The following is a 69,382-nucleotide window of genomic DNA, read 5'->3' as shown; positions in this document are numbered from 1 at the left end:
ACGTAATTGGGTTTTGATTCTTGTTGGGTTGTTCTTCGGTGGGTCCTTCCCTCCCACTGATTGACTGAGGGTCACTCTGCCCACTATGTCTTGTATGCTGTTGTGCAGGTGCACTGTTTTTTCTTTCTGGATCCACCTCTGGTGATGTCAGATGGTGACCCCATCTGACCTTAGGCAGCCTGTTGGAGGCTTCCAGGGATCTACTGTCTGTGGCTGACTCCTTCGGTTGTTAATCTGCTCACTCTACACTCAGCAGTCAAGCTTAAGCACCTCAGGGTGGGGCAGGGTCCCTCCTGGAGTCGGGATTATTGCTTCCCTTCAGGCTGCTGCCACAGTGGAGGGGATTGTTCTGCCTGAGCAAGATAGCTGCTGCCATATGGGGGATGACTCAGCACTGGAATCCTGTTGTTTACTCTCTTGGTGCTCTTCCCAAAGCTTCTGTGTCCCCAGTCTCTCCTCATGCATGTCTAGTCCACTCCCCCGTCCTCTGCCAGAACCCAGGGTAAGTGGCTGCAAATGAAGATGTATGCATTGGCCCTTTAAACAGCTCTTTGTCTCTCCAGCTGTCCATCTGTGACAGAGAGTAACCCTGCTGCTTTTTGTCACTGGTTTGTTATCTGTGTACTTTTTGGGCTCTAGTCCTCTTGGCTGGGGATCCCAGCTGAGAGTTTAGACCCCACACTTCTCAGGGGGATCCAACCAGCTGCTAAAGTATCCCTCTGGTGCCTCAGCTGCTGCCTTTGGCCATCCAGCCAGCCCTCTTGTGTCTCCACTGCACTCCTCACCAGTCAGGTTGTGATGAAGCAGATTCTTCTGTCTGTCCAAGGTAATAAGTCTTCTCTCTTACTACTGTTCAGTTGTATGTTCCAGGTGATTTCTCCACAATTTAGTTGTAATTCCAGATTGGTCCTGGGAGGAGGTTCGTGTGACTTCCACTCTCTCCTCCACCATCTTGGATCTACATATTACACATATTTTTTAAAGTATTTATTTACTTTAGAGAGAGGGGAAGGAAGGGAGATAGAGAGGGAAAGAAACATCAGTGGGTGAGAGATACATGGATCTCAGTTTTTTCTTGCTTTCCTTCAGCTGGGAACCTGGCCTGCAACCCAAGCATGTGCTCTGACCAGTGACCTCTTGGTCCACAGGATGGCTCTCAATTCACTTAGCCACACCAGCAAGTGCCATATTATAATTTTAATTAATACCACTCTTAATTAGTATTAGTTGCCACTATTAAATGTCATCTAGTTTAAATAATATAATTTATGTAACAGAAAGTAAACAATATATAATAATACATAATTTCACATAAGCACTTATTTTTCATATTTGTGAAGTAATATTTTAAAAGTAATAGCATACATGTGTATAATTATTTATTTTATATTCTTGTGGTTGAGGAGTGGTCTGGCATGGCATGGCTGTGTCTTGGGTCATCTTTCTAAAAAGTAGGTCATCTTATTTGTCACTCAGCATCATGCTTCTGAGATTCATCCATGTTGTGTCTCAGTAGTTTAATTATTGTTATTGCTAAGTAGTGTATTCCATAGTTTGGATGTATCATTGGGTTTTTAAAAATCCATTCACTAGCTGGAGGACCTTCCTATTGTTTCTAGTTTTTGGTGGTTATGAATAATGCTATCAGAAACATGTAGATACAGGATTTTGAATGAGCACATGATTTAATTTTCTTACCAAGAAATGGAATTGATAGCTTTCATGGTAAATGTGTTGCAGATGGAGGTGGGGTCCAGGCTCCTGGCAGCTGCAAACAAAGAATTGGACTAACAACACAGATATTATAAAGCAAAGCAAATGGGAAATGCATTAAGGAAAGTGCACTTCCCAAGACAAGAGAATGGGCCATCTCTGGCCCAGGAATGACTCTCTTTTATTGAACAGTTACAGACTTTATAGGGCTTTACTTAAGGTTCAACTCATGCAATTTCCCACGATCTTCCTTGATTACCCACTTGGGGAGGAAACCACAAATGGTAATTATTATCAGGTTTCAGAAGGCGATTCTCAGAAATCTGGATACTGACTGATGACAGCTGCAGTGTCTCAGGGTTTCCTGTTGCATCTCCTGCCCCAAATGGATGTTTCACTTTTTGAGAAATTCCCAAATTGTTTTCCAAGGTGGCTGTACCATTTTGCATTCCCCCAGCAATACATGAGTTCCTCTGGATCCTAGATAGCACTCGACAATTTCAGTTAATTTTTTTTCTTTTTCAGCTATTCTGAGAGAGACATAGTGGTATTTCATTAGTTTAAAATTTCACAGCAGCCATTCTGATGGACATTCACAATGGCCTCAAATAGAAGTGAGATTTAAAAAAAAAAAAAGCTCCAGTGAAACTGAAGGATGGGACTGGTGTGGAAAAGCTCCTGGGAAATGTGTGTGACTTTGGGCATATTCTGGGTAAAGAATCGGCTTTTGGCAGATGAGTAGTAGGAGGGGCACCTACCAGACTCTTCCCTCCCCTGGATACTCCCACCAGAGCCCTAAAATTTCTCCAGCAGAAAGGAGTGAGGGAGGGGAGGCAGGAGCTCTTGCTCAGAAAGGCCTCTCTCAGAGGGTGGCAGCCATGAGAGCTCTGAGAGGGTAGTCTTCTGTCCATCTTGTCCCCTGCTCTATCCCAGAACCAGGATCACTGCCTGCCTCATAACAGGAGCCCAGGAGTTACTGTGGAATGAGTGAATGAGTGTCTAATCTAAGTTGCTCCCTCTCCCTATCCCTTTGTGAACATCACTCAGAAGCAATGACTGCACTCCACCAGCCTGGGAGACGTCCTCTTTGCTCACCCCAGATCTAATCTGTGGCCCATCCATGTTCATATTTTCTCACTACCTCTCACACTGGTCCACCCCATGGCCCCTTCCTTCCCACTGCATCTTCTCTGGCTACTGACACAGCCTCATAATACTTCTTGCCCTCTAGTCTATCTTGTTGGGAATCACCCTCCCTGGTTTCAGAAGCTGTAACCCCCTATGGCTAAAGCTGAGTGAGAGACCTGGGGACCCTAAGCCACCAAGAAGACAAAGCTTATTTCTCTGGCAGGGGTGTCACCTCTGCCCCCTTTACTTCACCCTGCCTGGCCCCAAGTGGATGACCAGTTAGCCAATGACAGATAAGATTCCTCAAAGGAGGGATGACCTAACAACAACATGGTCATGAGGGGGCCATCAGGGAGGGACTTGGGGGGCTATAGAAAAAAGGGGTGATGGACCCTCGCCCCCTCGGCTTTGACATAGCCTGAGTCCTCATTCTGTCTTTGAGAAGTCTCCTAATCTCTTGGCTGCCTTACTACCCCTGCCTGACTTAAGCCTGAAACAATGACAGAGGGTGATACAGCCCTGTGCTGGAAAGAACGGGTTCCCCAGGGTGATCAGGACTAAGAAAGAATACATAAAATCCTGTGAAATCTGCTTTGTTAAGAATGTCCTCAATTTTCTGAGGACAAGCATGAAATGAGTTTGTTTCCCAAAGTTTTATAGCCCTTTAGCTAACAATCCTGACTCAGAATAAGCCCTTGTAGTTCTTGGTATGTTATCTATTGTTTGATCCTTACTCTCTGACCATGATTGATGAGCTTTGCATTTGTGCCCTGTATTCCTATGCAAATAAACCCAATAAAAGCCCATTGAGGAACAGGCTCCTGGTCCTTCTCCTTTGAGAGATCAGCCACCTTTCCTCCCCAAGCAGGTCATGTTTTGGTGGACTTATTCTCATCCATGGCAGCTGGTGGAGCTCTGTGGGCAGAGTTCCCCCCCCTTCACCCTGCCCACACTATCTTGTCTGCAGTGGACGCTGAATTTACAGCCCCAGCTCTTATCTGCATCTCTCACACCCGAGCACCTGCACTAGCTCCTAGGTGCTCATGAGAGAAAAACCAACAGACAGTCTGGCCCCAGCTCCCTTCCTACATCCCAGCACCTGCTGGCCTTCTGTGGTGCTTGGGGTTTTGGTTAGATTCCACCTTCATGTCTTTTATTCTGCCCTTTCCTTTTGAAGTCACATCCTATCCAGGCTGTAGGACCCCTTGGGAATCAGACTGGACTGGGTTTGAATTCCAGTCCCCTTATTTCCTAACCAAGGGAACATTGACATATTTCTGAACCTGAACCTCAATGTTCTCTTCTCTAGAATGGACAATACAAACACCTACCTTCTGTGTGGTTGTAAGGAGATGGTATGAATAAAGGCCCTGGCACATAGGTGTTTAATGAATGACAGATGTGATTTTGGGTAATTCCTGCCTGGAGTAAAAAAGAAAGGTTAAAAATGGGGATATAATTAAATAAATTTTTCTTCTCCCAGCTCAAAACTGGAGGATTGTTCCCCCAAAACATCAGAGAAACAGCATGGGAGAGACAGGGGTTTCAGGTGTGAGTGTTGCTACCTCTCATTCCCCTCACCTTGGCTTTTGGGGTACCCCCAGCCTAATGGCTCACATACCTAAAGAGAAGCCGATCAGTCAAATTCTCCCCCCAGCTGTGTCCAGCCCCCTTCTCTCCTCTGGCCATCCTTCCTCCTCTGAAGAGAGGCCTCATGGGTTCAAAGACCAAATGCGCAATAAGTAGAAAGCACAGCCAGTGAAGGAGGACTCACATTCCCCATTGTGGACAACTGGGGTCGGCTGGTGGGAGCTTCATGAAGGAGAAAAATATGGTCCTTGCCAGTAACTGCCTGTGGGCAATTCCTGAGACAGGATAGGGCACGGGGCATGGAAGGTGGGTAAAGAAAAGGCTAATGATAGTGACTCTTCTTCTAAGAAGGGGACCCTCAAAACAGCTCCAAAGCCATGGACTCCTCAGAGTAGAAAGTTCCCTAGATTGATGGTGTTCCAGAAGGAAAAGTATGAATGAGTGTCAGGGAGGAGTAGAAGTAACACATGGGCTCTTTGATTAAATGTCCTCTCAGGTCCCCTACCCCTCATTCTGGGTCCTATAGCTGAGAAGGCCTTGCTCATATGTCAATAAAGCAAGTATTGAAGGAAAGTAAGGCTTTTAATACCAGACTATGTCAGCAGAAGGAGATGCATACAAAGCTGGGTCAGTTTTAGCACAGCAGGTCTTCAAATAATGTGGACTTCATTACATTGTTGATGAGAAAAAAACTTGACTCCTGGCTGCTGCCACTGTCTCTGTGGAGTTGGCATGTTCTCCCCGTGCCTGCGTGGGTTTCCTCCCACATCCCAAAGCTGTGCATGCATGTGAGGTGAACTGGCGTGCCTCCATTGTCCCAGTCTGAGTGAGCGTGGAAGAGGATCCTGTCCAGGGTGGGGCCCACCTCGTGCCCTGAGCTGCTGGGAGAGGCTCAGCACCTTCTTAAGCCCTGAACTTAAATAAATTAGTTGGAAAATCATTCTTACTTGTTTTTATTCATCTTTCTTAAGTGTATGTGTAGCTCACCTTTATGTCAATGTTTAATATTAGAAGTGTTTTGGGTCTTTATTTAAAAATTTGGTGATTTTTAAGAAGATTTTATTTATTTATTTTTAGAGAGCAGGGAAGGGAGGGAGAAAGAGAGGGAAAGAAACATCAATGTGTGGTTGCCTCCTGTGCACCCCCTACTGGGACCTAGCCCACAACCCAGGCAGGTGCCCTAGACTGGAAATCAAACTGATAACCCTTTGGTTCACAGGCTGTTGCTCAATCTACCGAGCTACGTCAGCCAGAGCAAAAGTTTGGTGATGTTTTGTGACAAAAAAATATGCCTCTAAGAACTTAATTCTTATTTATATCAACCTATGATAAGATTGGTTTCTTTATATGTCATTTTGCTTAAAATCACAGTTTCCAAAAACCTATCAATGATGTTAAGTGAGGACTTACTCTATTTGGAGAAGGCAATTATTCTTTTGACAATAAGAATAAAGAAAGCAATTAGAAACTTTAGGAAAATCAAAAGCTATACAAGAAGGCAAGCCCAAATGCAAAGCAAATTAAATGCATTTCATGCTTTTGAGCAATTAATTGATGGAGCCTAAGAGAGTTAAATGTGTGAGATCTTGATGTGTTCTTAGCCATGTTTTGAGTGGCCTGGGCACCATGACATTGGATCAGAGTGAGAGAAAATATGATCCTTGGGTACATACTCCTTGGCTCAGCACCAAACTATATTACACAGGCTTGACAGTAACATTGGTTTACTGATTTTTTTTAAAAAACTACTTTAAAGTCAATCTATGTACAAAATGCAACTGTCCTCATTATGACTTCAAAACACTATTTAATATTATCATCTTTTAAAATGTAAAAGTAAGACTATTACAGACAGATTGAGAATTAGAAGAGTGGGAGTGGAAGAGGAGAGATAGGAGTGGCAAATTTCTCATTTTCTGCAGTGGGAAGCCAAGATTGTACTCCACTCTATGGAATGAAAAGTCAGGTGTATTGTTTAGAGCACAAATGTAATCAGTAGAAGAACCAAGAATATTTTTAACTAGCAAAAACCAGGAGGAGTAGAGAAGGGAAGAATGACATATGTAAGTGAGTAAAACCTTATTTTTCATAGAAGAGTGTGCTAATTTCCTAGGGCTCCCATAATGAAGTACCAAAAACTGGATGATTTTAACAACAAAATTATTGTCACATAGTTCTGGATGCTGGAAGTATGAGGTCAAGATGTAGCAAGGATGGTTCCTTCTGAGGGCTGTAAGGGAGGGTCTGTCCCATCTCTTTCCCCGAGGCCTGGCAGTTGCAGGAAGTATCCAGTGGTGTCCCCTGACCTGCCGACTCACCACTCCAGTATCTGTCATCTTCACAAGGCATGCTTACCTGTGTCTTAGTGCTGTGTTCCCTTTTTATTAGATCACCAATTATGTTCTTAGGGCCCACTCAAATGACTTTATTTTAACTTGATTACCTATTTAAATTTTAACTTTTTAAATTTATTGCTTTTAAAGAAAGGAAGGAAAGGAGGGAGAGAGAAACATCTATTTGTTGCTCCATTTTTTAAAAGATTTTATTTTTTTTTTAAGAGAGGGAAGGGAGGGAGAAAGAGAGAGAGACAGAAACATCAATGTGCGGTTGCTGGGGGCCGTGGCCTGCAACCCAGGCATGTGCCCCGACTGGGAATCGAACCTGCAACACTTTGGTTCGCAGCCCGAGCTCAATCCACTGAGCTACACCAGCCAGGGCTGTTGCCCCATTTTTTTAATGCATTCATTGGTTGACTCTTGTATGTGACTTAACTAGGGATCAAACCTTTAACCTTGTATTGGGATAATGCTCTAACCAACTGAGCTACCAGGCCAGGGCTGATTACCTCTTTGAAGACAATACTTCCAAACAAGGTCTCATTCTGTGGTACTGGGTGTTAGAACATGAACATATCTTCTTGGAAGGAATATAATTCAACCCATAAAAAAGTCATTAGATTGTCTAAATTTCTATATTAAGACATGGCAGTCCATGCATATAATTTAGATGTATGCCGGTCAATGTCACTTTAATCCAGGTGAGGGCCCCTGTCCTGACTCTTGTGATATAGAGGGCTCTTCCCTGACCCTCCTCTGGCCTAGAGTTGCCAGATTTGGGAACTTCAGATAAACAATGAATAGGGTATTTTTTTTTACCATAAATATGTCCATTGTAATATTTGGGACATACTTATACTAAAAAATTTTTGTTTATCTAAAATTCAGATTTAACTGGGTGTCCTGTGTTTTATCTGGCAATCCTACCCTGGCCATGCCTTTCCACCTAAAGCCTGCATCCCCACTTCTGTATCATGCTTCCAGGACCTGAGGCCCTGGACTTCTCTGCTCAGATGAAGTGGCCTGAGCCTGCTTCCAGGACCTCTGTAAGTCTTTTCACCCTGACCACTCCTCCCCAAGGAGGACTATACCAAGGTGTGTGCAATCCTAAGGCCCAACTCAGTTTGAGGGAGGTGGGGCATGTGGACAGAGCTTGGATGTGAGGGATGGGGTGTCTACCTATGTATGCACGGAACCCCTTGTCAGTGGTGGGAACAGAAATAGGACAACTGCAGCCTGGGGGACTGGTCTAGTTCTGGTGAGGGACTCCAAGGAGTCCAGGAATTCTCAATTTGAACTTGGTCTTTAAGTGGTTATTAAGGTACATTTGCCAAGGTAGAAGAATAAAACATACTCCATAGTTTGTAGGATTGATAACTTTTTAATACTTAGACATGTGGTATGCATGCTTCTAAATGGACCCTTGCCCCAGGGCCTGCATGTGTTATGGGCAGGCCTGACATGTGTAAACACAGCAAAACTGAAAACAGAAACCATTTCGAGTTGTTGCCTATGGGGGATGGATGGAGGAAAGGAAAGATGGGGGACAGAGAACTATAGCACTCAGTTATGTCTCTCTGTCAATTTGATTGTTTTATCATTTGCATTCTTTGCTTTGTTATGAATATTATTGAGTTCCCAACTCCTCCCTCAAGCTTCTTGATCCCTAACTCTCACCTCCCTTCTCCCAACTTCTGCAACCCTCAGGGCTGTGCAGCACCCTGCCTGACTGGGCAGCTCACCCGGAGTTCTCTGCAGCCAGTGCCCCAACCCCAAGCAGGCTGACTGCCTCTCTCTCCTGAAAGGTTGCCTTGGGCCAAGGTCAGCATGGTCCGAGTCCTGGCCCTCCACAGAGTTGGCAGCCTCTGCTGGAGCTTCTCACCCCACTGTATCTCCATTGGTGTTCCCATTTGCATCTCCTGATAACCCGCTGCAGTTTGGAGCATCCTGGTGGCCTGCCTGCAGCCTCCTTCTGGAAACAGTGCTGCAGCCTGACCTGTTCATGAGGGGCAGGGGTCCCCTATGCCAAGGGCTTTCTGCTGTCAGTGAGAGTGAGAGTCTGCCTTCCACCTGGCTGTGCCCGCCTGTCCCATCCCTGCTCTTTTTATGTCTCGGTCTCTGCCCCATGCCTCTCTGCCCCATCTCCCTGTTTCTGCCTTTGCTCTCTGTCTTGGCATTACTCTCCAGTCTTCTTCCCGCCAACTCAGTTCTACTCTCTTTACAAGCACAGAAGCCATTGCTACTCTTCCATTCCAGACCCCAGACCCAGCTTCACACATGGGATTAAACTACCCCATCCCACCCACTGACCCCTAACAAATGGCTCTTGGCCCATTCCCAGTGCCCCACAGCTAACAAGGGGACTGGGACCTGAGCCTGTAGCTCACCCCATTCTAGAACTTTAATTCAAACTCACTGTCATTCATAGTATCTCCCAATCCCACCCTTAGTCTGTGGGAGGCACTGGGGCTGAAACTCAAGGTCTGCTATGTGCCCTGGGTGTTTGGCCAAGGTCTGGGTTCCTGGAAATTGTGGGATTGGCCTGGGAAAGAAAAAAATAACTCATATGCCCCAGTCAGTGCAGCTGCTGCAAACCGTCCCCGGCGACTAGGAGGAGGTCAGGAGAGGGCAGTGAGGATGACACTAGGAGGGCTCCAGGAATGCCAGCTGGAGGGGGCAGTGCCACTTGGAAGGGAGGGGCTGGCAAGGCCATGGCCAGATAAAGGGGGGCTGGGGTGGTGGTCAGAGGCTTCCCTCAGGGTGTCCATGGGTCATTCTTCATTCACTCACTCAATGACTATCTACTGAGCACCACTCAGTAGCTGGCCCTCTGGCAGGCTGGGGGTAGCAGTGAACAGAACCAAGTGCTTGCTCATGTGGAGCTCACATTCAAAGTAAGGAGATGGACAAGAAATACTCTCAGAGACATGTCAGGGGTAAGTGTTAGGAGAGGGACAAGTAAATCAGCAAGAGGGGACAGAGAAGGAGGAGCTCTGCCTGGGCTGGGGCCTCTGGACTGAGGCTGATGCTGGAGAGAAGGTAGGGCGTGCCCTGCCTCCCCACCCACAGCCTCAGGTGCCCACACAATAAGCTCCTGCTCACTCCATTGCATATACCCACATGTGTGCACACACCAACTAACACATATGGAAAGCCAGCACAGGCTCACATGCCTGTGAATAGAAATGATTGTGCACAAACACTTGCATGCATGCAGACTCCTCTTGTAAGTCTAGACATTCATTAGAAATTCTAAAATGGCAGAACATTGGGCTGAAGGGCATTAGACCATCTCATTCCACTTCCACACAACACAGAAAACTGAGCCCCAGGAAAGGGAAGGACTTTCTCAAGTCCCATGATTTGGTAGTCTGGGAAGTTCTCAAAATCTCCCCTGGCCCCTGTGGCAGATACCAGCCAGCAGCATCCATCCCTGCTGCAGATGCTCGTAGAAACACGAGAAAAACATACACAGAGACAACCAGGTCCTGTGGGGAAATAGGGACAGAACGGCCACTCTCTCTAGTGAAGAGTACCTCATTTCCATTCCCAAGCAGATTTTTATTAAGAATACAGACTTAGTTAAGCCCTGGCTGGCGTAGCTCAGTGGATTGAGTGCGGGCTGCGAACCAAAGTATCGCAGGTTTGATTCCCAGTCAGGGCACATGCGTGGGTTGCAGGCCATCACCCCTAGCAACCGCACATTGATGTTTCTCTCCCTCTTTCTCCCTCCCTTCCCTCTCTAAAAAATAAATAAATAAAATCTTAAAAAGAAGAATACAGACTTAGTTTGTGGATTCACAGTCTGGCAGAAAAGATTAAAAGAAGTAGGTGACTTACAAAGGTGCAGACAGAACCCCTGCTGTGATTATGCGCAGAGTTTGGAGTTTTAACATATTGCTCAAAGGGCTAGTTCTGGTTTCATGTCTGTGCCTTCAAATTCTAATCTAATAACACCCTCCAGCAAACAGATCTCACAGGATCTTGCATATTCTATGTCCCAGGCCTAATTACCCCGGGGTCTGCCGTTTCTGGTCTGGGCTGCACTGCCCCTCCTATTTCTGCAGGCCTGGGTCAGGCAGAGGAGACAAAGGCAGCCAGGAGACTTGGATTTCTCACATCTAAGAACAAGGACTCAGGCTTTGACAAAGCCAAGGGGGCAGGGGTTGATGTCCATCACCCCTTCATTTCCACAGCCCCGAGTCTCTTCCCAGAAGCCACCTCGTGATCATGCCTGTCTTAAGTGATTCCCTCCTTGGGAAATATTACCCGTCATTGGCTAACTGATCAAGCCTAGGAGGTCAGGCACAGAACAGGCAGTGTTCATGCCAGGGAAATAAGTTTTGTCTCCTTAGTGGCTTCTGGTCCGGAGGTCTCTCACTCAGCCTAAGTCACAGGGGGTTACAGCTTCCTGAGGCCAGGCAGGGCGGTCCCCAACAGGCCCCAAAGTGCGCACACATGTACATACACGGTGACGTGCCCTGGCAGAGTTTCTTCTATAACGTCACATTCTCAAGTGTGCTGGCTACCCTCTCCCTCCCGGGAGACCTACAGGCTTAACCAAGTCCCTCCAGGAGCAGCTGAGCTTCTTCCCAATTCTCCCAACAAACTGTGTGGAGGAAATGTAGGACTGGCTTTAAGACCAACCTGCCCTCCTTCGTGATGGCAACAGCCCCACAACCACATGGCCACATATCTGAGGGCCACGTTCTCTTGCCTTTTGGAGCCCATTTCAGGGTCCACCAGACCATCTTTCTCCAGCTCCTTTTCTGTGCCTTGCTTCCTTTCTCCACCTTCAGGTCTAACCCTGGCTGTCAGTGATTCTCTACTTTTCTCTCTCTTTCTACCCTCTCTCTCTCCAATTTCTCCATCTCAACTTCTCTCCATTTCTCTCTGCTGGCTCTGTCCCTCTTACTCCAGTCTCTCTCCCTCTCTCTCTCTCTCTCTCTCTCTCTCTCTCTCTCTTTCTTTACCTTCCAGGAAACTCTGACATGGCCTCCAGCAGCACCCTGGTCAGTGGGAGTGGGGCTTCTTTGGGGTGGGGAGTCAGGTGGAGTAGCAGCTGGAGAGGGATTGGCCACACTGGTGGGAGGGGAGGCAGAAGGAATGAGAGGTGAAAGGGCTGGGTGGGTGTCTTCTGGGCAGGGCAGGCTAGGGAAGGGGAAGCAGGAAAGAAAAGCCTTGCCGGGAAGTGAGCACCACCTCCCCTGCTAGTGAGACCAACTGTCCCAGTTTACTCGGGACTGTTGGATTTCACAGCTGGAAGTCACATCCCAGAAAACTCCTCAGTCCTAGGCAAGCCTGGACAGCTGGTCACTCTACCCGGAGGCCCACAGGCACCAGAGCGGAGCTGGCAGGAGGGGGTCCCAGACCCGGTCCCTTCCCCATGCCCCAATTCTCCCTTCCGCTGCTGCGGTGCTGCTGAGGACCCAGGGATGGTAGAGGCCTCCATTCATGATCTGAGGACAAGCAAGGAATCCACATATGCAACAAGGCCCCCATCTCCAGGCCAGAGCTCTGCTGGGGGGTGGGGAATGACAGCCCACAGGGAGCTCCTGGGTGGGGAGCAGGAAGGCGAGCTGACCTCCAGCTTGTTTCCTCCCCTCCTTGCATTTTCTCCTGTGGAATGGGCTTCTCGGGGAGAACTTTGGGCAGGTGAGAGTAAGGGGGCTGCCTAGGAGGTAATAAGTGCCCCCTTGGAGTTGTGCAGAACCATTCCTTGGGCTCAGCATGGAGTGGCCTCATGTGTAACACTGTGAGGCGCCACCCCTGGCCATTCTCGGCTGAGGCCCACTGGGCTCCGGTGGCCCCAGGGTACAGCTGCAGCCTCAGGCAGCAGTGAGGTCTGGACAGGCGGGGAAGACCTGTCAGTGATCCATGCGTGCACACTTAGTCCTGCCTGGCTGGGCAGGCCCCTCTCCATCTCCTGCCCGCAGGCCCCCATGGCTGTTCTGCAGTGGGATTCCCTGAGCAGCAGTCCCTACCTGTAAAATGAGGATGTGGGGAAGGTGGCCTCTAAAGTGCTTTCATTTCTGGCACCTGATGCCCATCCAGTTTGCTCACCCATTGAGTAAAGAGACATTTTTTGAGCATCTTCTCTGTGCTGCAATTAACAACTGCAAGGACCCAATGTCTGCCTTCTACAGGCTTCCTCTCTCGTAGCGGGGCTTCATGTTCAATGCCCAGGTCTCTGCTGGGCGAGTTAACAGAGGAAACCTCTGAGAGGAAGACAGAGTCCCCAAAAAGCAAGCAAACAGGGAAAAAAAGCAACTTAAAGGAAACAGACATTGCACACAGAAACATAAAAAATAGTAATATAAGGGCCCTTATTATCCTCAGAAAAGTAAAATATTAATAAAATAAAAATGGGGTGCAATATATTTTATTTTCTTTTTAAATTCACTTTGCTTACTATGCAATATATTTTAAAGAAAATATTCAGCAAATAAAAAGGAACCTTTGAAATTTAAAATTCATAAAGCAGAAATCAAAAAGTCTCTTAGAAGGGTAGAGTAATAACACTGAGGAGGTCTCCTGGGTGAGGGGAAAGGAAAATCTCAGGGACCGCACACAGAGCCAGTTGTCAGGGAACTGGGAAGCCCTCAGCACCAGGACTGTGAGCAGCATCAAAGCAATGACATTGACAGCAGGGCCCCCTTTAAAATTCTGGGGAAACAAGGTCTCCAACTGTAATTCTATACCTAGTCAGGCTATCAATCAAGATTGAGGACAGAATGAAGAGTTCTAGACATGCAAGATCTTAAAATATGCATGTCCCAGGCACCTTTTCTGGAAATTACTAGAGGATGTTGTATGTAGATATGAACAGAAGCAACTCCACCTCTGGGTCCAGGATTTCACTTCGTTTTTTAATTTTTGTGCTGGACCTTTGTCCGTAGCAAGCACATCAAAGCCTTCTAGTTGATGATTCGTGTTCCTTAAAATGTACCCATAATTGTTTGTGTTAGTAACGGCCAGAATGACGTGACAACTGGATAAGTATCAGGCTGGTAAGAGAGTCAGTTACAAACCATCACCCATCACAAGACCACAGGAAGGTCGAGCACTGCTGCGTCCTTTCTCCCCGTCCCATCAGTCATCAGGACCCGAGTCACACCACGGGGCGGGGGGGCGGGTCACAGGGTCTGTAGAGGACCATAAGCTGCGCAGGACTGCTGGGTCGTTCGTCTCTTCTGCTCAGACCCAGTCGTCCTGTAAGCAAATCACCCTGTAAAATTCTGGTATATTCTGTGGAGTTGCCAGCTTCATCCTTCTGTGTGAAGGTACCTTCTCATTACAGTGGCCAGGGATGAACCTGTGTCTCACTGTCAGACAGATGTGTTTGGCCAAAATGAGTAAACTAGGGAGGGGATGACGTGGGATCCAGGAAGCAAGAGACCCACCCTGAGACGTAACATGAGAAAGCATGAATAACTCAGACGGCCATCTCTGCGAGCCTGTAGCACAGCAGACCTCTAACGAAACCAGACGGAGCCTTGGCTGGTGTGGCCCAGTGGACTGAGCACTGTGGACGGAAAGGCCTCCAGTTCAGTTCCCAGTCAGGGCACATGCCTGGGTTCTGGGCCAGGTCCCCAGTTGGAGGTGTGAGAGAGGCAACCAATGTTTCTCTCCCTGTCTTTCTCCCTCCTTTCCTGCTCTTTCTAAAAATAAATAAGTAAAATCTTTTAAAAGGCAAACAAACATGTGTGCCACAAGAATTAAAAAAAAAAATTAGTGGATCAGAAGGCTCAGAGAGAGATTTCTTCCAGAAGATAACACTAATGGAGGACTTTGTGTGTTTACCTATGTCCAGAAGAGATTCTTCCAACTAGGGGAGAATTGGGAATTGAATTAGTGATAGGTATTGAACACACACACACACACACACACACATACACCTGACGGTGTGGCTCAGCTGGTTGGGAGTCGTTCCATAAAGCAAATGGTTGCTGATTCGATTCCCAGCTGAGGCACATGCCTAGGGTGCAGGTTCAGCCCTGGTCAGGATGCATGCAAGAGACAAACAGTTGATGTTTCTCTCTTATATCAATGTTTCTCTTCCTCTCTTTCTCCCTCCCTTCCCCTCTCTCTAAAAATATATAAATTATCTTTAAAAACAACAACAACACACACGTACACCAAGAAAAAGACACCTTAGTAAGTCCAGGGAAAACAAGAGCTGTCAAAAAAGATGATAGTAAGAGCTCTGAGAAAAAACAGGGAGGTCTGTGACAGTAATTAATCAGGGAAACTTCTATAGCCTTGGTGACATCACCACAGATGCACTGAGGAGGGGATGTGAAATGGAAGCCTGCAAATGCCAGAAGGAACCAGCCACGGCAGAGGGTCTGGGGTCAGGGAAGGGTCTCTGCATTCTGCAGCCCTGGTGTGCTTTGGAGAAGGTTTGGGTGGGGACTGTGAGCTCCTCAGAGCACTTGGGAGGTGGCACAGCCTCACGTGGGTGAGGTGGCACAGAAGCACTGTGACACCCCTCCACCAGGGAGCCCTCTGGGACTGACACTAAAGTTGATTTATTAAACTCTGCATGTGTGTGCTTCCAGCTTCCAATTTGGTTGGCCCACCAAATTTAGGGCTTTTCCTAGATCCTCTAGCGCAGTGATGATGATGCCAGACAGGGCTCTCCCTGTGGTGGGAGGGAGCTTGGTTAGACTCTAAAAGTGTCTTCAGCATCAGACCAGAGTGTGTTGCAGGCAACACACTGCCTCCCAGGACTTGATTAGTGGCCAGAGAATGAGAATGTGACGAGCTGGGATGGGGCTCCTTGGGGATGCTTTCAGCCAAAGACGATACCTGTTTGTCCTTGGCCTTGCCAAGAGGGTACGTTGAGTCATGAGTAGAACTCAGGTAGGTATGTAGACAAAAGAACAGGAAGCTTGAGGAAGGAAAACTAAGGAACACAAGCAGGCTCGTGCTGTGGAGTATAAAACTTGCTCATCCAGAAAGTTTGCAGGGGCCCCCTCCCCTTTCAGCTTCCCTCCCAGCTCTCTGGTTGGGGCCCACCCCGTCTCCTCCTCATTCCCCCTCCCCTGGGACGTCCTGTTTGGGGGGAAAGGGTCAGATATCCTCACACTAAAGGAATGTACCCCTTCCACACATACCTTTATGTGTTGGGATAATGAAGCTCAGGGGACATTGCTGCCCCCACAGACACACAGCACCAATGGTGGCGTTCCAGACACTGCAGGACACCACAGAGAGAACATTCCAGAGGGAGTGAAGTTCTGCCTGCCAAGCAGACAGGCCAGGTGATGGAGCCACCTCTGTGAGCCTGGGTGTCTCAGAGTCCCAGCAAAGGAAACAAAGCCCAGCTGCTTCTTGTCCCAAGCTTCCTGCTATCGGGTAGGAGCTGCGTCACTGCCCTGTCTGCCTCTGCACCCTACCCACCCACCCAGTGCAAGGGGAGAAAGGGCTAGAGCCTCGGGACCTCCCTGGATAACAGCGTGTATGTAGGGCAGCCCAGCTGTGGAGCCAGCAGGCAGGACTGCCACAGGGGAGAAGGGTGTGTTTTCTTACAAAAACAGGCCTAACATTTTGGCTTCCCACTGAAGCCTTAGACCTGGTGGGCGTTTCATACACTTCGGCCGTCTTAGCTCTTCACTGAGACACACCCTCCACCCAAACAGACATATTAACAAAGAGATTCATACTCCTACACACAAACAGGCATGTGCCCAAATACACACACACACACACACACACACACACTCACACTCATCCCTGCACAAAGATGTGGTGCCTGCACGTACATACCCACATTCGTACACACACATTGTCACTCATACAGCCATAGCTTAGAAAATGGCCCCCCATCTTCTTCTTGTCTGAGGTGAGGTTAGAAGTCTCTCGTCTTCCTTGAGATTCAATTTCTTACCCTTCCCACCATAAAAACCCTTCTGCCCCATCCTTTCTTGGGTCCTGTCCAGCTAGTGCTGTGCCTTTAAGGAAGCTGAAGCTGCTAAAAGTGAGTGAGAGAGAGAGAGAGAGAAATAGCCAAAAAAATTTGGCATCTTCCCCTTCAAGTTTCTGGTGTCACTTATGAAACACAGGTCCTCGTTGCTGGAGAAAAGCAGTTGTTTTGCTGGAAGAAGGCGCGCAGGCTGCCTGGGCTCCATTCCTGCAGCCGCTCAGCAGCTGGGCCCCTCACCCTGCCGGGAAGGGCGGCGGCTGCTGGTGCAGGGACCAGGCTAGCCCTTCCTCCAGCTACTTCGTCTTCTCTGGGGAGCCCTTGGCTGTGCAGACCGTCCTGGGCTAGCCTCAGCCTTTGTTGCTTTCTGGTTCCATCCTAGGAGAGGCTCTGCTTAACTGAGAAAGAGTACTTTGAAGGTAAGCCAGAGGGAGGAGGGCTTCAAGGGCCAACAGGAGAAGAGAGAAGCCTGTTAGGCCCAGGGGCCTCCTGGGCACTTTCCTGTTGGTTCAGGGTGCTTGGGACAATCCCTTGTTTGGACCTGTCCAGGGGGCATCTGCCCCTCCAACGACAGCCCCGCAAATCCCAGCAGCATTTGGGTTGAGCCTCTGGCCTTGCCCAAGTCAGCTGAGAGGTCCTGGTGGGGTTTATTTAGGCAGCTGCCTGGTGTAGTTTGAACAGAACAGGCCACAGGGGTGATTCTGTAGAAAGGGTCTGGTGTCTGCTGTGGTCAGGGCCGGCAGGAGCAGGAGGGGGCTGGGGGGTGGATGGCGGGGGTGGTGTACACTGCACAAGGGGCCTTGTCTGGGCCAGGGCAAAGCATACCTATGGGGGGCTCCAGTGGGAGGGACTGTGGCCAGGATGTGGGACGGCAGGAGGGAGGTTCTGCAGAGTGCTGGGGGAGGGGGCGCCTGGAAAACAGATTTCAAGTCATAAAGTCAGCTAGGAGCTGGCCGAGGCGGGGAGAGCTCTCCACTCAGAGGAGGAGCTGGGGTTCTCTTCTATCCTGTCTTCGTCTCTCCTGGCTGCATGACCTCGGGCAAGTCCTGGCCCTTCCTTGGGCCTCAGTTTTCTGTTCTGTAGAATAGGGGTGGTGGGCTAAGTGGCGCTGGGTCTTAGCTGGCTTATGTAGGACAGGGCTCTCATGGGGAAGAGCTCTGGGTTGGGGGCCTGACTGGGATGACTGCCTTCCATGGGTCCTTGGAGTCACCTCGGTGGCATGTCTTTCTCTGCAGGGGGTAGGATGCAGGAGCTGTGTCTGCTGTGCTGGGCGGTCCTCCTGGGCCTGGGACAGGCCTGTCCTGAGCCCTGTGACTGTGGGGAGAAGTACGGCTTCCAGATAGCTGACTGTGCCTACCGCGACCTAGAGGCTGTGCCTCCCGGCTTCCCAGGTAACGTGACCACACTGAGCCTGTCAGCCAACCGGCTGTCCATTTTGCCAGAGGGTGCCTTCAGGGAGGTGCCCCTGCTGCAGTCACTGTGGCTGGCACACAACGAGATCCGCACGGTGGCTGCTGGTGCTCTGGCCTCTCTGGGCCATCTCAAGAGCCTGGACCTCAGCCACAACCTCATCTCTGACTTCGCCTGGAGAGACCTGCACAACCTCAGTGCCCTCCAGTTACTCAAGATGGACAGCAACGAGCTGACCTTCATCCCCCGAGATGCCTTCAGCAGCCTTCGTGCCCTGCGCTCGCTGCAGCTCAACCACAACCGCTTGCACACACTGGCCGAGGGCACCTTTGCACCACTCACTGCACTGTCCCACCTGCAGATCAATGACAACCCTTTCGACTGCACCTGTGGCATCATGTGGTTCAAGACGTGGGCCCTGACCACAGCTGTATCCATCCCAGAGCAGGACAACATCACCTGTACTTCGCCCCATGTGCTGAAGGGCACACCACTGAACCGCCTGCTGCCACTGCCTTGCTCAGCACCCCTGGTGCAACTCACCTACCAGCCCAGCCAGGACGGTGCTGAGCTGCGACCTGGCTTCGTGCTGGCGCTCCACTGTGACGTAGAGGGTCAGCCGGCCCCCCAGCTTCACTGGCACATCCAGACTCCCGGTGGCACGGTGGAGATCATTAGCCCCAATGTGGGTGCTGATGGGCGTGCCCTGCCTGGTGCCCTGGTAGCCAGCAGCCAGCCACGCTTCCAGGCTTTTGCCAATGGCAGCCTGCTCATCCCTGACTTTGGCAAGCTGGAGGAAGGCACCTACAGCTGTCTGGCTACCAATGAGCTGGGCAGTGCGGAAAGCTCGGTGAACGTGGCACTGGCTACACCGGGCGAAGGGCATGAGGATATGCTGGGGCGCAGGTTCCATAGCAAAGCAGCTGAGGGTAAGGGCTGCTACACGGTTGACAACGAGGTGCAGCCATCAGGTCCCGAAGACAATGTGGTCATCATCTACCTCAGCCGAACTGGGGGCCCAGAGGTGGCAGCAGCAGGAGAAGGGGTCTCTGGGCAGCAGACCCCAGACCTACTCCTGGTGGGCCAGAGCCTCCTCCTCCTCTTCTTCACCTCCTTCTAGCCCTGCCCCAACCCGGCGGGGCTGGAGCAGCCCCAGGGCCCCCCTGGCTCCTCCCCCTGACTCTGTGGATGTCCCCACTGAGGTCTGGAGTTGGCAACTCCCAAGGCCTGCATGGGGGGCATCACATCTTCCTACCTCCCCTTCTCACCTCTTCTGGAACACTTGCCACCTCAGCTTTTAGATTTGATCAAAGCTAGTGACTAAGACAGAATCTGATCCCGTAACTCACATGGCCCGCGCTCCCCTATGGGGGCAGCATGCTAGCAGGATACTGCCCTAACCAGCTGGGCAAAGCCTCAGTGATGGAATTCCAGGGGTGGGGATGGATGCAGGCAGGGCACAGGAGAAAGGGATGGGATGGAGGGGCAGTGGCTGGTGTGGCTCTGAGGTTCCCAGTGACCTGCTTGAGCTCTTGATGTCCATTGGCACTCTCTGATGACCAGGGGGCTCTGGAGTCTCTGCCCGCATCTCAGACAGGACTGGAGGATCCAAGATGGCCTTCCTCTCCTGACTCTTCCTCCCTCAGCCTGTGGCCCTCCCTCCTGGACATATCCTTCCTTTCTCTCCAGATATGTGTCTGTAGCCTGCCCCTCGGAAGAGGCAGCCAACCTTGGGGGCTGCAGATAAATAAATATCATTTCTGATGCTCTCCTGTGTGTGCCTGGAGTTTTGTCTGATCTAGAAGCTTCTGTGATGGTAGGACCAAGTCCGGACAGTTAGGACAGCCAGCCTGCCTGCCCATGTGGGATGGGGCCTGTGGGGTGCACACGGACCATGTGGCAGGTGGGTCGCATGGCTGGGCCTCTCCCCAAGTTAGCCATGAGTCAAATGGGGGCACTAGCCTGACAACCATTACAGAGGCTTCCCTGGGACCCTGAGTGGTGCTTATGCCAGTAGGAGTCTGTGGAGGCATTGTAGAGAGGCGGGGAAGGAAAGGGTCTGGCTTGTGGCTCCTCTTCCTGGTCCATGGAAGAGATGGCAGGGAGTATAGACAGAAGGGCAGACAGGCGAGGTAACATGGAGGGGTGAGAGAAGGTGGGAACCAAAAGGACCCAGGGAGATTGAGAATAAGAGACCAGATTTGAGAGAAAAGCCAAAGGAAATGGATGTACTTCCTCCCACCTTTTCAGGTGACATTTTCCTGGAGGAAAGTCTTCTGTAGGAGTCTTTCCCCACAGAGCAGATGGACCAGTACCTGACTTGGCAGAGGGGTGGGATGAGGGCCTGGGAGAAGCTTGCGGGTCTCTGAGGACAGGGAACAGGCGAATGGGGTCCAGACCTGGGGGCTGTAGAACCCCATATACGTACTGGGTCAGATATGTCTCCCCTCCGCCTCCACCCCGTCCCTTTCCAAACTGAAGGTTGCCACACATAGGACAACACCTTGTGAGAGAGGGTCTGTCACCTCTGCCAGAGCCCCCAGGACTGCTGAGCCCAGTCAAATGGAGGCAGGGGGACGGAGAAGCCTGAGGTGGCCTCTGTGAGCCTGGGAGGCTGACCGGCCCCTCTCTGCTCCGCCTGGCCCCCATTCAGCACTGCCCCGGCCCCTCGTAAGCCCGAAGCTCCCACTGAGCAATGTCAACAGCAGCACGTGTGAACCAGGAGGAGGGCTGCATGTGTGGTAGAAAGCAGCAAGAGGGAGCCGAGCCCATGTGCTGTGCCACCTTCAGTAAGTCACTGCCCATCTCTGGACTTTAGCTTCCTTAGAAAGCAAAAGACAGGGTGGGACTTGGTCATGCCTAAGGGTCCAGTGGGCTCTGATCAGCTAAGGCTTGACAACCCTAACCTGACTGGGACCCCTGATGTCTCTGGCTCCATTCACAGTCCGGCAGCCCTGGCTTCTGGGAGTAGGGTGTGGGCCTGAGACGCAAGTCAGGGGCATGATCGGAATGAACTACCCACTCCCCTGCTTACATTTTATTAAATTGATTTTAGAGAGAGAAATATCGATTTGTTGTTCCACTTACTTATGCACTCATTGGTTGCTTCATGCATGTTCCCTGACCAGGGGTCAAACCCGCATATCGGCGTATTGGGATATTGCCCTGCCAAACTGAGCTACCTGGCCAGGGTGCTACTGACCTGCTTTAAAGTCATCCATAGTCCCCACTGCCCTGGGGTGAAGCTCTGGATGCCCCAGCCAGCCAGCCACGGCCTCCTGGACTGGCTCTCATGTTTCCCACCCTTCCCAGCCGCTGAGGGACCTACTAGTTAATTGTTCTCTAAATACTCTGTAATGTGCTCTGCACCTTTACTCATGCCGTTCCCTCAGTCTGGACAATTCCCCTGTTCCTTACTTGGCTGAGTTAGCCTTTAAGACTTGGCTAAGGTACCACCTCCTCCAGAAGACCTTCCTGGATGCCCTGCCCCCCCCATTCCCATGTGGACTACGCCCCCGCCTCTGGCTCACACAGCCCTAGCTGTCCAGTGTCCCAGCCTGGTCACACTCTATTGTGACCGCTTCCTTAGGAAGGACCGAGGCCCTGCCGTCATCCCTGTGATCCTGACAGCCACGGACACAGGGCCAGGAGACACCTTTCACAGGCTGCAGTGGGCTCCCGGGCTGCCCTCCTCGCAGGCAGCCTCAAAGCTGGGCGCCAGCCCCCTGGCCCTGCCCTGGCTTCGTGTGTTTTAGGCTGTAGTTGTGGTGCAGGAACGTGGAGGGGGGTTGGTCTCCACTAACTGAGCAGACATTTTTGAGGTCCCACTGACCTCGATCTATGGGGTAGCCTCACTTCCTCACCCTCTGTAGCCCCCAGCCCCACAGTGGACCCCATGCCCTCACCAACACAGCCTCCCGCCCCACCAGTCGCCAGCAGGGACTGGGACCCTCGCAGCTGCCTTTCTCCTCTGCATCCTCCGGCTGCTCCCATCAGGACAGCTCCCTCACTGTGTGCCCCCCACTTCCACTCTTTTATTCATATTCCTCCCCTAGCTTCCTGAAATCTCTCCTGCTCCCCAAGTCCCGTCCATTCTGAGGACCCAGAATAAGTCCTACTTCTTAAACCCAATGTCAACACAGCTCGGGGGTAGCATCACTGGATCCCCGGTCTCCATCACCCAAAAGGATGCGACCACGGGTTTCTTCTCTGCCCCCCATCCAGGGGGGTCCCAGCCCAGCATGTGACTAGAATATCCCACCCCCACCCAAGCCCCATAAACCCCGAGTAAAGAGTTTTCCCCACATGACCCTCCCCTAAGGAGGACTATTTCTCAAGGACAAGTTTATTACAGGGAGCACACTAGCCTCTTTCATAATATCTAAAGGCATACCAACTACAAAAATATTAGGCTTTCAAGTGTGGGAAGCTCAGTGTGGGGACTGGTGTGAGCTATGACTTTGTTGCCAATAGGTGTGAGCTATGACTCTGGTGTGAGCTATGACTTTGTTGCCAATAGGAGCCCACCGGTGGGTTTCCTCCTGGGCTTCCTGCAGGCCACCAGGCCCCATAGAGGAGAGGGTCAGGCCAAGGCTGAGTGGGGCCGAACTCTGTGAACGTGAGGCGGTCCCAGCTTGAATCACCAACCCAGGTCAGCAGAAGGCTTCAGTCAGGCCCCGGAGGCTGGCAGCAGGGTCACCCTGGGGAGGGACCTACATGTAGCTTTTCTGGTTCCACTGGCTCCTGGACCAAGGCCTAAACCACCAGGTGCCTTCTTCAGAGCTTTTGCTGCTTCCCAGGCCAAGGGGGCAGACTAGAGCCCTAGTAAAGCTCATAGTGTAGACAGACCTCCACTCAAGCCTGGTGACCTCCAGCCTCGGGGGCTGGCCACTGGGATCCTGACTCCAGTACCTACTGGCAGATCTGATGCTAAGCAGAGAGGCTACCATGGCTGGGGTGACTCTGGGAGAGCCGTGGGAGAAATGGGCCAGGAAGAGGGGAAGCACCTGCCTAGCAGAGAATGCGAGTGCCTTGGTGCTCCCCACCCTCAGGGCTGGATGCCATTGGCCTGGGCACCGGACAGGGCCCTCTTCCGGAAGGCCTGGAGGGCTGGGTTGTGTAGCAGCGTGTAGGCCAGACCCCAGCGGGCCCTGCCTTGGCGGGCTCTGAGCCCTGTTCCCTTGGCCATGGGGTCCTTGGTCTGCAGCAACTGCATCCCTAAGAAGGGGGAGACCTTCTGTGAGTCACTCAGCAAACCCAGCCAAGCCCCACCCCAGGACACAGACCCGAGCCCAGCCTGAAAATCCCCTGCGCATGTGGAGGAGGATGGTGAGACAGGAGTTCTGGGTGTCAGAAGTGTGGGGGCGAAAGGAGAGTTTGTAAAGGCTCAGGATGCCATCCTGCAAGTGGCAGACAGAGGGGGAGATGGAGCTTGGTGAAGGGGACTGGAGACTGGGCTGGGACATGGTCTGAAGCCAGCTTAGTGTCCCCCTCTCCACTACATAGTTCCCAGATGGTAGGGAAGGGGGAGGGGAGGGGGTGGACATGCCTGAGAGGGAGAGGTGGAATGAGGTGTCCCAGGATGGGGCGGGCAACAGCACCCCTTAGCAAGATGGTCACCTCATTCTTCGTGTGACAGGGTGTGTGTGTGCATGCATGTGCACTGAGAGAGTGTGTCTTTGTGTGTGCATGCACACATACACATATGTGATGGAAAAAATTACCGAAGTAGACCAGGAAAATTCTCACTTCCTCTCTCCCACAGGCAGCCCCAGGGCTGAAGGAGTGAGCGTTTTCCTGGCACTCAGTGTTGGGGAGGGGTGCATCCCTCCTTCCCGGAAGAAGCTGGGTGGGCTCAATTCTCCCATCCCCAGTGGGAAGACGCACCTTCTTCTGCCCCAAGAATGAGGCCATCCTGGGGGACCGTGCGGGGCTGGGGCTTCTGCGTTCGCAGGAGCAGGGCACAGAAGGCTATCATGGCTGGATGTGACTGGTTGACCTCAATCTTCAAGAAGTTGCAGTATGTGTGGTAGCCTGGGGTGGAAGATGGGGGATGGTAGCACTCAGGGAGGAGGGCACAGACAGTATGTAACACACCCACAGGGGTGCCCTGCACACCCTGGCACACGCACTGCACACGACCCACTGCACACACCTGCATGGTTGTTCCAGACACCCTCCATGAACAGATTCGAACACAGACCAGGTCAGAACAGACCCTCCCTTACTACTTGGGCAGCAGCCTGAGCAACCCCCACCATGGCCCCTGCCCTGAGACCTTACCAGGGTCAAGAGTGGCAGCTCTAGGTGGTAACAGGCTGAAATCCATCTGGCCAAGGTGGATGGCATTGTAGAGGGCAGAGAGGACCACTCGCCAGGCAGCCACTATGGCGCCCACCAGCACATTGATGGGGAATAGCAGGAAGGTGGCTGCATAGAGCACACAGCTGGGGCGGAGGAGAAGGAAGGATGAGACAGGTCCTCACATGCACAGCCCCTTCCTTGGGGTCAGAAGCTAGATAAGGTCAGACTTAGATGACCACAGCTACTGTGTATTTATTGAGTACCTAATATTTATTAAGTATACCTTGTATGCGCCCCACCTTAGGCCAACTCTCAACCCAGCTGGCCCTCCCCACCACCCCAGGAGACAGGCCATACCTTCCTATAGAAGGAAAGTGGAGGCCCAGGGAAATTGGGTGACTTAGCTAAGCTGTCTGGCTAGTCAGTGGTGAAGCTGGGGGTTAGATCCAGTATCACCTGCATCTTTCTATGACCCGGTGTCTCCCACCTCCCTCCTATGGGTCCCTTGTCCACTGACTCTGAGTCCTCCCAAAGCCTTGCCATCTACCAGGGAAATGATGTTTCTGTTAACCTCCATCTTGCAGAGAGAGAGGTGCACGGTGCTGAGGGCACAAAGGATCCAGGGGAGAGCACTGCTCATCCCCAAAGCAGGAAAGGCTCAAGGGGTGACCGGCTCTGTGACAGGCAGACAGAGAGGTATGTGGAGTAGGCTGGGCCACTGCCCCTTTCTCTGTGGGCAAGACAAGCTCTCCTCACTACCATTGGGCTGCCTGAGAGGAATGGGAGAGATGGCAGTGGAGCAAGAAGGGCACAAGTAGAGACAGCAAAGGAGAAGAGGCCTGAGGGCCTGAGAGAGCCATAAGCCCGGGAGCTGCCTCACTGGTTGGTCAGTTCTGCCCATCCGTGGTGAGTCTTCAGAAAGACCCAGTGGGCTGCCATGTTCTGCAGTGTCACAGCCAGGGCCAAGGTCAGCCAGAAGGGCCTGCAGGTGGGGTAGGAGGGTGTCACTGTGAGTGGTCTTCTGGGAAGGGGTCCCAGGGCCCTCGGCCCCGTGTCTCTCTCACCAAAAGGACGCCAGTGATCGGAGGAGCAGCAGGTTCCTGCCGTGGAACACGGGCATACACACCAGGAAGGCCAGGGCCACGGTCGCCAGGAAGAAGATGACCTGCTGTACCAGGAGCCCTGCCAAGATGGGAGTGGGTGGGGGGCAAACCTCAGCTCTGCAGGACACAGACCACCCCGACACTCCCAGGAACCCAAAGGCTCTGGAATCAGGCAGACCCGGTTTCAGATCCCTGCTCTGCCGCTGCCTGCCTGTGCCACCTTGAGCAAGTTACTTTACTGCTCTGAGCCTCGGTTTCTTCCTCTGTAAAATGCAGGGGATGCCCCTACCACAGAGGGCTGTCGTGAGGACCCAGCGAGATCATGTCTGTGGCAACTGTTTGAAAACCACCAGGCGCTTTGTAAATGTTATTCTCCCCCAGTTCTTCCTGACTCCTTGGGGGCCAGAGTGCATTCCTACTGGCCAGAGTCCGGAACGTGGTAGGGGCCCAACAGTTGTCTGCTGAAACAACTGGCTAATTCTTCACGTGGGATCACGTGGACACAAGAGGAGTTGGGAGGTACAAAGTCTACCAGGATGAGGAGTTATGACTTCCAGTGCTAGTAATCCCTCTGCTCCTTGACCATCCTTCTCCAGGCCCTTGCTCTTGCAGCACTGGCCCCAGCCCCTCACATTTCAGAGGGCTTTCTTCACTCCAGTGCCCAAGGGGACGATTAGAAATTTAGGAGCTGGGAGGGTCCTGGAAATTAATCTAGTCCACCTCCCCCAAAGCAGAACCCCCTTTGCAGCCCCCATCCATGGCCCTGGAACCCTGCTTGCATACCCCCGTGACATGGGTCTCAGCACCTTCTGAGACAGCCCGTGATGGCACAGCCCCACTCACACAGCGGGAATGTGTCTACTTGAACACAAGTGGGACACCTTCCAACCCTGGGTTCACTCCCTGTGTGAACAATTGGTGGCACCCAGAAGCCATCCCCATGTGAGGGACAGCCTTTCCCAAGGGCTCCTGTGTCCCCCCAACCCCCATTGGAGTGAGCTTTCTGAATGCAGGGAAGACCAGGGGGGTCCCTCTTCTCACTCTGGCCCCAGATCCTGCCCCAGCAGAGGCAGACACCCAGGAGTGGTCAAGACCTGCTGAGCACTCCCCCCACCCTCACTGGAGTCAGCTTGGGGACCAGCCAAAGCCCAGTAGGGTGGGCTGGGGGGCTCACCAAGACAGGTAAAAGCAGTCTGGTAGGCGCTGAAGTTCATCCAACAGAATATGGCCTGGCGAGAGGGGTGGGGGCTCTGAGGTAGAGAGCCCAGGTCCAGGGCAGCCCCTCGGTGTAGAGCTCGCAGGTTGACCCTGGGATGTGGGCGAGGGAGGCAGGGGTCTCAGGGAGCACATACACTCCCAGGCTGATTACAACCCAAGGGCAGGGGAGCCCAGGGCCGCAGGAGCCCAGGGCAGGCTGCTAATCCAGCCTGGGAGGTCAGGGAGAGCTTCCTAGAGGAGGTGAGTTCTCAGAGGTGCCTTCAAGGATGAATAAGAGTAAGCTGGTGGGGTGGGGATCAAGGGAGACAAATTCAGGCAGAAGGCTCAACGTGAGCCAAGTCAAAAAAGTGAGAAGCAACAGAAGAGACGGAAAGTGACTTGCAGCTTGGCCACCAGGGTGGGAGGCAAGGTTCCTCATCCATGGCCATGGACCCTGCTTGCATACCCCCCATGACAGGGAACTCATCACCTCATAAGAAAGCCCATTGTGGCATAACCCCCCTCACATTAGCTGGAATGTGCCTGTACATAAGCCCTCAAGGCAGAGGCCTAAGGGCCTTAAATGCCAGCCTAAGTAGAGCTAACCCCGTGGGGAAAGATCCCTGGGCAGGACCTGTGAGGCCTGATAAATGTTCAGGGCATGGGGACCAGTTCTCTGACACTGCTGAGTGCCTGCACTGCCCCTCCGGCCCACCCTTCTCCCTCCTAGAACCTTCTCTCCCTCTGCCTACACTTCTTCAGTGCTCCTTTCATTCACCATGATAACAATCTCTTCAGTGCCCCAATGCCAGCCAGACCACCTTCTCACCCAGTCACCAGGGCAGGCTCATGGAGCCACTGCACCCCTGCTCTCAAAGCACTCGTGTCTGTAGCACCCTTCCTCCCTCAGCTCCCTCCTCTTCCCCCACTCCCAGGCAGAAGGCCAGCTTTCCCAGGGCTCTTCCCTGTCAAATCCAGCCTGCTCCTATGGACTCCTCTCAGGGGATGGACTCCACACTCCAGCCCCGACTCAGTCATGCCCTAGGTCACCCCCGCAGCCGAAATACCCACCTTCTCTGCCCACCACAGGACAGCTGGGCTCAGTGAGAACCTGCGCCTACAGAGACCCTCCCTCCCTCCAGCACAGGGCTCTCCCTACAGGCCCTCTGGGTTGGGGTCCTGCAGGCCCATAGACTCTGGCCTCCTCTCCAAGTCAGAGCCTGCCACTAACCTGTGTGTCACCAGTGAGCGGATCAGCACGAGGAAGGTGAGTGAGCAAGACAGGACCAAGGCCGAGACGTAGCAAACTAGAGGGTGAAGAGGAAGCAAAGTGGGAGACCGGGCCTGCAGGGTCTCCTGGGAGCCTCCCACTGCCATCAGGCCGTGCCGGGGTGAGAGGCACCCCTGCCCCACACCCTGCTCTGAGCAGAAGCCTCTCGTCACACTCCCCGTTCTCAGACCCAGTGTAAGTTGAAGACTGCAGCTGGCCCTATACTGCCAGGTGACAGAGGGTAGCCAAGACGGGGAGAGGCCACCTCTGAGGCTGCAGACTTGGCTCTCACCCAGGTCTTGCTGCCTCCATTGCTGTGAGACCCAGCCTGGCACCTGCCTCCAGCTCCAGCGCTCCCTGATCGTGCGGCCTTTGGGGGTCATTTCCTCTCTCAGCCTCACCTTGTTCCTGTCGGGCACACTGCTGTGCTGCCCATGCTCCAGCACGAGGGAAGCCATAAAACCCCATCTAGGCCTACCTCACCGGCCTTTGATCTGGGATCAGAGGATGCGAGTGCTTTTCGGTGTGGCCTGAGTCCATCAGAATGAGAAGGGACCGCCGCTACCCATCCACTCCGGCTCCCTGTCCACCCCGGCCATGAGCAAAGATCAGGAGTTTGCTCTCCCACCAGCAGCTGGGAGAGAACGCACAGTGTGTTGTGAGCAAGCCTGGTATTTAAACATAGCAGGGATGAAAGGTAGACCCCTTTCACCTTACCTCCACATCCAGTGTTGCCCTGCACCCTCAAAGCAGTCCCACAGGAGACACACGGGAAGACATGGAAGCAAGGAAGAGGCTGAGACTCCAAGAGAGGGCCTGGCCTGCCAGCCCCACACTAGGGAGCAATAGTGCCAGACACACAACCATTTCCAAGTGGACCCAGAAAGAGCCCAGGGTGGCTGCACCCTGATTTCAGCTAGCCCAGGAAAGTGCTCCTGGTTTCCGAGTCCCCACCAGAGCAGGGGTGGGTGGGGGACAGATGCACGTGAAATAGGCAAGCACTAGTTCCACACAGTCATGGGGGCTAGAGAAATGGGCTGGGCACTAGCCACAGGTTAGAATCACTGGGAGAGGTTAAAACCTCCATGGCCCAGGCCAGACCCACAACCAATTAAACCAGAAGTTCTGGGTGTGGGACCCAGGCCTTAGCTTTTTGTAAAAGCAACCCTGGTGATTCTGACATGCAGCCAGCACTGAGGACCACTGTACTGGGGGCTTTCAAAAGGCAGAGCCTTAATGACTTATTTCAATCAGCAATTGATTGAAATCAATTAACCAATTGATGTGCTCAGAGTGCCTGCAACAGTGGTTCTCAAACAAAAGTAGACCCTAGGCTCACATCAGAATCACCAGGGCCCTATCCTCAGGGTTTGTGAAGTCAGGCCTGGGGCTTGAGCCTTGGGATTTTTGAAGTTACCAGGTGAGTTTTAGGTGAACAACTGTTTCAGAAACCTGAACCTCCCTGCCTGTCCTGGGCTCGCTCCTCCAGTGGCAGGGGGTGGCACTTTTCTGCAAGGTAAAGCTGGAAGAAAGCTCTGAGCATGCACAGCTTTGCCCTTTCCAGCTGCCCGTCAGGAGCCAGCTCAGCACCAGCCAAGGTTCATTCAGACCATTTCTGCCAGAAGATGGAGAGCCTGCCTGCTGAGCCCGCCCGGGGCCTAGGGCCTGGCCTTTGACCTCCATCTATATCCTGTTCCTCTCTTCATTTGGTTTCAAACTTGTGTCCCTCCTAACCCTAGTGCCCGTAAGATCTTCCTGTGTTTTGCCTCCTCTGGGACACTGCACCTGCTCCGCTATGGGACCTTCTGTGTGGACCCACTCATCTTCCCCAGTCAGATCCAGGGCCTCAAGGACAAGATTCCTTTGTTACTTCAGCACCACTTTGCAGACAGAAAATTTGAGATCCAGAGAAGGGAAGTGTCTTGCCCAGGGACACTGCTAGTCAGTGATGGAGCAGAAATTCTAATCTAGTCTGCCCAACTCAGTGTGAAGTTTCTGTGAACAACGCCAGGCTTACTAACCGGTAAGGTGCCAGGGAAGAAGGTGGGCAGCCTTCAAACAGGCTCTCAGAGCTCAGACAGCATTGGCTCCTTAGTCTAAGAACAGGCCAAAGGGCGCCAAGCTTGGATATAATCTCAGTTCCAATACGGCTTGCCGGCTGCTCTGGACTTTTATCTAATGCCCCTGGGCCTCAGTTGCCCTCACCTGGGAGCTAGGAGAGTGAACACTGCTGTCTGACTTTGCATCTGAGAAGATCCACAGTGGGAGCCTTTGGGCTTGGAAACTACAGCATGCGATGATAGATGCCAGGTGTAATGAGTAGAAGCAGAATCCTCTGCCCTGGACACATTACTTCCTGCCTTCCACCCTTGATTTCCTGCTCTGATCGATGGCATCAGTGATGTTAACCTAATGGAGCTGCTATGAGGTCTGTGCTTGGATGCGGGCCGATGTGAGCCATGTCTACTCCTGCCTGTGCCCAGATCACAGCCAACTTGGAAAATCTCCCTGGAGATGTCACCTCAGCCCACCCAGCTCCGTCCCACATTTCCACCTCCTCTCTTCCTCCCCCACCCTCAGCAAAGGTCCCTGAGGCTGTCCCCTCAGCTCTAACACACCATGGCCTTCCCCATCTTCAGCCTGCAGAGCTGGGAAAAGACATTGGGGGTGAAGGTGAGAGACACACACAAACTGACAAGAGGCTGCTGAGATGACGCCTTCAGGTCTCAGACTTGGGACTGGAAGCTGCAACACCCTCCCCTCCAATTTGGAGATGAGGCTGTCAAGACCCAGAGAAGGAAGGAGTGTGCCCGAGGGCATGCTGCTCAGGCGTCCCACCCAGCTCATATACGCCCACCCAGGCCTGCGGGGAACCGGCGGGGGGGGGGGGGGGCCTCACCTTCCAGAGCCCACAGATGGTGCTTCACCAGCTTCACCACCTCCTGCCTGTCCTCTGAAAGCACAACCCCGAAGCCGGCCAGCAGGTAGGAGACATCTGTGGTGATCCCCGCTCTCACCTTCTGGATGGTGGGTACCACAGCCACCAGCAGCAGCAGGGCCACCTGGAAGAACCCCAGAATGAAGGCACCAGGGCCTAGCTATGCTGAGACAGGCACTCCTGCCCCAGGGAAAGTGTCTTCTGAGTTGCAGGGGAGACTTCAGGGCAGCACACTGGCTGCACACATGTTGCCAGCACCCACCAGCGCTCTGCCCTGCCCTCAAGAGCAGCATGTGCTCCTTCATGCCTCCGGTCAGCATGTTACAGACGGATCCAATTCTAGCCTAACAGGCCACAGGTACACTTCCAGGCAACACAACTGTGTATACCTGTCTGTCAATCTGTCAATCATCTATCTAAAATTCAGAATATAAAATTTTCAATTTTTCCAAGTTGGAGAAAGCAAAGTTCCTGTAAGTGAGCAGAAGCACTGAAGCTGGGCAGGTCTGGATTCAGACCTGGGCTGCCCTGAGATATCAGCTGTAGGGACTTGGCCAATCAAATCCCTCTCTCTGAGCCTCAATTTCTCCCATCAGTAAAATGGAGAAAAATCATACCTACCTCCTGAGATTTGGGTTTGTTTGTTTGTTAGGGGTGGCGGGGATGGTGGTAGGGACGGTGGGGATTTATCAAACACATTTTTCCCTAAATCTTCCCAACTTCCCAAAGAAGAAGTTAATTTCCTCCATTTTTAGCTGAGCCAGTGGGTTTAAGGATGTTGAGTAATGTGTGCAGGGTCACATAGGCGGTAAATAATGGAGCTCGGATTTTAACCCTTGTTTATACGACTCCAAAACTCATGCTCTGACTCTGTGTGAGCCCAGCGAGAGTTAACACCTCCCTCCTCTGGGTAGGCCAGTGTCCCCAAGACATCAGAAGCAGCTGGACAGGACTGTGGGTCACACTTTTGGACAGGCGAGCTGGGCCTGAAGCATCCAGGCTTGGGAGTCCAGAGGCAAATGCACTGCAGAGGCAGGACATACCTGGTAGATGGCCGTTCCTGTCAGGGTGGCTGAAAGCACGAGCTTCAGGGGAAGTCGGAACCCTGCAGTCCCCAAAAAGGGGGATATGGTGAGCCGAGCACCACCCAGGCCCCAGAGCCCCCATCCCTCCCCAGGGGCCCAGGAAAAGAGCCACAGCTCACAGAAACCTGAGCCACCAAGACCAGGCCAGGCCAGGCCAGGCCAGGTCAAGGGCTTCCCCTTGTCCCAAGCTGGGGCTGTTCTTCCTAATGACAGGGTTCTGGGGTTTGAAGTTTCTGACCTGCCACTGTGGCTGTTTTGTGCACAGGAGGGGGAGGTCACCTGTCAGTCTCAACCTCAGCACCCACCTCCATACCTTGCTGTGGAGTATAGACATAATGTCTGATGCAGATCCAGGCCTGAGACAGGAAGCCATGCTTGGAGGCAGGGGAGCTGCAGAAAGGCCCAGGGGGTGAAGGGGACTCAGGGTGGCCCCTTCCCTGAGCCTCAGAATTTGATTCATCCCCCACCAGCCTGCCCAGCGCCAGCCCTGCCCAATGGCCCAGAAGGTATGCCTAGAACCTCACCTGCTCCTCAGCTTCTTCAGGCAAAGGAGGGTCCTCAGGTATTCCTCGGGGTAGCTACTCTGCAGCCTCTGTGGGGACAGAGAGATGAGACTTGCCTGGAGCCATCCCCGGGAACCTGGCTCAGGGTACCAGAGTGGGCACCTGGTAGGTGCTCCACAAAAACCTCTTGGTTGTGGAGAATTGCAAAGAAGGGCCAAGCTGTGGGACAAGGCCCAAGTTCCCCAAGGCTGCCCTTTCCTCCTCCACAAATACAAGACTAATTGATCTCCTGTCTAAAAACACTTGATGCTGGGGAGTTCTTCCTGAGGTCTAGCTCCAACCCTCTCCTGCTCTACTCAGTCACATCTCATCATTGTTTCCCTCTCGGCTCTCCGACCTCTGCTAACAGAGACCGGGGCATGGGGCACAGGGAGCCCATGTCCCATGGGCACATCCCCAATCAGGATACAGGATGGGGCCATTCCAGGTCAGACGCCCCAGGCCTTTCCCTCTACTCAAGGGAGGTCACAGGGGTGACAGGATTTGTCTAAACCACATTCCAGACCTTAAAACTGACTGCCAAGTGGCAGAGACCCATGGGAACAAGTCCCTGCTCCCATCATTAGGAGAATATAGGCCATTGTCACCTGTTACCATAGCAACCCTGGGGTCCAGGGCAGGTGTGAGTCAGCTCAAAGCTTAACTGTGTCCTTTGAGGCTTAACTAAGGGCTAAAGAGGATTTTACTTCTCCTAAGTTTCTCAAGAGGAAAGGCATGCAATGGGGTGAGAGGCGAGGCAGAGAAGATGCCTGGAAGAGGGAGAGGAATTCGGCAAGGCAGAGCCATGCCTGGTGCAGTGTGTTTCCTGGGAAGCTGGTCCCCTCTTCTCATCCAGATGAGGGGTCAACAGGCTTCCTTAGAGGATCAGGAGGCAGTAGTGAAAAATAGAACTCTGCTGCTGCTACCTGAGAGCCAAACCCTGTCAGGTGAGCCCATGGAGACCTAGGGTGGCCCCTGGATAACGTGAGCCCACTCCGGCCTCTTCTCCCCTCCCCCTCCATCCCTCCTCAGGGTTCAGTCCCAGCTCCTCTCCTGAGCTCCGGGGCCATGAGGCCCGGCTGCCCACCAGACCCTTAAAATCCACACCTGCATAACTGTCCAGGGTCCCCTGCACTTCTGCTCTCATCCAGCGTTCCGTGTTAGCAACTGGCACCACCGCCTCCCTGCTCTCCGTCCTAGATGCCGCCCTCCAAGTCTTTCCTTCACCCTCCCCCGATGAAGGAAGAGTGATCAGCCTTTCTCAAGGGCCTCTGTGGAGCGATTTCCTCTTCCTCCTCTCTCCCCAGGAAATGTATTTGACCCCACCTCCACCTGCACCCCCATGCACTTGGATGCGCCCCTACTGCACTTTTCACATTGCTGTCACAGAGGCTGCTGGATCCATCCCCGCCTGCACACTGGCACTCCTGAGGGCGGGACAATCAGTCAGCTCCAAGCCCACAGCACCCAGCCCTGGGCCTGGCCCTTGATGGGCCCTCAGAAGGCTTCTTAGTAAGGTGACCATATCTTGTAAGACTTCTTTTGTGACAGAAAAAAATTTGCTGAGTGTTTATTTTGTGTTAAGAACTGCCAGGTATGGCAAATCAGCATGAACAAAACAGATGCAACCCACCTCTGCCCTTTGCTCATGCTCTTTCCTGTGCTACAGCGCCTTCTCCTTACCTCTCCCCATCCCAGATCCTGCCTGTCCTCCAGGCCCCTGCTCAAGTCTACCTCCTTCAGGAAGCCCCCCCACTTTATCTGATATTATCTAACCGAGTGTTGATTCAGAATGCAATTCTTCCCTGAGTGCTTCCTGGATTGCGTCAGCCTCTGCAGAGTTCCTAGCAGGGAACCCTGACCTGAGACTCCTGACCTGTCTCAATTCTCCAGCTGGAGCCCAGGGGTTCAGAACCAGAGCTACGACTTACTGTCTCTGGCCCAGTTCTCCTTTGTTGAGTCCCTGCAGTGCACATAGCTTGGTGCCCTAGGCATCCTGGGTGCCATCCCAGGGCCTGGCCTAGCCTTTGCCTGGGAAGGAGGACTAACTAGTTACTTGGCAACTCAGCAAACCTTTTCTGAAACCTGTGACATGCTGGGTCCTCCACTAAGCATCACAGGGAAGCAACAGACAGGGGGAGCCCAGCCCAGCCCCTTTACCTCGGAGCCCACTCTGGTCCTACGGCTGAAGCTTCTCACAAACTGCACAGGGTACCAAAGGCTCAGGAATCCAAGACCCAGAAGGAGAGGCACGGAAGCCAGCAGGGAATAGTACTTGTAGATCTGGACAGACAGACAGACACCAGAATCACCTATGTTCTGCCTTTCTTCTCCAATCAAAGGCCAGGATCCATTTCCCTTCCCGCCTTACCCTGGACACTAAGGGTGGTCTGGGGTGCCATAGGAAGGGTTCTGGTTCTATCACCACCCACCTACCCCCAACTAGAGCCACTCAGGACAGCCATTCCCACTTCCCCTTCTCAGGCCCTGCAAAGATGCCTGCCCCTCCCCCAGGCCCTGGGCTCTCTTGGCCCTTAGAGGAGCCCAAAGGAGGAGGTTATATAATCCCCTCTTCCCCACCCAGGGGGCTGCAGCAAGGCCCGAAACAGGGACAAACTCTTCCTGTGTTCCTATGTTCCTAGCACTTTGGATGCAGGCCCCTGACAATTAGACAAAGGCCTAATTTAGTCCATGCACAGTTTGTAACCTGGCCATCATGGAAGGGCGTGCCCTGCCTCTGGTGTTGAGGCCTTTGTCCCTGAACTCCTAGGGCTGGGCCCCGCACACATTCATCCATTCATTTGCTATTCACTACCTTTTATTGAGAGCTTAGTGCGTGCCAGGTCCTGGGTGGTAAACAGAGACTGATCAAGTCCCTCCTCTCAGAGAAACCAGCTAATCTTCACCTCTACCTGGGGGTTCTGTGATATCGACTCCCTTTACAGGAGGGAAACTGAGTCTCAGGAAGGTGACATGCTTCCCTCAAAGCACTTAGCACCACGTGGCATCATTTTTGTGCATTTGTTTGTTTGTTTATAATGTCTCTTCTTCTGAAATGGCAGCTCTTATGATGCCAGGGTCTTTGTCTGCGCTGTTCATAGCCATATTCCAGTGCCCGGGAATGTCCCTGGTACAGACTATGTGCTTCAGATATGTTTGATGAATAAATGAATGGATGAGAGAGTGAATGAATGAAGCCAGATTCAAATTTGGGTTGCTTGAATTCAAAGTTTACAGCTCCACCCTTTGGGCTCTAGACTGAGCAGCCTCACACCCCCAGCTGGCAACCAGTGAAACAGGTAAGGGTTGGAATTCTCTTTTTAGCCCTGTGAGACCATCTCCCCCCTCAGTGCTTGCCGTCCTCCATCAGTCTCCACTCCCACTCCAGCCTGGCCAACAGAAGGCTAGGGGATCAACAATGTGGAGGATTTTAGACTTCCTTTTCCTCCTCCTCTGCCCCTGCCCCCCCACCCCCTTCAGACTGGCAGTGCCTGAGGGCTGGCCCAGCTTCGTGGTCCCAGAATGGCAAGTGTTTAAAGGACTGGAATCCTGTGCACAGTAGAAGGCTGCAGGAGAGCCCAGGGTATGGAGATGAAAGGAGCCACGCTGAGGTCAGCAACTGCTCCGTGCCCCCTGCTCCATGCCCCCTGCTCTGGTCCATCATGAGTCAGTGGTTACCTTGGGTACCTCGGGACACTCTGCCCTCTGCCAGACCTGGACGCCAAAGTGAGCCCAGGACAGCACACTGCCAAGCAGGTGTGAGGCTTCATGCCTGACTGTGGCACAGGCAGCCAAGGAGTAGTAGAAGGCAGGGTAATAGAGCAGGGCCAGCATCTTCCAGGGCCCTGAAAGGCAAGACGGAAAGAGAGAAAATAATGGAGGGGCAGGTGTGGGCTGCTGAGTCCAGCTCACCCAGGCCTTTCTCATGTCTCCATCTTCCAAGCCTCTCAGCTAGTTCAGTGAGCAAGAGTCCTGTGCTCAAATCCAGGCTCTGACTAATGTCAGCTCTGTGATCTTGGGCCAGTTACCTCCTGGAGCCTCAGTTTCCCCATCTGTAACATGGAAATAATAGTACTAGATTAGCAAAGGCAAAATGAAGAGGTCTGTGTACAATGCTCAGCATGGTGCCTAAGTTTGTACCGAAGATACAAGCTACTACTTTATTATTGCTTCCTTCTGTGACCCTCAGCATCCTTCACTATATTGTGGGGCTTAATGTCCACACCCACACTGTATGGAGTCACTGTGAAGATCGATGATCTAAGGAGGTCATGTCACAGGACAGTGGCCCTTGTCAGTGGCAGCTGTCCTTATTACCATCACCTCCTTGAGCCCAGATCAGTTCTCCTGGGCCCCTCTTTGCAGCTCTCCCCAGCCTCCTCCATTCTCGAAGGGGCTGGGCTACCTGGGGGACTTAGCCCGTGCCCACGAACAAGGGAGTTCCCTCCCTCCTCAGGTAGGGTTTGCACGAGAACAGAGGAAGCAAAGAGGGCGGCACTGACCCAGTGGCTGGGACCAACAAATGGAGGATTCAGGCATTGTGGAGGGCCGTGGGAAGAGTAAGGGGACAGTGTCTTCTTGGCAGTGACTCATGAATGGAATGGGAATCAACGTGGCTCACTACAGAAGAGCTCTCCCCCAATGGTCCAGATTCCCTCCCCAACCCCGGCCCGTCAGGCCAGGCTCAGACCTCAGCTGCTATGTACCTTGGCTGGATGGTGAGGTCAGGGTTGGGAAGGGCAGAGGGGCCTCAGCCAGGAGCAGCAGACACAGGGAGCTGAAGAGGACCATGAAGATAGCAGCAGGCACAGTCCAGGGCCCATCCGCAGCCAAGAAATCCACAGGGCTGGTGCAGGGGCAGGGACAGGGCAGGAGGGAGTTGCTCAGGCCCTGTACACCGTTACCTTGTGCCATGTTCCATGAACTGGGAAAGTAGAGTCAGGCCCACTTTCCAGATAGGGAAACAGAGGCCCTTTCTCCATTCACTCCACAGACATATGTGGAGTGCTTCCTTTGTACCAAGCTCTGGGCTCTGTGGCAGAGTGACTTGGAAATATCCTCTCCCCTGCCCCCTAACACGCACGCACATATACACACACACACACACACACACACACACGCACGCAGGAACAAGCCTGAGTACAGCTCCCTCCACCCATCCTGGTCGCTCCAGGAAACAGCTGCCTCCACACTAATTGGTCTGTCTGGGCTGGCAGATCTTCAGAGAGCTCAGGGAGTCACAACATCCTTGCATAACGGTCAACGCCCCAGGGCAGAGGGCAGACAGAGGGCACAGCTGTCCCAGGCATCGCCTCTCTGGGCTCAGGGCAGGCCACAAAGACCCCCTGCTTCTGGGGCCCAGCTTGCCCTCATGCCTTGACAGCTCCGTCCTGCTTCACTCTCCCTCAAGCCCTCCCCCAGGCAGGGCAAAAGCCCCAGCTCCCCACGAAACCGTCATGCAGAACCCACCTTGTTGTGGAGCCTCAGCCTGGGGTGTAAGGCCCCCTATACTGGGGCCCCACCCACCACCTCCCTCAGCCCTTCAGTCTCTCCCACACAAGCCTGACCAGTACATCTCCTCAGGGTCATCCCTGTCTCGGGCTCTGGGATTACAAGGCTGAAGAGTCAGGGGGAGGGTCTCCCAGAAACCTGCCTTTAGCATCAGGGTCCCAAGGAAGCCCCCAGGGGCCGCCTGACCAAGCGGGTCCTGGAGCCAGGCCCTGGTGGGCTCTCGGCTCTCTGGGGTTTGGAACAAAAGCAGGTGGGCTGGAGTGGGTTCCTTTCCTTCCCTCTGGGGGTCCCGACTAAACCTGGAGGTCTGGGTAGAGGTGGAGAGAACCTCGGGCTGAGAGAAGAGAGGGTACCCTGAGGCCAAAGCTGGCTTCTAGGATGTAACAAATCACCGCCATCCCCCTGCTGGGCGCCCTGAGTGGGGGTGTCCAGGTCACAGCACCAACCTGGGCAGCCAAGGCCTGCCGTGCCCACAGTGGGGCCGGAGCTGGCAGCGCCTCACCAGCACGGCCAGCAGCAGCAACACAACAATCTGCAAGGAGAGCACAGTGGAGGACTTGGGGTGCCCAGGCCTTCCCTGACGGCTTGACCTCAGCCCCCAGGAGGCCCCTATTCCCCAGTGCACGCTCACGCGGTATCTTAGGGACTGTGAGAACCCCCTCCCACATTTTGGGCTCCAGGCGCTCCCTTCATCAACCCCAGCAAGGAACACAAGTCACCCTGCCCAGGTTGGCAGCAGGGTACAAGCCAGTTTGGACTTAGGTGAGACTCACCGACAGCACAGCCAAGCAAGTGTGGAGGAGGCCGGGCGGCACACTGGGGTGGCAGGAGGGCACTACCCTGCAGATGGAGTGAAGGCTGGGTCACGCCTGGGTAGGGACCCGCAGCTATGCCACCAGGTCTGGGGTTCCAGGCTGTCCACACTGGGGCTCCTCCTCCCTCAGTCCTTTGATCTCTTACACAAGCCTGCGCAGTTCCTCGTTCTTGGGGTCATTTGGGGGGCGCTCATGCTTTTACGGCGTGCCAGCCCCATGCCAAGCTCTGAGGTTCCAGAGCTGAAGGACAGGGGTCTCCCAGGGGAAGACCTGGGAGAAACAATGGGCCAGCTGGGCTAAACCTCTCTTCTTTCTCACCCAGATCCTTCCTGTCCGTCAAGGCTCCCTCCTTCAGGAAGCCTTCACTTCCTCCCTCCCTCCTTCAGGAAGCCTCCCTGATTGCTCCAGGCCTCACAGAATTCTTCTCAGAACTGTGGCTGAGCATACTTCCCCAGTCAAACAACCAAGTGTTTGGCCCTACAATTTGCCCTCCCTCCACCGGTATCTGAGTTCAGTCTGTGTCTGACTGGAATGCTGTTCCTTGGTCCCTCAGGACTTACGTCTCTTCTCGTTTCTCTTTCATTAAGGGCTCCACGTGCAGCTGGGCGGGTTGCACACTGCACCAGAGTGCCCAGCAAGGGAGTGAGTGTGGTCTGAAATCCAGGCCACACTGTTCGTCAAGCCCTGCACCTACTGAGCTGCATGCATGTAAATGCGGGTCCCCTTCTCTAATTACCATAAAGGGTCCCTGTGGCCTGGTAGAGGACTGGCTCTCACCATAGCTGAGCAGAGATAGGCCCATGGTGGACACAAAGAGACTGACAGGCACAGTAAAGGCTTCTACTTCCACAGCTGGGTCATGAAAGAGAGAGTGGTAGGAGCCCTAAGCTCAGAACTGGACCTGGACTTGGGAGAGCAGACAGGACTGGGCCCCTGGGGAAGAGTAGGCCTCTGAGCCTGCCCTGCTGGAGCCTGGGGGGACACCCGTGCGGGCAAGAACAGCAAGGTGCTGCAGCTGAGCCCTCCCTGCCCAGGAAGCTCCCCTAACCACCTGGGCACAGTCCTGCTAAGTGACAAAATAAGGTTTCCAAGACCTCATCTGCAGGGTAAGCCCAGAGCCCTATGACTCCTCTGTAACAGCCTGGTCTCCCCCTGCTTTCCCTCAGGAAATCCCAGAGAGTGAGAAGCAGGAAAGAACCTGGTCACTGAGCTTGTCCTTGGGGTGAAGGGACAGAATAAGCCTGTTTTGCACAACTTCTTGGCCAGGGCAGAACTGGCATCTTCCCAAAGCAGAATTGTACTTATGGGTAGGGCAGGTGCCATGTAGGGGACCAGAGTCCCACTGTCAGAGCTCAGGCTTTATACCCCTTACTTCCGACACTGAGGCCCCTTACTCCAGCATATGGGGCAGGGGTTGGGTGAGGCAGGACCGGTCTCAGCCCCAAAAGCTCAGCCACCTTTCTGAGCCCTCTCAGCATGCATCTCCTCCCCTGACTAGGTCCTGCTCAAATGTGTCCCCTGGGCCAGCCAAGGCAGGGGCTCGCAAAATGTCCCCGCAATAGCCTGGCCACATTCCCATTCACCCCCAGGGATCTTCTCCAGGCCCTGTCTGGGGGAGCCTCTGGACCAGCCCCTTCTGTACCCCCCATCTACCTCTTAGCTCAGTTTAGCTGAGGCTCACAGACCCTCACATGACTGAGGTCTGAGGAACAGAAATTTGGCTGATGGCTCATGGGCCCACGCTTTGTGCTGTGGGCCAGACAGAATGGCACGGACACCGCCTCAGCAGGTGGGAGCCTGACCCTGAAAGAGGCACAAGCAGGTGCTAGAGGGTGCAGAGGAGGGAGGGAACCTCGGGGCAAGGTGTCAGAGGCAGTGGAATATGCTTCTAATTTGAAAGGTTCGTAGCATGTCTTTAGGCAGAGAAGGGAGAGGAAGCTCTGTGGAGAGGGGAGAGCACAGAGAAGCGGAGTGACAGGCAGTAGGTTATGTGGCTGGGGCTGGGCAAGTCTTCCGGCTCAAGAGCAGTCCAGAAGGGAGGCTGAGAGCAGATGACACAGGCGTGGGAAGTGCTAGGGAGCCACTAAGGGTCTTTGAGCAGGGCATCGTTCAGGATATTAGGAGATTTCTGTCGCTAGACTTGCATATAAATAACAGTGGTAACCAGTACTTACTAAGCATTGACTAAATACCAGCCACTGTTTGTTCCATGGATTAACTCAGTTGTTACCCAAGAGGTGTGCACTATTAGTATCCCCCTTGTGTAGACAAGAAGGTTAAGTCTCAGAGAGGCTAAGTATCTCGCCCAAACCACACAGCTAGTGAGGCGGCAGTCAGGATTTGAACTGAAGTAGTCTGGATCCAGCTCCTCATCTGACTGGGAGATGAGTTAAGTTGAACCATATAAAATAGCCATTTCTGTACATCAAAAACAGTCAAATGTCAACATTTTCAAATGGTTCAGCATACGCAGTCCCTGGGGAGTGGAAATGGCAGGCGGCATTTCAGAGGTATGAGTGTTTAGGAAGAAGAATTTACACGCCTCGATGCGGAGGAGCAGAGGGAAGGCACATTTCCAGAATGACTGTAGGGGTTTGGGCCTTATTTCAAGACAGGGAGTAAGCACCAGAGTTCAGTGTAGCCCTAGGAGCTGAGACTTGGTCTTGGACACCGAGGCCAGACTGCAGTGTGGTAAAGACACCGAAACAGAAAGAACCGTGCAACTGTTTCTAGAATTGGACTCTGAGTAGAAGCCTGTGCAGGGCCCCATCGGGGGAGGGCAGGACACACCTCTGAGGGTGAGAGGGAAAGCCTGGCTGTCTGGGGTGGAGGCCTGGGCGCGAGGTCCCAGCAGACCTTCAGCCCTGCTCCCCGATATCCCCACCCACGGCAGGAGGGCCTGCAAGTGACCTGGCGTGGGCCCCCTGTGCGGAATCTGTGGGGAGAGTCTCCGATCCCGCCTTTTAGGCAGCCCTGTGGAGACATGGGGAGGTGTGTGACATCCTGGACAGCTGCCATAGGTATATGTGTGTCCCCTGTTTGTGTGGCCAGAGGGACCCCTGGGGGTGGAAAGGGCCAGCTCAGCCTACACAGATCAATCCCTTGCTCACAGAAGACCCCGAATGACACATCCTGTCCCCATAAGACTTGCCCTACAACCTGTTCAACCAGGGCCTGGCACCACAGGGGCACATGGATAAGTGTGGCCAGGAGATGGTCCATCGCAGCCACTGTCACCAGTGCCTACCTACCCCAACTCCCAAGCCTGAAGAGGCCCACTGAGGCACAGAGGAAGACCACTGTCAGAGCTTCTCGGAGCTTTAGTGCCCCTTCTCCCTGGGTGTCTGACTCACACAGGGCGAGGTGAGCCCAAGTTCACCGCCATGAGATTCCCCTGGGCTACCTGCTTCCTACTCTCCCACCTTTGAGGGGGTGGTGGGAAGGAGGCAGCCAGCTCGACTTGGTTTGGCTGAGTAAGGAGATTCAGACAAACCTCTTTATTCTTCCCTGCAGTGGAAAAAGGGAGCTGTAAATTCTAGATGCCACCCACCTTAGAAGCAGTACTCACCACTGCCCAGTTCTTGCCGCACACCCAACTTTCTTCTAGGGCCATGCCTAAATACCCCAGCCGCAAGGCTGGCTGAAAGCTCCTGGCCCTGGCCAATGACCAGACCCTGAGTCAGCTAAAGGGCACAGCTTCAGACTAGGGCCTTAACTGAGGTCAGGGTCTGTGTCCTCTTGGGGCTCCTGGGCCCCTCCCCATTCTGCTGTTCCTCCCACTCCATATATCTGCAGCAGGGTCAGCCAGAGAAGGAGGGGAGGGGCACAACCTTGCTGCCAGCAGGGCTGCTTTCCCTGCGGTCAGAGCCTGGAGTCCTGCAAACTGCTCCTTCCCCCAGGCCACGGTGGGGCCTCTGGCCTAAGCCTGACCAGGCTGCAACCCCAGTCCCAGCCCCAGCCCCAGCCCCAACCCCAGCTCCAGTCCCAGCCCCAGCTCCAGCCCCAACCCCAGCTCCAGTCCCAGCTCCAGTCCCAGCCCCAGCCCCAGCTCCAGCCCCAGCTCCAGCCCCAGCCCCAGGTATATGAGCATTTCTCCTTCTCCAGTTTCTTGTTGATGGAGAACAGATGTGCAGACATCTGGCTCCAAAACCCCCAACCTCACCTTTCCACTTCCCCCAACCCTCAGACAGAGTAGGAGGTGGGGGATGGGGCCAGGGCTGGAACAGCAGGGGACAACTGGGCTCTGGGGCTCTCCCTGGTGAGGTGTCCTTGGCAGCATGTGGGGACACAGCGGGCCCAGCTCCCTCACCAGGGTGCCCAGACTAGACAATGATAGAAATGGCCTGGGCAAAGGCAGCTAGGGCGGACTCCTGGGGCACACCGTACTGTGCTCAGGCAGCCTCCCTCCCTCCCCCAATGGCCCGGGCATTCCTGCTGGGAGGAACAGGACCTCCTCATCTTCACAGGGATTCTGAGGCCAGCCAGAGAAAACAGAGCGGCCTCTTTCCTCAGGGACTCCTCCCGGGGCTTTCTTCCTTGGCTCTCAGCCTCCCCCGGCCCCTGCCTGCCCAGAGAACCTGACGCTCACTAACCCACACCCCAGAGAGGCCACAGGGCACAGTAACTCCTTGAAGGCAGACCCGGCTTCCCTGAAGCGCTCACCCAGTGCCCTCCCGCCTGGCTGCAGGCCAGAGTCACCCATTTTAAGGATGGGGCCCCAGAATCTGTTTTAGACATACCACACAGGTGCTTTTTAGGTGACTTGTCTGGCCCAGGTCCCCACCTCAAGTACCTTAACACCTGGGCGAGGGCTGCTCTCATGTAAGCGATGAGGAGACTGGAGCCCAGAGAGTCTTGTGACTTGCCAAGGGCCACACAGCAAAGGGTGGCAGAGCTCGTCCTGGCAGCTGTTGCCTGGTTCTTCCCGTCCCTGCATCTCCCCCATCGGTAATCCCTGCTGCACCCCAGTCTGCTGGCCACAGAGCCGGGGCCTCCACTTACCCCTCAGGCTGCAGCTCCTGGCCGCCCTGGGGCTCGTCGATGTACCAGCTGCCGTAGGAGTAGTCCTCTGTGGTCCCAGCGGACTGGTTCCCCGCAGCTCCGGACATTCTCTGTTCTTCTCCTCTGACCTCCAGACAAGAGGGGAAAAGTCACTACAGATGTGAAAAGAGGCTTAGAAAGAAAAAAAAGAAAGAAAGAAAGAAAGAAAAAGAAACTCAAACAAAGAAACTTTTCTCTTTAATCCTAAAGGTTACTGTCTTGCCTTTAGCTCTTTGATAAAAGCCTGCCTGGGAGTGAGGGCCTGGGTGGCTGGCTCAGGAGGAGGGGAAGGGCTTCTCCTGTCCCTTCTTGTCCCCTCTTGCCCAGTCTTGCCTGGTGCTGCAGGAGGTAGCTATCCCCTTGAGAGTGGTGCTCCCTTGGGGTCCCTGGGCTCTCGTCTCTTTGTGTGACTGACCACCAGCAGGTCTTTGCTCAGAGGACCATTTTCAAAGTAGGTCTGTCCAATCCGAGCTGCCCACAGAGAAACCCCCCTTCCTTCCCCCTCCCCAAACCCACTGAGAGGACCCACAGACACAGACTCAAGGAAGGGCCAGGGAGGAAGGAGCTACAGAGATGAAAGGGTAGGCGGGCTGTGGGGAGGGCCCAGCATGTCTGCTGGACCCTCCCAGCTGGACTCCTGGTCCCTCCTGCTCTTCGGGGCCCAGCCCAACCCCCCTTTTGTTCAGGCTCTCTGGAGACCACCCCTTTGGGCCTGAGCAGTGGGAACCCACAAGGGTCCTGACAAAAACTCCTCCCAGGGGAGGAGGCCCCATCTCCACTGGCTCCCAGCCCTGGAGGGGTGTGGCCAGGAGGGACCCGCACCTGACTTCCAACACAAGTACCTGCCTTCTGGTGCCTGCCCCGAGTTCCCGCACCTTTGCTCACCACATCTGCTGTGCCCATGCTCACACAAACCGGGTCTGGCAACCTGGCACGTTAGCAATCCAAGGGGCTGGCAGGACGGAGGCAGGGAGAGGGCCTGTCCATTCCTTCTCCCCAGTTTCCGTGAGGCGGGAGGCAACATGTGTCTTACTGGTAAAGCTTTTTTGTTTTTCCAACTTGATTTCACAAGGAGATAACTCATCCCCACAAGGCAAAAATTAGCCCTTTAAACACGAACCAGACCCACAGACCCACGGGTAGGAAAGTAGGGCCTGCCTACTCCCTGCTCCTTCCAGGATGTGGGGTGAGGGTAAGGAAAACAGGGCCTGGATGGGGGCTAGGGGTACCTCTCCATTCTGCCCCCCTGAGAAGTGGCCCCCCACCCTGGCCTGCTCCCTTCCCCTTCCTAGTTCAAGCGGGGATTGGGGTGAGGGGCAAGATGCAGAGGAAGGCAGAGAGCAGGTCTCAGGCCCCTACCCCTCAGTGGGGGTCAGGACCTCTGAAGCTCTGAGGGTCCTTCCAGTACCCCACTGGGGCCTGGGGCCTGGCCCTACCCAGCTTAGGCATTTGTTCAACAAGCCTTTTTTTTAAAGGCATTCATCCATTTAGTCTTAACATAAATTCACTGAGCGCCTACTAATTGCCAGCACTGTTCTAGACCCTGGGATGTGAGCTTTACAGTTCGGGGGACACAGATGAGTAGGTAAGTGACCTCCAGTGTTGGAGGGTCCTAAGGGGAGGGCAGATTGCCCTGACATGTCCTGTGGGAAGCTGAATTTGGTCCAAGAAGGGAGTGGGGTTCCTGAAGAAAGTAACCTTGGAGTGAAGATTTGAGGACAGAGAAGTAAACCGAACAGAAGGTGGGGGGAGCTGTTAAAGGTAGGAGTAGGGTGAGGGGAAGCATATTCCCATTAGCGGAAACGGCACAAGTGAAGGCTCCGAGGGGACAGGGCCTGGACTCCTAAAGGCTGCCCCTCCAAACTCAGCCGGCATACCCATGAGGCCTTCCTGCGAGTGGGCCTGTGTGCCCTGTTGGCCTTGGTTCCTCCCCATCCTTCCTAAATGGCCCCTTTTCCAGGAAGATGGCTCTGCCCAGCCTCCCTAAACCTCAGAGATGTCAGCATCTGCTGACTCAGAGCCAAACCTGGACTTTATTTGATGCATTGCAGGAGTCCACACTGCCCATCGATCCCAGGGGTTTGGGGTGAATCCTGTGTCCCAGTCCCGCTGTGAGCTCCCGAGAGCACAGCTGTGCCGCTCCTCCTCCGCCGCCCTTGTTCCCCTGACGCACAGTGTTCAGGCCGCAGGGGCTGTGTGACTGCGCTGGGCAGACCCAAGCTCTTCCTGGTGACCATTCCTCCTCCACGGGCCTGCCCCTTCCGGCTGCAGCTGCTCCCCGGTTCCCCAGCTGAGCTTTCCAGAGCCTGACACCCCCTCTCTGCTCAGTTGGCAGTATTTTATTTTATTTTTGCCTTGAGAAATGGATGACCTTTAAACACCTGAAATAATTCCATTCATACGTGGTATTATATTCATCCCTATTATGAATTTTTCCCTTATTTCATTTTATTTATTTTTATTAAATTTACTGGAATGACACGTGTTAATAAGATCATACAGGTTTCCAGTGTACATTTCCATGATACATGCATGATCTGTGTATTGCACTGTGTGCCCACCACCCAAAGTCAAATCATCTTCTTCCATCACCATGGATTTGGCCACCTTTAGCCTTACTACCCCTCCCCCATTGGACTTTAAATCCTCCTCATGATACCTCCCCCAGTGAAGATCCAGTCTGTCACAGGGGGCTCACTTCCCCAGCAAGGCAGAGACGCTCGTGATGGGGCCCCTCTGTGGGTCCGAGTAGCTGCCTTCCCTGGAGGGAGCCTGGGCCTGCCCCCCAGCCTCGTTCTTAGTCCTTTCTTTCTTTTTCTTTCTTCCTTCCTTCCTTTCTTCCTTCCTTCCTTCCTTCCTTCCTTCCTTCCTTCCTTCCTTCCTTCTTTCCTTCCTCTTTCACTGAACAAATGTAGACTGTATGCCGAACGTGTGCCTCTCCAGGTTCTACATGCTGAGAGTACAACAGCAAGCAAGGCAGATCACGTCCTGCACCTCAGAGGACCTGCCGCGCAGTGGGGGTGTGGAGAGACAAAATGTGCCAGTGCCGAGGGAAAATAAGGCGGAATAAGAGAAGAGAGACAGACAGACAAACAGGAATTGACTCTTTTAGGCAGGACAGTCAGGAAAGGCTTTGCTAAGGAGATACTTGAGCAGAGGCCTGAAGGAAGGGGGGAAGGTATGCAGCTGGGCACTGAGGAAGGTCATTCATCAGCCTCAGGGGCCCCAGCCAAGCCAGGTACAGGCCCTTCCCCATAGCATTGCCCCCTAAACGAAACCCTGCTGTGCCCCAGATGGAGTCCCACTGGCACCACCACGATCCCTGGCTATGGCCCAGTGCCCAGGATAGCCCCTCCGTCTTCAGTGGGGCCATGCAGATGTCACCTTCAGAGGTGAGACGATGTGAGCTTTATCCACTCTCCAATTTCCTCACCTCAGATCCGGGCTGAGAACAGGAAGGAGTAGATCCAGGAGGTTAGAGCAGGGTTTCTATTTGTCAGTGAGAAATGCCCTACCTGGGTTTCAGGTCTGGGCTGACCGTGGGACACTGAATGGGTTCCCTTCACCATTCTGGGCTTCGGCCTGCTTTTGTCCCAAGAGGGGCGGATCATCTAGTCTAGCCACTCTTTGATTGTGGTCTCTCCTCTCCCCCAAGGCACCAGTTCTTTACCCACAATGACTTTACGACCCAAGAATGTGGAGCCAACACACTAGTCACTGGTTGTAGCAAGAGGTCAAAGAGAGCAGCTGTGACTTCGCAGGCACCCCTGCTTCCTGGCTTCCAGCTCCCGCATCCAGTCTGTTGGGAGCAGGGAGGCTGGCTGGTCAAAGATCCATGGATACTGGGTGGGGACATGGCTCAAGCTGGGAGGGTGAGCCAACTTCTTGAATCCAAGGTACCTTCTCAGCTTGGAGCTAGAATAGCTTGCAGCTCCCATCTGCAAAATGGGAGGGTTAGCTCTGAGGTGTTCAGGACTGCAAACTGGCAAGGAAAAGTAATGAGAAGAGAAAAACAGTAATGAGGTGCTCCTAAAGAATTTCTCTAAAGGCCTGGCAGCAGAGTCCAGGGCCTGCCCTCCGGAAATGACTTTACAGGGGGACTCACACCTAGACAAGCAAGAGACCAGCATCTGCCATCAGGAGAAGAGGAACCAGAGAGAAGAGGTACTTGGGAGACAGACTGCAGCAGCTCAGAGAAGAGGAATGGGTACGAGGAATGAAGAGATGACTTGGGCAGTCTTGAAGGCTTCCTGGAGGAAGGGGCCTGGAGCAGGCCCTAATATCAGATAAGATCAGCAATGGTAGCTGGAACAAGGTGCAAGTGTCTTAGGAGAGCTGAGAATGGGAGAGAGCAGGGCAGCAGTCAGTCTGCCCACTGTGGCCCGTTCAGATGAGGCTGCACTGTATCTAAGCATCAGCCCAGGCCAAGCAGAGCTCCCAGGTGGGCACAGATTGGGGTAGCTGAACCCTGCTCACTGTGAGAGGGGGCCCCAAAAAGCTTCCGGGCTCTGAGAAAACGAAGGCCATCTGCCATCTGGGTCTAGTAAAGAGCTTCCAGGCCCCTCAGGCTGGAGCTGGCTCATGAAGGCCTTAGGACAGGGTGTCCTTCCTCCCCATGCTTTTTTGTTCAAGTTGATTACATCTCAGGAATTTTCACATCCAGAAACAGAGACCCACATGTGCCTTCCTTGGCCTGTGGCTATCAGAATTCTCAAAGGGCAAAGTGCTAAACTTAGAAGGAGTGGGCCAGAATGAACGGGGGAGGACAGCAGCAGCCAGCAATCTCACAAACAACCCCCAAAGACCCCCAAGACTCCCAGAGCAGCTCAAAAGTCTCAGCAATATCCCTAGAATTTTACATCACAAGAACCCCAGAACCTCAGTATCACCCCCATGGATCCCCAGAACTTCAGGAACACACCAGAACATTTAAAACACGTCAAACCTCAGGCACATTCCAAGGACCCTCAAGGTCTGGCAAACCAAGCATGGGCTGGGGCCAGATGACCAAAACCATGATGAGCAGTTACAGAAGCCCAGAGACCCTCCCAGCCCAGCCCTTGGCTCCCTGAGTCCAACTGTGCTCCTCAAGCGTTCTACACCACCCAACCTTGGTAAAGCCCCAGAGCCTCAGCATCCCTCTATCCCCGGCAGCATGGCAGAGAGCTCCCAAGGGGCACTTTGGTCAGGAGTAGGGGACAGATAGCCCATGTGCCTGCTTGTAGAGCTTCGCCCACCACCCCCCACCCCCCACCCCATGAGCCCACAGATTAGGGGCCAAGGTGCGTTCAACCCCATGCAGGCCAGAGAGCTCAGAGTCTGCCCTCACCTACACAGTATGCTCACATGTTTGGAACTGCCCCAGGCACGCACAGCTGCCTAACCCTGGCCGGTGACCCAGCCTGATCCCATTCAGGGAAAGGAGGGCGGTTGGCTGCTAAACTCATAGGGGGAGAGTGTAACCAGCGGGCTCTCTACTTCTTACCTTCCTTGTCTAGAGGGAGCCTCAGAAGTGTCACGTGACATGCCCTTCCTAGAACCTTCCTGCGTCATCAGAGCGTGAGGGACTTAGATCAGACTGCTCTGGCAGGAATGTGGACACCGGTGAGGAGTGGGAGGAGGGGAGCAGCGTGTTCTTCCCCTCCCAGAGGACTAAGCCAGAACGGGCTCCATAGAGGAAGGAAGTGGGGATACAGATTTCAGCTCAGGACAAAAGTAGCTTTCCTACATCCACAGGGTGGTGAGCGCCACCATGGTGGGTGGGAGCGATTAAGAAGAGATTGTTAACATCAGGATGAGCCTGCCTTCGGAGGAGGACTGGCCCAAAGGCCATGACAATTGCCCCAGCTATAACAGCCCTGGACTCTCCCTTCGCAGCTCGCCTTCCCTCTGGGGCCGCCATCTCAGCCTGGGTTTGTCACATTGGCTGTGTGCTGCCCTCCTCCCCACGGAAAACGCCGGCTGCTGGGTGCGTCTCCTGAGTGCCCGCTCCTTGCCCCCTTAGGACAGGGCTCTCCAATCTCTTGGCCCCCAGCAGACCCTACTCAATATAACTCTTCTGACATTGTCCAGCCTTTTGAAGCTCACACTAGCTTCCCAGTGTCCCCCAGGTACAGCCATCTCCAGATCTTCAACCTCATCTTTCGGAATTGCTCAGTCCTGGCATTCTTACCCCTTCCCTGCCCTCCCATCTGTTCCAATCCTACCTGACCCACCTCTACCAGGGGCTCTCTGGACCTCTCCCTTCTGTATTTCCTCTCCTCATTGATCACCCTGGAGAGTCCTGTACCCCAGGCAGACAGTGTGCACCCCAACAACTGGAGCTTGTTCCTCTGAGCGCCAGCACCAGCTCTGGTCAGGGTCCCAGAGGACTGACTGGTTGTGCAGCCTCAGCACTTGGCCCTAGGCAGTGTCCCCAGCACCTGCTCTCAAAGCTGCTTTATCTCCTCCTCCCAGAAAGGTGCTTTAGCTCCCTCCTTCCCACCAGCTCTGCTCTGCCAGGGCCCCTCCTCCTCCCCCCTCATCCCCCCCCTGTAATTCCAGAGTCAGAGAAGCCCACCCCACCCCCACCTCTCCAACTCAGGCTCACAGCAGGGCTGGGGCCCCACATCACACAGGACAGTTTGTCTCCAGAGGAGCCTCTCTATCTCCCGAACCATTTGCCTGAAACTTGATCTCTCTGGCCATCAGAGTCACCTTGGTGGAGAAGCCAGCAAAGGGCTCTGATGGCTGAGTTCCCCAGCTGTGGTCCTGGATGGGCTCAGGAACCCCCTACCCACCCTCATTTGTCACCATCCATCACTGGGGACAGGAGTGGGGGGAAGGACATTGCCTGAGGAATTGCACCAAGCCAGAGGGGTACCACCAGCTAAGCTTTTGACCCAACCCTCCCTACCCCTGCTGCCCAGCTGGGCAGAAAGAGCCCTGAACAGGAGGAGAGGGCAATTTGTCTCACTTTCATGGGGCTTTGGGGCTCAAATTTTTGGTATGACCCATTCCAGGGGGAGCACCAAAAGGCCCACTCAGAGAGCTTTCTCAATTCCTCATAGCCCAGTCTTTCCCCAGAAGAGGGCTGAGGCTCTGGGGCAGCCATGCTCCCAGCTACCCTCCCCCAAGGAGAGAGCCCCCTGGTCGCCATCACTGAGCCCGCTCTTCCCCCCCTTCCTAGAGGGGTGTAAACAAGACCGAGGAAGGAAAAAAGCTCATAAGGTGCTGAAATGTGGTGCTGGGGCAGGTGGGGAGGGATGGGAAGGATAAAGGTGGGACCCTAAATCCCCAGGAGGAGGACCCCTGGGAAGGCATCTTCTTCCTCCTCGAAGGAGAAAGAGTGGGGCAGCCCAAGGAGCCCAAGCTTCAGGATGTGAGATTGGCCTCGGTAACGGTGAAGACTCCAGAGCAGCAGACACAGCAGCAGGGACGGTGCCAGGGCGGTGCCTGCTCAGCGGAAGACGAGGGAGAGGCCCAGCCCAAGCCAGGTCCCCGGCTGCAGGTGGGGGTGTGTGAGGGACAGCTACTCCATGTTTCTCTCACACATCCATGTTCCTCTCCCCGTCTCTTTCTCCCTCCCTTCAAAAATAAATAAAATGTTGTGAAATAAAATAAAATCTATGTAGTAAGCAAAGCAAAACGTAAGGCTGTGTTGAAGCCTGCTGTGAAGGCACCGCTGAAGCCTAGGACTGCACATCCCCCAGCCTCCCTCAAAGCTAGATGCAGCCCTGGGGCCAAGTGTGGCCAGTGAGATCAAGATGCAAATGTTTAGATTAACTTCCAAACACAAGTGTTTTCTTTACCCTTTTCCTCCTTCCAGTTAGTTGAAATTCAGTTGTGATGGCTAAATCTCAAGCAGCCATTTTGGGCAATGAGGTAGAGGTTGTGCATCAAATAGGATGGAGCAGTAAATTAGCTACAAAGACAAAGCCTGAGCCAAGATCAGATCTTAGGGCTACAGGAACCCTCAGAGACCCCTGCTCTAACCATACTCATCATCACATCCAGAGGAAACCAAGGCCCAGAGAAGCCACGTGATAGTCCAGGAACGGTAACTGAGTTAGGAGATGCTTTGCCAGAGGTCCCCACCACCGTCACCACCCCACCCTCAGGGCTCTTTCTCTTTCTCTAGAAACATCCTTTTCCAGAGCTTGACTGCTGCTCCATTCTGTGGCTGGGAGCTCAGTCCCTGGGGCTGAGCAAAGGCCCCAGAGTGAGTTAGCGGCAGGCCTGAGATAGGACGTTCAGCATTCTGTCTGCTGAGAAGAGAGCTTCTGCCCACTCCTAGGTTTGTCTGTCAGTATCTCCTGTTTGGCTTCTTTCTTTCTCTCTGTCCTTCTGTTTGCCTGTCTGTCCCAGTCCACCAGTCTCTCTTTCCATCCCATTCTTATCTCTCCCTCCCACCCTCTCTCTGACTCAGTCTGCCTGTTTCCCATCATTGATTCTAGAGAGAGGGAAAGGGAGGGAGAGAAACATCAATGTGAAAGAGAAACATGGATCAGTGGCTTCCCATCCTGATGTACACCCCAATCGGGGATCAAACCTGAAACCTAGGTACGAACTCTGACAGAACGGAATCTGCAACCTCCGATGCACAGAGTGGCAGGCACTCCGGCCAGCGGGGCCAGGGCTCTCCTACCTTTCTGCCTCTCCGAATCTGCCTGTCTCTGTTGATCTCTGAATCTCTCTTCTTTCTCTCCGTCTCTCTCTGTCTTTCCCTTTCTCTCGCTTTGTTTCCCTGTCTCTGAGCCTGGCTGTGAAGTTGGTCTCTCCTCCTAAAGCTTGTAGGCAGTGCCTTTCCTTGGACTGTGTTATGTGCTGACGTGGTGCTGCCCCTGCCAGCTCCAGCTCCCACCCTCCTTACCTGTTCTAAATGTCTCTGATGCTGTGGGATCGGTGTTGGTCTCAGGACCTCTGACTCTGCAGGGCCCCCAAGCAGGGGTCCGAGTCCTTGGAGCAAGTGGAGCAGTGGGGCGACTAGGCACATGGACGGCCAGAGGTCAGTGCTGCCAATGCTGGCAGAGAAACTAGCACCCTCTTCCTCCTGCCACCCCTGCCACCCCGGGAACTTTATCCCTTCCAAGGCAAAGCTGGCAGAGGACAGGGCGAGCCCAGGGATCATGGGTGTAGCCCAGCTCCTGCTCAGTGCAGCCCAGTGAGAGGGCTTCAGGGATGATCCACACTGTGCTATGCCAGAGATTTTAATTATTTATTTTTAGACAGAGGGGAAGGTTGGGAGAGAGGGAGAGAAACATGAATGTGTGGTTGCCTCTCATGTGCCTCCTACTGGGGACTTGGCCCCCAACCTAGGCATGTGCCCTGACTGGGAATCGAACCAGCAATCTCTTGATTCACAGGCTGGTGCTTAGTGCTCAGTCCACTGAGCTACACCAGTCAGGGCCAGTCAGGGCAAGAGACTAAGGTTTTAATTTTGCCTTTACCACCTACTAGTTGAGTGACCACAGGCGAAGCCCTTTCCTGCTCTGGGCCTGTTTTCCCACCCGTGCAATGGAGAGTCTGGCTGCTGTGCTCCACTTTGTTAGTCTGACTCTATCAGACTCTACCACTCCATGAGCCGCTGGCATTGTGGACTTGGATGGAGTGAGGTGTGGGCCTGAGACAATTTCACTGTGGGGGTGTACGGCTGCCTTAGAGGGCTGGGTACTGAAGTCCGAGTGTGGAGCAGTGATGGTCACATGATCACACCAGCCTGGGATCTGGAAGCCTAAGGTCAGACCCATCCCTTCACCCACCTACCTGATCTGTCTGTGCCTCTGTTTCTTCCACCCTGCCCACCACCACCAGCCCTTGGGAGGGTCTGGTGAACTCACAGGCACCCTACCAGAAGAATTCAGCTCTGAACAGAGGCTAGGAGTGGGGTGGGGTGGGGTGGGGTGGGGGCAGTTGAAGGTGGGTCCTTGGGATGGGGATCTGAGGGCCCACAGGAGCCATGGAGCAGGGAAGCTGAAAGGAGCTACTGTAAGAAGGAGGAAGGGCGCCCTCTAAGCTGAGTCCAGGCCCAGGCTGTTTTAGACAAAGCCAGCAGCCTCTGAGTAGCCATTTTTCTGAGGAAGAAAGACTGAAGGGCCCCTTAAGGCCTTTCACACTGGAGCTGCGGAAGGAAGACAGCTTAGAAATCAGCGCTGTTGCCTCCTCTGCTCACCCCACCCCCCACCCCATCTTGACTACTTCTGAGAAGCCAGGCTTCTGCCTGGAGTTCAGACCTTTTGAAATCCACAGGAGGCTAAATCAGGGAGGCTGCTGGGTATGTAAGGAATCCTTGGAAGGGAGTAGGGATCTGGTCCTGCTCTGCTGTCCTCACTGAAGGTTTTCCATCTGTAAAATGGGAGTGCTACCCATCCCTGACCTGCTAAAATTCACTGAGGTTTCCAGACTTTCTGTGTGGGACTGGCCAGGCCAGAAGAAGCCTGAGCAGTAGGAACTACTGACTCTGGCCTGCTTACACCCCACCCCTTCCCCATGCTGCTACCCTCTCTCCTGGACACCAGGATGCATCCCTGAGTCCAAATATGGTTCGAAAGTCCAAAAGGGTCTTCATTTCTCGCAAATAGAATCCAAATGAAACAGCTGAAAGAACCATTTCTTATACTTTTCTGCAAAAGGAGAAGCTGGGTCAAGTTTGTCCATTAATACACTTATCCTCCCATTCATTTGTTCCTTTGCTCAATCATTCATTGTATAATGTTTTAATGGCCCCCAGGTACCTCCTCCATGCCCTATCCTGTCCTGGGCACACAGACATGACCCCTGAAGGATGTTCAGTTAAGTGTGGGCAAGCAGTCATTTGAAAGGGAAGAAGAAGGTGCAGAGGGTGATGGAGAAGAGTCACTAGCCAGGTTCCAGAGAAGCAGGCTTCTAGCCATCTGGAGAATGTGTAGGGTGGCATCAGGTGGGGCTGAGGTTTGGGCAGAGGTCATAGCGCTCACAGAAGCAGGAGGCAGGGTCGGGGGACTGGGCAAACCTGGCTTGGGGCAAGAGTGAGCCGTCCCGGGGCCTGGTGCTGAGTGAAAAAGCCAGGCACAGAGAAACAAATACTGGGCGGTTTGCTTGCAGGAGACGTCTAGAGCGGTCACACTGATAGGCAGAGACAACGGAACACTGGCTGCCAGGGGCTGGGGGGGGCGGGGCAGTGGGGATTGCTGAGTAGCGGGTGTCAAGTTCCAGTGTAAAGATGTGAAGAGTTGTGGAGCTTGGTTGCACAACAATGTAGATGTACTCAACACTCCTGAACTGCACACTCAAATATGGTTAAGATGGTAAATTTTACGTTATGTGTACTTTACCACAATTTTAAAAAAGATTTTATTTTTTAGAGAGGAGAAGGCAGGGAAGAAGAGAAGAGAAGCATCAATGTGTGGTTGCCTCTCATGCACCTGCGGTGGGGACCCGGCCTGCAACCCAGGCATGTGCCCTGACTGGGAATTGAACTGGCGACCCTCTGGTTCACAGGTCTGCACCCAATCCACTGAGCCACACCAGCCAGGGCTATTTTACCACAATTTAAAACAAAACAAAACAGAAACCCACTGCTTAAAAAAAAAAAAAAAAAAAAAAAACAGCCTGCCCCAGAGGCTCAGTGAGGGGAGGAGGTCAAGAATGGGAGGGGTGGGGATCAGAAGTCGTGGGCCCTCAAACCAAGCTAAGGCCAGCCCAATCACCACACATCCTTTGTGGAAGGTTAGAGGGAAGAAAAGAAGGAAAGAAAGGAGAAGAGGGGAGTGCTGAGGTAAGAACGGTGTGTGCATGGGGCCTGCTTGCAGGGGTATGGGGCTAGGTGCAGTGCACAGAGGTCAGACCTCCAGCAGAAGGGACAGGCTCCCACCTTCTAACATCTCTGAGGGTCACTTGAAGCATGCAAGGGAAAAAAGCTGCTTGTGCAGAATCATTGTATCTCTAAGACCTAGCCGTCACTGTGGCCTTCGGCTCCAGGGTGGTTGCCAGGCCCAGCTGTTGAGGTCAAGGTTTCCAAGTAGCCTCTGCTACCCACTCCCTCCCCCAATGGCCAGACTGTGGCCTTTCTTAATATGACTTAGAGAGTTTCAGACCATCAAAGCATCTACCTGACTCCCACCCATAGTACAGATGGGGTCACTGACACCCAAAGAGGGGAGGGGATCGGCCCAAGTTCACCCATAAGTCAGGTGACTAGAACTAAGGTCTTCTAAACCCTCTTTGCCTTGCCTTCTTCTTAGGGGACCTTAAACTGAATTTTATTATTGCAGAAGAAGCCTACCACATGTGCTGGGCTCTTCACTGGGCTGGTTAACGCCACACTTAGACCGGTTATCTTTTACTTTATGAAAAGGATGCATTCCAGTTACGGTGACTTCAAATGAATCTTTTGAATGAAATCTATGCTGTCCATTATTGTGCTCTTTAGAACTGTACTTCTATAATTTTAGGGTACACAGTCTCTAATAGAATAAATTTAAATCTTTGAGCCAGACTCAGGACATGTTTAATAGGGGTAAGTGTAGATAGCATCTCTAAGTTCAGATCCTAGCTCTGCTTCTGAAGTCCTGTCAGCCTCAAATTCTTCGTCTGTAAAATGGGGATAATTGTATCTACCTTACAGAGTCACGTAGAGCACCTGGTACCCGAGAGCTGCTCAATGAAGAGTATTGTGAACGCTATGATGATGTATTCATTAATGATGAGAATGACAGTGATGGAGGTGATGATGGTAATGCTGGTGGTGATGGTGATGACGATGGTAATGACAATGGTGATGATAGTGATGATGGTGGTGGTAGCGGTGGTAATGATGGTGGTGGTGATGGTATGATGGTGATGGTAGAGATGGTTCTTACTGAGGAGGGTCCAGAATCTCCCCTCTCCCATTGGGTATGTCAGGATCAAGGAGGATCGGTTCCAACTCGACAACTCGTTGCTAGGAGAAGCACTGGGCATTCTGTCAAGTGAAGCTGTGCTCCATATTGTGAGTTTTGATTAGGAAAGTAAACTGGTTCCAGAGGCAGGTGCTAAGGGCATGCTCCCAGGACAGACACTGTCCCTCTCCCCTTGAGGTACATCTCTCCCTGTGAGTCTGGGAGTAAACAAGCAAGTGGAGACAGGCTCTCTCGGAAACAGGAAGTCCTGCTTACCCCACACCTAAGTGTTCCCCTCACCAGTACCTGACCTTGTCCCTGACCCTGCTCTATTTTTTCCCACAGAACTTAGTATCTCTAGTAGACATTATTATTTACTTATTTTCTATGTTTATTTTTATCTGTCTCCACTAGAAGATAAGCTTTAGGAGGACAAGAATCTCTGTTTGGTTCACTGCCATATTCCAAATGCCTAAAATAGTGCCTGACATACAGTATATGCTCAATAATTATTTGTTGAACGAACAAATGTTGAAAGGAAGGGATCGATGCTGTCTTTGTTCTCCAGGTCAGGCCCAGCTTCCCAGCTTGTTACCTGGTTTCTCCTCAAACAGAAACAGAGAGGGGTGGGTGTGGCCAGGGTGCAGGCCCTTAGACTGGCTCCAGCTGGAACTACGGGCAGGAGGAGGCATTCCACAGCCCAGGGGTCAGCCTCTGTCATGGCTGTGGGCTTCAGGGGGTCTGAACCTCCAGTTGCTGCATCCCTGCTGAGCCAGAGGCTGAAGGCAGAGAAGCCCGTGGTCCTGGAGTTTGAGGTGCTAAGTGTGGGGTTTGGTGAGGAAGGCAAATACGCCCTCAGCTGTCAGCTGAGAACCCTTGCAGGCCACCCTGGGGCTGGGGTTCAGCTGCAGATGAATGATGGGGACACCTTTCCTGCTTGTCCCCAATGTCATTGAGCAGCAACATCCTGACCAGAGCATCACCCTCACCAGGAGTAAGTTTGTCTTTACTTTGCCCAAAGGTACAAAGCAAGGGTTGGGGTTAGGGGGAGAAGGACCTTGTAACTCTAGCCCCAGCCCCTGTGAAGGACCCCAGGGAGCCTCAGGGGAACTGAGAGAGGCGGGGTCAGAGCTCTAGATGGGACCCTAAAGCTCTGATTGTGTGACCTGTGGCCCTCCTTCTATGTGGCCTGGGGATGCTCACTATGGCCACTCAGGGTCAGGTGAGGAAAATATGAAAGGAATGCTAAGAAATGGCTTTGTGAATTTAAAGAAGCATTAAATGGGTGGTGCACAGCAGGTCTGAGGGACAGTCCTGGCAGTGGATGGTGCACGGAGTAACATTAGAGCCAGCACCCTGAGTGCCCAGCCCTGAGCAACACTGGACTATACGTATGGGGGGTGGACAGAGAGGTGGAGACCAGGCCCTGCCTTCAGAAAGTTTCCAGATTCTGTAGAAAGGTGGGAATTTTAACCAGAAAATAGTTTAGTAATCTGGAAGAAGCAGAAGATCCATGCCTGGACTTCGAGTCCATCCAGGCAGGCTTCCTGGAGGAGGGGATATGAGGGAATGAGAAGACCAGGTCCTGTGGCCTGTAGGTGGCCGGAAATCAGAGGCAGATTGAACTCTTCCTTCTGGGTGGTGGTAGGACCCATAACCATCTCACAGGCTAGGGGCCCTCAACTCCCTAGCCCACCCTGGGCTTGGACTGGCCATCAGCAAAGGTAGGAGTCTTGGGTGGGGCCTGAGAGGGTGCCACCCACTGGGAAACCTTAGCTAAGCCTGGCTTTAATTCGGTGCCCAGTTCCCAGGTTTCCTGAGGCCTTCTCACCTGTGCGGGAGGCAAGGAGACCCCAGAGGCTCTTTGAGCTTCATGTTCCCTGCCCAGGTTTCTGCAAGAATCAGGGCAGCATTATGTGCAGTTGCTGGTGGAGGTGCTGAGGCTGGGAGAGGCCTCAGGCCCGACGGGTCAGGGAGGCCATCTTCTCCATCTGCGAGATCCCAGATCCCAGGCCATCCCTCTATGAACCTCTCCACAGGAGCAAGAGAAAACGCACCACTACTGCAGAGCCTGGCTCTGCTCTGGGCCGGCGAGGACCCCATGGCTGGGCCTGCCACTGCGGGGCCCTGGCCTAAAGTGCGGCCTTCTGCATGCACTGGCCCCTCAGCTCCAGAGGCAGTGCCCTCTGGGGGCCAGCCAGCCAGAACAGATGTCACCTAGCCCTGAGCCCCAGCTGCCCAGGTGGCAGGTGGCAGTTTACTGGGTGTCAGCTCAGATTCTGGCCTCCCTGACTCCCCAGTCAGAAGACCCAGTGTCTCTGGTATGCCTGACTGTCCCCTCCCTCACCAAGCAGAGCAGCAGAACTTCCCAAGGTGGCCTCATTCAGTTCTGGAGAACAAGCTTTCTGAGGATGGAGACAGAGAGTCCCAATTCAAAGGGGGAGACAGAAAATAGTGCAATGCCCGTACAGAACAGGGACACAGCTGGCTGGTGTTTCTTTTGTCAAGTGGGTGAGTGTCTCTTGAGACCCTTCAGTCCCCTATTCAAATCTCATACATTCTCCCCAGGTTTTGAGGGAGGCCCAGAGTGACCTGGAGACAGAAGCCTGTATATGCCCAACCTCAAGCCCATCCAGCTCCCACCATGACCATAAGGGACTCACTCTGAACCAGGGCCCTGGCAGCCTCGGGCCTAGGTGAGGGGGTCTTGTTCCTGTCCAAGCTGCGGGAAGGTTCCCTAATATGGCTGTGGTCTTCAACCAGGCATGTGTCTGATGGGCCTCACAACCAGTGTAGATGGGAACTAGCAGAGCAAGTGACAGCCCGTTTGAGGTGGAGAAACAGGGCCATCCCCAAGGATGCTTGATCCCATTTAAAGCCAATAGTATATGCTGGAGACCTCAGTGCACAACAGCACATGGAATCCAAAGCTAGGTAAGTCTCTGGGCTGAGGTGCTACCTGGCTTGAAGACATTAGATTACAGAAATTAAAGCTGCCTCAGACACAATGGGGGCGCTGTCCTGGAACGCATATGCTGAGGTCTAGTAGGAGAATGTGTGTCTGATTTTGGAGCCTAAAGGGCTTCTCAGAAGCGATGTTATTTGAGATGAATCTCCCATTCATTCATTCATTCATTTACTGGCTTAGCCATTCATTCATCCACCAAATATTTGTTAAGTGCAGACTCTCTCAGACCCCACTTTGGGATGGCAGTTCCAGGCTTTAAAGAAAGTGTTCTGAAGAAGAGACCAGAAGAAGCTGGCTGAGGAGAAAGGAAGGTTTGGCTGGCAGCAGGACAAAGAACTGAGGTTGAACCAAAAGTTTACAGTCTAGGGCGGCTGGGTCTCCTGTAGCACCTGTCTCCCAGCAGTGCACTGATCTGCGGCTGAAGTGAAGCCTGAGGCTGGGGAGCTGAGTCGGGTTGGGAGAGGGAGGTGGGTGGGTAGGAGACAGTGGAAGGAATCAGGGTACAGTATCAACAGAGTGAGGTGAATATTCAGTTCAGGAGGCAGTGGGGGACCACTGGAGCAGTTTGTGCAGAAGAAAGGCAGGATCTGAGCTGTGCTTTAGAAGGGATGGTCGGGTAGCTTGTGCCAGAAGAACAGCAAGGACAGCCAGGGACCCAGGGCTCAGCTTGCCTGGCTCTCATACTTCCTACACGGCATTTTGTTTCCTGAGGCTGCAAGCTCCTGGCCTCAGGGCCGGGCCCTGGCCCTGGCCCTCTGTCCAAGAGTTTGTCATGGGACTAGATACACAAAAGGCTCAGAGCTCAGGGAGAAGCAGACGTCTGCTCTCGAGGTGCCAGCCTGCCCTGGCCACCCCAGCCAGAGGCCACGTGGAGAGTGCTTTGCAGGCTGCCTTTGTGAATGCATGTGAGGGAGGGGTGGAACTGCTTGGGAAAGGGGCCGAGAGGTGGCTGAGCCATCCTAGGCAGCTCTAATTTCTGTTATTTAATGCCATCATCTCTCTGGCATTCTCAGTCTTTAAGTGTCAGATGTCTGCTTCCAGCGAGAAAAGAAAATGGCTTTAGGGGAGGGGAAAATCGCTTCCCTCCTGGGGGATGGTGGTGTCAGCAATCACAACCCTAACAACAGGGCCAGTAGCTGGTGGGGGCCTGACACGGGAGGGGCCCTTCAGAGAAGAGCTAAGCTGCTGCTTTCAGCTCAGTGGACTCATCCGGCTGTTCTGCCAAGGAGGCCAGCACCTTTCTGGGGTTTTAACTTGGAGATTCAAAGACACAGCTGAAAGAGCAGCAGAAAGACCAAGACAGGGTTCTCAGTGAGAGGGGGGCCACAGGTTGTCCTTCTGGCCTGTGGCCAACTCTCTGGGAAAGTGGATGTGGCCTCGAACCACAGGGACCTTTGAAACCACTCTCCCTCTCGTCTTTGTAGATGGGAACATGAAGCCCAGGAGGGAAGGACTTAACCCAGGCCTCTTCAGTTCCCAGCTAAAGAGAAGGAGAAGGGAACTGACAGGGGTGAGACTGGGTTGAGAAGCACAGGCAGTGAGCAGAAAGGATGGAGAGGAGAGGAGCCAAGTTCAACCATCTTTAATTCAAGGCCAGGAATAGACTTATAGGTTCCAGATGCAAACGCATAGGCTCAAGAACACCTCTTCCAGGAAGCTTTCTCTGCACTGATTTTCTTTTCCCCTCCCAAACTATGCTGTCCTGTCTGTCAGCTATTCCACTATCGAATCTGGTTGAGAATTTTATTTTAAGCTCACAAGCTGTGCTTCAACTTGTGTCAAGTTTTAAAACCAGAACTCCCAGTGGTCATGAGATGAGAGATAGGGTGAGGGTGGAGCACGGGGCAGAGGGCAGGGGGATTAGGAATGCAATGATCCGGAATGAGTCGGGAGCAGGAGACAGAATTCAGGGACTGTGAGTTTCAGGGACTGACTTTGAATCTGAATCATTTTGCTTCTTAGCCATGGCCCACAGCTCACATAGCTCTAAACAGCCATGCCAGTGCTGTTCACAGCCTTCCCTAAATCCTGGAGACTCCACTGGGGCAATCAATTCTCCTGAGCTAACTTATATGGACAATGAACACCTGCCCATCTCTAGTTCCCAAGTTTCCCTCTGTGTGCTCTCGCTCGTGTGTGTGTGTGTGTGTGCGTGTGCGTGCATGTATTGGGTAGAAGAAGGTGGTAAAGGCTATATCCCCCATGACTATTTCCGGCAGCACACTCCAGACGCCAGTGTAAGGTCACACTCTCAGCCCCAGACCCACAAATGAGGGTCCTGGGTCATGTAGCAGGAGCTGCAGAGGGAAGCTTACCGTGCACAGGAGGGAACCCGCTCCAGTTCCTCTGACAGCCACACTGGGTGCTTAGCGGCTTCCTTTTGGGCAGAGCTCTACCGGATCAGTCCTGTTCCATGATGCTGCTTCCTTTTACCGCTTAGCAGGGTTGAGACTTACCTGGCTACCTGCCACCCCCCCCCCCACATCCTCCCAGACCCTCCTTCCAGGGGTGAGAGGGAGTTTATCTGACCACAATGTGGGTGGCCAGCCCAGTGCTGGGCAAAGAGACTCCCTGAGTCTGAGGGAAGCAGCAAGGTCCTGGCAAAGCCTGCCTGCCTGGCCAGCTAGGGAGACTCCCACTCAACTCTTTTAAGACCAAATGAGGCTGCCTGGGAAATTAGGGTACAGGGGGAAGCCACAGCAGCCTTGGGCCTGGAACAGCAAGGCCTCAGGGGCCACATTCCTCCTGGCACCTCACTTACCTCTCTTAGATATCCTGAAGGTTTAAGGGCAACCTCCCACAAGCAGAGCTATTTCAGAGGGAATCTTGGGCTGGAAATTCCAGTGATGAAACTTCTGGAAACATGAACTTAAAAATTCCTTGCTTGTAGCTCTGGGAGCCAGCCTGGAGGCTCCTTCACCTTAGCCCCGAGCTCCCTCCCACACAGAAGAGGAGCAGAGAGGGAGGAAGAGGGGGGTGTGGTGGGCTCCTCCCCATTCCTCCGGCATTTACCTCTTCCAAACAATCGCACTTTTGTTTCACCGGACGAATCTGTTCCCAGGAGTCTTTTAAATGACGCTTTCAAGGGTCTTTTATATTCTTTCCATTTAGAATACTTTTTTTTTTAGCCCTGGAGGGTGAAAAAGGGAAGAAAAAGCTTATAAAGCAATCACCGAACGCTGAGCACTAGGCTGTAAGCCTGTGGGATTCTGATTGTCGCTTTGGCACCAACAGGCTGGGGGCTTTCATTACGGAGAAGTGGAAGGAAACGTAGCAGTCAGTGGCTTGCTTAGCGCCCCTCTACCCTGTCCCTAAACCTCTTTCTCTGAGTCTTTCTCCCTTTGTTCCCTCCCTCCCTCTCCTGCAACCTCTCCCGACCCTCCTCTGAGGACTCGGTCCCTAGTCTGGCTGGAGCTTCAGGTTTGCAACCGCCCAGCCCCAGGCATCCTTCCGCCTTGGGGCTGAGCCACTCCAGGTCTTCCCGCCCCTCCCTCTTTGCTCTGCTTTTAAATTCATTATGCCTTTTATTGTTTCCTATTGCAGACACGATTTCTATTGCCCTGGAGGCTGGACTGGTGCAATCAGAGAAAGGCACACCACGTGGATTTCGTTAACTTTACTGCCCGATTGGCCTGGGGTGGGGTGGGGAGCTGGGCACCTCTTAGCTTAGGCCCCTTCACCTCCTGCTCTTGTGTCGCCGCCCCTCTGCAGCTCCCTCCCTGTCTTGGTGGAGGGGAGTGCCCCTGGCCCATTTCACTGGTTGGGTAAAAGAGGTGGTGGAAGGCGGTGCTTGAATTGCTACCAACAAGTGGTGAGAGGTGGGAAAGGTGAGAACAGGTTAGACCTGGACTGCTAGCCCCCTCCCAGGCCCCCAGCCCCAGGCCCTCTGCTTTGAGACCTCAGTGTCAACCCTCCTCCTCCTTTCCTGTGTTCCATCAAATGCAAAGGATGTGAATAGGTCAGCTCCTCCTTGCCAATGAGGCAGTTTTATGGGCTTTAGAAAAAACACTCCAATTGTTCCCTCAATTACTGAGCGGATTGAATATATTAATCTCTGTCTTAACTGACTGAAAACGTTGGCTGCCGCCCCTCCCCCAGCCACCAGCGCCCCTCCACCAGCACGTGCCAGGGGGTGACTCCCAACCCCTCCCCCTCCCTCCAGCCCAGAGCAGGTCAGCCGGGTCCAGGCAGCGCGCTTTTGCTGTGCCTAACACAACACACACAACACACACACACGCGCGCGCACACACACTCATGGCGGGTGGACAGCTGCTTTACATTTCTCTATCAATTTTCATTGATTTTCTCCTTTGCTGCTATTTGGAAGAGCCTCTTCCTCAAGTGAACTCCATCATGGGGGGCAAGGGGGGCAGGAAAGGGACTGCAGGTGGCTCCCCCTTTTGCTTCTGTGACAACTGCCTCCAGCTTAAACACACTCTGCCCCAGGCAGCTGAGCCCTGTTAAAAGCTACCTGAGGCTTCCCTTTGAAGCTCTATTTTCTTTTATTTCAGGGGAACAAAGGCCCTGTCTCGGTGCTCCAGAGAAGCTGTCACCAGCGCAGGGAAGGGCGTAGCCCTGTCAGCATAGCAGAGAGCCGAGGATGGCAGGAGAGGCAAGGCTGGCCGGTGCTGGCCCCCAGGAGGGCAGGTGGGGGACGTGGCCGGCCCCTTCAGGAAGAGAAAGGCCACCATCCCTAAAGTACCGCAATTACCCTGCAGGCCTCCTGCTGTCCCCTCTTCCTCCTCAATGGCACTGAAAGGTTTTCTGCCCTCAGGGGCCTCTGAAGGAGACATCAGAGGTTCCTGGGTCTAGCGGATAAGACCTGAAAATGCATTAATTGTTTGGGGGAGGAGTCCCATATTTTTTATGCCTGTCCAAGACTGTCCTTTCACCCCTACTCTGCCTGATTCCCAAGTCATCTGCATGCGCCTTTGGAGTCCTTTCAGGGTCAGTGTAGGTGCCTAGAGTTCAGCAGGTAGGGAGGATACTTGAGCTTTGGGGTTCAGCCAAAGGGGAGCTTTGGGGTTCAACCAGCTTACATCAAGAGACAGCTGCACTGGGGTCTGGTGAGTCTGGGTATACCATTTTCTGGCACTTATTTGGTAGCTGTGTGACCTTGTGCGGGTTAGGTAACCTCCTTCAGCCTCCATTTCCCCATCTGTACCACAGAGCTATCTCTGTCCTCTATTGCCAGGAGGATGAAATGAGCCAGCTTAGGACAGCCCTGCCCTGCAGGAAGTGTTTGATAATGCTTGCCGTTCTAGTAAGGAGTTGGGGTGTCTACATTGGGCAAAGCAGGTGAGTCTGGGCCTCAGTCTCTGCATCTAGAAGACAGTGTTGTTCCTTCTTGCTCGGTGGGCCTCCCAGGGGAGGTCTATTGAGAACTTGTGAGCCCCACTGTCTCTGGGGCTTAGGGAAAGGTTGCAGGTGGAGAAGCCTGGCCCAGTCTGGATGCTGGTGTGGGAAAAGGCCCTGTTAGTAGATTTTTGTGACAGCGTCCCAGATGGTCCTGCCACCCCTCCCCAGCTGCCTTCCCCACCCCATTCACACTTCCTGGAGGCCCTGTGTGTGTGAATGTGTGAAGTCTGGGTGGTGAGGGAGATGGGAAGAAAGAGGGTGCCCTATCTGCAGTCCTTTCCACCAGCCCAGGCCTGGCATCAGTGAGCACCCAATGGGCTCCAGGAGAGGGGACTATGGTGGCCTTCTCATGTCCACAAATTACCTTACAGGTGAAAGAAGGAGGAAGAAGGGGCAGGAGGGTCCAGCTTTCACGGCCCTTTAGGTCATCTCTCTCTTTTTCTTCCTCACACCTCTAGAAGGTGGTTGTGCCCCAACAGACACTCCAGAACATAGCCACAACACACAGGGACACACATGTGGGTATACACATAACTACTATTACTGGAGAAACTCTGGTTCTTCTTGCTGATGCAGTGAAGAATTACAGATCAGTAAGCCCTTTTAGCATGCACACAAAATTTATAAATGCTAAGTTCTAATGGGAGAGCAAACACAAGGGTGGCAAGAGCAGGGGTAACAAAAGCAGGGTGGCCAGAAGCCAGGTGGCCAGAAGCCAGGTGGCCAGGGGCCCTCTGGCCAGAGGCTGAGTGACAATGTCCTCCCCCTCCCCCATCCCTCCCTTCCTCCCCCATACCCCCTCTTGTGGCAAAAAGAGCCAAGAGAAGAGAGTCCTTTGTTCTGAGGACTTACATAGTTCGAGGGGTGGGGGTGAAGAAGTTACATGTTGATTGACAGGTAAAAGTGGTGCCAGCTATCCCAGGGTGATGTAACTACATGGGTATGTGTGGGAGTCTGTTAGCCGGAATCCTTATCTTACTCTAGACTCCATTTGTTCATTTTTCATACATGACGGGAAGCAGGCAGTTAACCAAAGTTGTTTTAGGGGCTTTTCTTTGGGCACTATAGACCCTCCCCTTTTTCCGCTTTGCAGACCTTGGAATGAACACACAGTCTCAAGGTTTTCCTTTCCCCAGCCAGTGGAGACAACACACACAGACGTTCAAGGGCTTCCCCCTGCAGGATCTTGCTGCTTGGAATGCCTGGCAGCCTTGCCCAGCCAGGCTCAGGATGACTGGGTCAATGAGTTGGATATGTCTTCCTTTGCTTTTAACCTCCTGTATTAAGTTCTTTGTTAGATTACAATGGTGAAGACCCTGCCTTTATTTCCCCTCTGGCCACTCGTTCCTAGCTGCTACCTAAGGGCTAAAAGATGTTGCCTGGCAACCAGGACTCTAGCCGCTGGCCAGCAAAAGCAGCATAGAGTCAGAGCTCTTCCTATGATGCCTCCTGCAACACCACCACATCCTGGACATGCAGAGACACCCCACCACCCCATCACAAAAATATATTCACACTGACTCACTGATGGACATATAGGGGGTGCACACCCACCCACACACAGGTCCACACCTCTTCAGGACCCCCCTGGCCTATTGGCCTTCTGGCTTCATCCCTTACAAATCCCCCCAAATGCAGCCTCTACCAGAAGAGAAAAAGGCTCCAGTGACATGGCATGTGTGATGTATGAGGTGAAATTAAAACCCCCTGCTAAACCAATTCTTTAATCACTGATCTTTAATAAAACTCTGAGAGCAGATAGAGGCAGGCAGCAGGAAGGGAGCCTGACAGCACCCATCAGCCCAGCCTGGCCCTGATGAGGGACTGACCTGTCAGGAGTCGGCTGACACACCCACACCTGGGCCTGGACCGGTTTTGCAGAGTACCTGGGCTCAGGAGCAGCTGATAAGTGGGGGATACCCCTCCTTTATCTAGATCAGATAGCCTGCCAAGGGGTCCCACAGATGGTCGTCATCCATCCATCCATCCACGCCCTTCCTAAACCAGGTAGCTATATCCTCCAGGCCTTGGGGAGGAGCTGCCAGGCTGGGTGGGGAGAGGAAGTAGGAGAACTTGGAAGACAATAACTTTCCAAGCTGATTGTGAGGGCTGGGGAGATAAGATGAGCATGAGTGGTCATCAAGGACTCCATTGGCTGTAGAAAAACCAGTTCAAAAGACCTTGGTTTAGGACCTCATTTCACAGTTGTGTTAGAGCTGTGTGACTTGGAGCAAATCACTTGCCTCCCTGGACCTCAGGTTCCTCATCTGTGCAATGGGCAGGGCAGCGTCTCCTGACAGGGAAGTTGAGAGGCTCAGCTAGGCAAGAGGCTTGGAAGTTGCTCAGTTCATTCAAACCCATCAGGGTGACATCTGATCCCTGCCTCAAGGAACAGGTAGGGTTCCGGCAGAGGCTGAAGAAAGAGGTGCTCAGGTGGAAAGGACTGTGTGACGATGGCATGGAAGCAAGAATGGGAGGTGTTTGAGGGAACAGAAGGCAGGGAGAAAGGATGATGTGTGCAGAGCGTGTCTGTGGGGTGAAGAGCTGCAGGAGATGCCAAGGGAATGGAGGGTAGGTGCCGGCTCCCAGCTCTGAGCCCTCTGCCATCCCGCATTTGCCCAGACTGCTCTGAACCAGGCTGGTGAAGGTGCCCATTTTCTGAAGCAGGAAGTAAGCCCCTGGTAGAGGTAAACAGCTTCCCCTTGAGTCAATAGCAAAGCCAGGCTGGAATGGAGGTCTCTGCTATATAGGTTGTTTTTTTCTGATAAGATATCAATACAGAGGTGAGGATGACTTTCAGCAGTCTTTCCCAGGGAGACTCATATTTTAATGGGCTTTCTAGGCAATGTGACAGGATCATGGGGAAGCAGTTTGGGGACACAGTTTGGGGACTGCCTAGCAGCCTCATATCACACCAAGTCCAGCTAAGACAGATCACTCAGCATTAAGCTGACCCTAACAAATAGTGTTCATTGTCCTGACTGGTTTAGGGATGGGGTTGGAGCTGTCAGTGACTCAGTCAGTGCCCAGGCAAACACTCTGGCCCACTGGAGTAGGCTGATGACAATGAGAAAGAAAATGTTGCATAAGTAGCCCTAGAATTAAGCCCTTGACCAGCCTGAGGAGTAAGAGTGAGTTACAGCCAAGAAGGTGCAGGGAACAGATATGGGCTTCAGCTTGAATTCAGATCCCTGCTCTGCCTCATACCAGGTGCTCCTGGGCAAGTCACTTCACTGCTCTGACCCTCTGTTCTCTCAATAAAATGGGGATAACGATGCCTATTTTGCAGTGTCATTGTGAGGGATGAATAATATGCTAGCCTGACTGTAGTCCAGGAGTTCTTCCTGGAGAAGAGGGGATTCCAAAGACTCCCCGAATACAGCCACACTGGAAAGCACCCGGATTCAGCCAGGGAGGTGACACATGGGGAGTGGAACACGTCCGCACCCACACCATTCCTGCAGGGTGAGAGTATCAATTCTTCCGTACAAGAAGTGCTTGTTAAGCCCAGACTCTGCCAGTCCTGGCCTCTCAGAGCTCTCAGGAAGACAGACAGCACAGCGATACCCCTGTGGTCATTAGATATCAGAGGGGTGGACGTCTGGGCCTGCCCCATGCTCTGCCACCTTCTGGCTAGGGGACTTAACCTCCCTGTGCCTCCTTTCTTCATCTATATAATGGCCATGATGACTGCACCCCCATGACAGAATCGTAGAATTGAGTGTGTAGCCAATTTGAAAATCATACCAACACTCACAAAACGTTAGCTATGATTATTATGCCAGGTGGACAGCAGCTTGCCACATAGATAAGGTTTGGGAGGCTGCATTCTAGGCAGAGGTAACAGCTTAGGCAAAGGCCCAGAGGCTCATGAGAGAGTGATATCTGAGAGAGGTACAGGGTGGTGAGTGTGGGGACAGGCGAGGGGTCAGGCTGTTAAAGAATAGAGCCAAGGCGGGGGGGCAGTGAATGATACACTATTACTGAAAGGACGCCCCCTTTCTCTCTGGGGGTCCCCCCCACCTACTAGGTTCACCTTGCCCACTGCCAGAGAGAGACATCTCTCAATGCCAGAGATTGGTGAAAAGGAAAGGAATTATTTATTTAAAAGTTATACAGACTTAGAGTAATGACTTAATGTCTTCATTAAAATACTAAAGTCCTTTAGAATACTGGCAGATGCACACAGCCATTCCTTCTCCCTCTGCCCAGTCCGGGTACCATATTTCAGGAAAAGATATGGAAGTCCGTGATTCAGGCTCCCCACACCATCAGCTGTGTTGCCACCATGATCTCCAGTTAATCCAAAACCAT

General features: G+C 53.3%; 2 protein-coding genes across 13 annotated transcripts; one reads left to right on the top strand and one right to left on the bottom strand.

Annotated features, from left to right (window-relative positions):
- The first annotated feature begins 16,801 nt into the window (after nt 1–16,801).
- On the top strand, nt 16,802–19,871 carry ISLR (immunoglobulin superfamily containing leucine rich repeat). 2 transcript variants are annotated; one of them, XM_028506823.2, is made up of 2 exons: nt 16,802–17,111; nt 17,928–19,871. In XM_028506823.2, the coding sequence occupies exon 2, from the start codon at nt 17,936–17,938 to the stop codon at nt 19,220–19,222; it is 1,287 nt and encodes a 428-aa protein (XP_028362624.1). In that variant the 5' UTR covers nt 16,802–17,111; nt 17,928–17,935; the 3' UTR covers nt 19,223–19,871. The 2 variants fall into 2 exon arrangements, with proteins under 2 accessions (XP_028362624.1, XP_035883939.1); XM_036028046.1 differs by lacking the exon at nt 16,802–17,111 and adding an exon at nt 17,620–17,731.
- A 2,558-nt stretch (nt 19,872–22,429) lies between these two features.
- Nucleotides 22,430–62,622, bottom strand: STRA6 (signaling receptor and transporter of retinol STRA6). Of its 11 annotated transcripts, XM_036027997.1 has the most exons (20): nt 50,122–50,143; nt 44,792–44,858; nt 43,868–43,995; nt 38,825–38,891; nt 38,498–38,583; nt 37,247–37,386; nt 36,569–36,592; nt 36,219–36,385; nt 34,701–34,823; nt 32,523–32,590; nt 32,312–32,388; nt 31,957–32,018; nt 30,875–31,037; nt 27,937–28,012; nt 26,683–26,816; nt 25,470–25,587; nt 25,286–25,387; nt 24,385–24,548; nt 23,989–24,135; nt 22,899–23,319 (listed from the first exon to the last, which is right to left on the bottom strand). In XM_036027997.1, exons 2-20 carry the CDS (start codon nt 44,807–44,809, stop codon nt 23,150–23,152), a joined length of 2,034 nt encoding a protein of 677 aa, XP_035883890.1. In that variant the 5' UTR covers nt 44,810–44,858; nt 50,122–50,143; the 3' UTR covers nt 22,899–23,149. The 11 variants fall into 11 exon arrangements, with proteins under 11 accessions (XP_028363658.1, XP_035883890.1, XP_035883921.1 ...); XM_028507857.2 differs by lacking the exons at nt 44,792–44,858; nt 50,122–50,143 and adding an exon at nt 44,240–44,365 and having other exon boundaries at nt 22,430–23,319; XM_036028028.1 differs by lacking the exons at nt 44,792–44,858; nt 50,122–50,143 and adding an exon at nt 62,472–62,622.
- Between the last annotated feature and the right edge of the window lie 6,760 nt (nt 62,623–69,382).

This window comes from Phyllostomus discolor, chromosome 1 (genome assembly GCF_004126475.2).
Source record: "Phyllostomus discolor isolate MPI-MPIP mPhyDis1 chromosome 1, mPhyDis1.pri.v3, whole genome shotgun sequence".
Lineage (NCBI taxonomy): Eukaryota > Metazoa > Chordata > Mammalia > Chiroptera > Phyllostomidae > Phyllostomus > Phyllostomus discolor.
Note: the sequence above shows the minus strand (reverse complement) of the source record. Positions and strands in the feature narration are given on the sequence as shown.

Excerpts from the sequence above, each read along its gene's own strand:
- STRA6 (XM_036027997.1), bottom strand. Across the intron at positions 32,389-32,522 it reads CTGAAGAAGCTGAGGAGCAG|CTCCCCTGCCTCCAAGCATG; the intron begins GTGAGGTTCTAG and ends GCCTTTCTGCAG. Across the intron at positions 32,019-32,311 it reads TGTCTATACTCCACAGCAAG|GGTTCCGACTTCCCCTGAAG; the intron begins GTATGGAGGTGG and ends TGGGGACTGCAG.